General features: G+C 32.9%; 7 protein-coding genes across 8 annotated transcripts in view; 1 reads left to right on the forward strand and 6 right to left on the reverse strand.

Moving 5' to 3' along the window:
* Positions 1-2,194, forward strand: part of LOC134256788 (c-Myc-binding protein-like) — a 3,055-nt gene extending 861 nt beyond the window's left edge. Inside the window, exons 2-5 of the mRNA XM_062739457.1 lie at positions 481-553; positions 700-748; positions 1,131-1,260; positions 1,677-2,194. Coding sequence (XP_062595441.1) covers positions 481-553; positions 700-748; positions 1,131-1,260; positions 1,677-1,712 — 288 coding nt within the window. The 3' untranslated portion in view covers positions 1,713-2,194. The remainder of the gene's footprint in view (positions 1-480; positions 554-699; positions 749-1,130; positions 1,261-1,676) is intronic.
* A 1,778-nt stretch (positions 2,195-3,972) lies between these two features.
* LOC134256783 (26S proteasome non-ATPase regulatory subunit 13-like) lies at positions 3,973-13,963 on the reverse strand. The gene is made up of 12 exons (XM_062739451.1): positions 13,827-13,963; positions 13,554-13,632; positions 13,048-13,082; positions 12,615-12,670; positions 10,931-11,061; positions 10,336-10,507; positions 9,899-9,978; positions 9,307-9,432; positions 8,996-9,058; positions 8,602-8,682; positions 8,169-8,285; positions 3,973-4,189 (listed from the first exon to the last, which is right to left on the reverse strand). Exons 1-12 carry the CDS (start codon positions 13,925-13,927, stop codon positions 4,094-4,096), a joined length of 1,137 nt encoding a protein of 378 aa, XP_062595435.1. The 5' UTR covers positions 13,928-13,963; the 3' UTR covers positions 3,973-4,093.
* A 1,973-nt stretch (positions 13,964-15,936) lies between these two features.
* Positions 15,937-18,130, reverse strand: LOC134256784 (uncharacterized). The gene is made up of 3 exons (XM_062739452.1): positions 17,753-18,130; positions 16,852-17,434; positions 15,937-15,959 (listed from the first exon to the last, which is right to left on the reverse strand). The coding sequence occupies exons 1-3, from the start codon at positions 18,128-18,130 to the stop codon at positions 15,937-15,939; spliced, it is 984 nt and encodes a 327-aa protein (XP_062595436.1).
* Positions 18,131-18,379: 249 nt separating this feature from the next.
* On the reverse strand, positions 18,380-19,402 carry LOC134256785 (myb-like protein X). The gene has a single exon (XM_062739454.1). It carries the CDS (start codon positions 19,400-19,402, stop codon positions 18,380-18,382), a length of 1,023 nt encoding a protein of 340 aa, XP_062595438.1.
* A 12,643-nt stretch (positions 19,403-32,045) lies between these two features.
* Positions 32,046-35,278, reverse strand: LOC134256779 (uncharacterized). The gene is made up of 4 exons (XM_062739448.1): positions 35,168-35,278; positions 33,955-34,011; positions 33,125-33,216; positions 32,046-33,011 (listed from the first exon to the last, which is right to left on the reverse strand). Exons 2-4 carry the CDS (start codon positions 33,961-33,963, stop codon positions 32,693-32,695), a joined length of 420 nt encoding a protein of 139 aa, XP_062595432.1. The 5' UTR covers positions 33,964-34,011; positions 35,168-35,278; the 3' UTR covers positions 32,046-32,692.
* Positions 35,279-39,684: 4,406 nt separating this feature from the next.
* On the reverse strand, positions 39,685-42,088 carry LOC134256786 (uncharacterized). The gene has a single exon (XM_062739455.1). The coding sequence runs from the start codon at positions 42,086-42,088 to the stop codon at positions 40,766-40,768; it is 1,323 nt and encodes a 440-aa protein (XP_062595439.1). The 3' UTR covers positions 39,685-40,765.
* Positions 42,089-61,656: 19,568 nt separating this feature from the next.
* LOC134256782 (actin-like) lies at positions 61,657-71,356 on the reverse strand. Of its 2 annotated transcripts, XR_009989787.1 has the most exons (3): positions 71,292-71,356; positions 66,267-66,448; positions 61,657-62,684 (listed from the first exon to the last, which is right to left on the reverse strand). XR_009989787.1 is itself a non-coding variant. In XM_062739450.1 (2 exons), the coding sequence occupies exons 1-2, from the start codon at positions 66,420-66,422 to the stop codon at positions 62,505-62,507; spliced, it is 336 nt and encodes a 111-aa protein (XP_062595434.1). In that variant the 5' UTR covers positions 66,423-66,478; the 3' UTR covers positions 61,657-62,504. The 2 variants fall into 2 exon arrangements, 1 of the variants encoding a protein (XP_062595434.1); XM_062739450.1 differs by lacking the exon at positions 71,292-71,356 and having other exon boundaries at positions 66,267-66,478.
* Between the last annotated feature and the right edge of the window lie 733 nt (positions 71,357-72,089).

Raw genomic sequence — 72,089 nt, forward strand, 5'->3', positions numbered from 1 at the left:
GAATTAGGGAGTGAAATTTGAAAGGTAGTTTATTGACCAATGTTAGAAAATGGTGCCCTTTGTTAATCACTTCTTTATTCCCCACAACATTTTATTTTTAAAACTTAATACAAATTAGGAGAACTTCAGGTTAAGGTTATAGTGTGGGATAAGTGTGAAAGTCTCTGATTTTATCATTTACTTTAACCATAACTGGAAGTTTTTGTATCCAGTCTAACGTCTTAATATTTATAAAAAATATATATATATTAATAATAAGATTAAAATCATACTATAATTCTTTGTTTTTGTCTATTCTGGGTTTCAGACAATGCTTTTCTTATCAGTGGCTAAAAGTTTTTTTTATTTCATTTGAACATGTTAAACAGCTTTTATGCAGAAAAAATTAGTCATAAACATGATAAAGAATATGTTTTGAACAAGAAACTGCATTGTTGCAGACATATTTTTTACATTAATAAGTGCCGTCCAATTTTTCAGGGAGCAGACTCAAAGAGGGAAGAGTTTAGGAGATACCTAGAGAAAGCTGGTGTTCTAGATGCACTCACAAAAGGTAACAATTGAATATTGCTAAATACAAAGTGTTGTTTTTTTAAAATTGGGGTGAAGGGGTGGATAAAGTGCTCTTGTGTCTTGTCACATTTTGATGAAGAAAATTATTGTTATGTATGCTAAACATTTTTTTTTTTTCTATTTCAGTGTTGGTGGGATTGTATGAAGAACCAGAAAAACCAAACAATGCATTAGAGTATCCTTTTTTCAGTCAGCCAGGAAGGTTACACGATCAGAATATTACACAAACTTTTTTATTTGGAACAAAAACGTAATGTAGAATCACATATTTTGGTGGGGTCAGTTATACATGGTATGAGGGAGTAGTACTTAATAGTATGATCTGTAAACCAAATTACAGTTCATCTTAGACATAAATTCATAGGTCTCTTCATAACTCAAAAACTACGAAAAATTATTGACCCTCGAAGATTTAATGATTTCACTGTACACCCATAAAAATAGAAAATTTGATATTTGATTTATCAAGTTAAGAAAGTCTCCGTGTGAACTGCACAAATTGGATAAAATTTGTAATTAAGAATGTCCTCTTGTTAAGATTCTTTAACTTACCCAAGCTTCTTGAAGCAGCACTTAGGGGCCTCAGGACCTGAGACCGCTGATGTAGAAGCCCTTAAATTAGAGGTGACAGAACTCCGACAGAAAGTGGAACAGCTGACAGAAGAAAACCAGGAAATGAAGGCAAAGGTAACATCTACATCTCTGACTTGTATATATCTTAGTGTTAATTTTTTGATTGGCACCTTCATGCTTTTTTTTCAAAATACTCTTCTAGTGGAGACAGTTTCTCATACATGCATTATGTTTGTTCTTATGGTTATAACATTAGAGTCTCAAAGAAATACAACAATTTCATGTACCAGTACATGATGAAATGAATTCCTGGAAACTTTCTTTTAAGTTTAATATCAAGACAAGATGAATGCCAAAAACATTTCTTTTCAACTGCCATTTCTTATTATGTAAATTCTCCTTCAGTCAACCTTTTTTGTGTGAATTAATCAAATGCTCTCTTTATAATCTGTATAAATTTGGATGTCTGTGAGGAAAGAAGTTACTGCCTTATTTATTTATCTACATTCCTTTCTCTTTTTTTATTTCAGTTACAACAATTTGAAGAGGAACCACAAACTTCTTAGATGCTTGCATTTAACTTCATATATACACCATGTACATTCTATTCATCAAGTCTGGCTTGTTCAGTAAATGATTAACAACTATTTTTGGGACCATTTTTTGCCTTGATCTGAACTTTATGATAAAAATTAACTTGTACTGACTGTACATCATGATTAATCATGATTGTCTGAACAAATATTCAGTATAGGCAAATAAAGATATGTTTGCTTTATATAATTGAAGTCTTAATAGCTGTGGTAAAAAAAACAAAAAATAAACAAAAAATAAAATTTGAGAAATAATGATGTAACAATAATTCTTGTACATATTCCTTATTATGTGAGTTACATGATAGTGGTATGCTCACTGAGTGAGAGGTTTTTTACAGTGTTCGGTTTCCTTTTAATCATTTATAGAGCAAATCTTTGACTGTTACATGTTAGTTTCGAACGTTTACAAAACTGTTTACAAGTCATTTTAAATTAAAAATGCTCACTTAAAACTTGAGTTGGATTTTTTGCAAATAGATGCATATAATTTCTTCAAATTATAAATTTTATGTGTACCCAGTATATGAAAGTGCATGATGTATGGCTTTGTGGCTTTTGGATAACCCTTTCACCATATCAATAGAGCACAGCCACTGCAGTGTACTTGACTGGTGTACATGACAAGTCATTGTTTCAAGCATAAATAACCAGTTACATATATTTAAGCAAAAATTTTAAGATAAGTGTTGCACACTTTTTATCAGAATGAGAATGATTCATTGTTTGGTGACAACTGTTCAATCGGGGCAATTTTGCTTCTGGAATCTTCCCTCCCTTAAAATGATTCAAGAAATATTGTACTGTTGAACATGTAAACTGGTATAGAATGATGTGGAATAAGACCAAAGAAGATTTAACAAAAGAACATTCCAATACTTGGGGTGGGGAAGTAGCATTTTAAAATGGGAAAATTAAGGAATTTGTGTAATTCTGTTTTTAAGTATTAGGCCCTCCTGTTTTGCTAAACATTGCATGAGAAGGATTTTCTTACAAAAAAAAACCAAACACCAAAAGCTAGATCAGTAGTTGTCTTAAATGAATATTACAATGATCAAAGCATACAATTTACATTAATTTAGAGGACTCGGTTGCTGAGTAATTTACTACAGTACATGTACTATATAAAAACAAAATAATCTGCCCCTTTCCAAGGCCAGTCCAAGGATCTTTCCGAGATTAATGTAGACACAGGAGTTTGCATACCTATCAATTTTACCAAATTTTTCAGCATTTTAAAAATACATTGTAATACCTAAAATTATATGTATTATTACATATTTTTTAAATATACTGAAAAATTCAGTAAAATTTATAGGTATGCAAACCCCTGTGCCCTTCAGTGACTTTGACGATATTTGCAACAGGAAAGACCTATTTGATAAGCCATTTGGCTAAAGTGACTTTCAGTTTAGCCAAGACAGTAAAAGATAAATATATTAAAGGAATTACTATTTAACAAATTTCAGGCAAAGAAATACACACGTCCATTGATGTGACTCTTAAGCAAAAACCATGTCTGTCTAATTTAAAGTGGACAAACATTGATGTTACTATATGTGTAGTTTGAAAAGGAACATTTGTTCCATCATCCTTTAAAAATTAAAGGGATTTTTAAATTCATGAAGAGAAGAATATTTTCCAAAATCCACATTAAACCATCTTCGCTAGCCAAGGGTTTCTGATACGCTCCTCTCTTCATAAACCCTTGGCCTATGGTGTTCATATAATAGGGATTTTTTCCCGAGTTTTGTTTGGATTTCAGTACACCCAGGTCGACCAATCAGCAATTGTTTTTTGTAAATGACGATATTTGCGTTCGGAATACATCTTCACTCTTTAATCTCTGAAATGAAAAACGCAAGTAAACAATGATCCGTAAGATAACATTATATTCTATGAATAGCCATAGTGTCATCCAATATCTTCTAAATATGTGATTAAGAATCTATATTTTAGCTTCAGATTTGTTCTAGAAATAATGAATAAACATAACTCAATTATTGCTTCTTAATTATTCTTGAAAAAACTTTGATTTAATTTTTTTTAACATGTGTCTTTATTTCTGGTGATGACGCAATCTGTGCGTACCTGATAGATTCAAGATCACGTGACAGAAAACAATCCCGTCTTTTGACTTCACCGTATGCCAAGGGTTTATGAGGAGAGTAGCGTATCAGAAACCCTTGGCTAGCGAAGATGACATTAAACCTGAATCTCACAAACAAGAAAATTTGGAGTAAGAACTTTTTATTCCTACAACTTTGAATATTGATACAAAAACAATATCAGAACTTATTAATTATTGTTAATTAGTCAATGAATCATGATGAGGAAAAAATGGCGGGCAGTGATTATGTCAGGATGTCCTTGGCCTTGACTTCTAATAGTTGTTCCATTCCTTTAACGTCCTCTGTCCATTGTTCCAGGCGCTTCTGCATTGTAGCAATCTACAAGCATTATAAGAATACTTTAGGTTTATCATATTCATAATATGCAGAGTGGCTGAAAGGTCAGGATCAAAATACCAGAACTTTTTATGTACATATGTTTATGGTTTAATTACTGCCATCAAAATTTTTGTGGTTTTTAAATGATAGTAATCATGTTCTGAGGGATTTTTTTTATTCATGAAACTGCGGGAAAACTCCTCCAGCATTCTTCCTCTTTTGCATTATATAGAATATTAATAATTTCTCAGTCTGGCTTCAAGAAGTAGCTGCATAACTGAAGCTCTATGCTTGAGAAAATTTGGGCAGATAAAGCAGAGAGCTATTAAAAACCTTTGATATATGATGCCACTTTTTTGTCGCTCATTTTTGGTATAATTTTTTTGCATGTTCAGCTTTCCTCCACTTTAGGAATAATATCAAATGATTACACATGTATTTCACAACTATTCTGGATACCTTTTTTAACCATTCACAGTCCCCAACAGCCCTTTATGTTATTGGAATGTTGGTTTACAAAATTTCCATTCAGATGTCGATGTTGGACATGGTGCGTAAAAATATCTTTCAATGACCATACGCTTGCTCAAAAAATAAATAGTAAACTGTAGGATATCATATCCTTTAAAGCAGGAAAAGCATAGAATACAATAAAAAATACCCCAAATGAGAGATCAAAAAACAGCAGCATAAATTTAAGGTTTTTACAACACTTGGATCTGTAGTTCACAGCTTTATCTGTCCAAATTTTCTCAAGCAGAGAGCTGCAGCTATACAAAACCAGAAGTCTCTGTCGAGACTGTAGCTCTACTGGTTTGTACTTATCAAAAACCATTGCACTATTTTATGTATCTTTGTGTAGTCTACATGTGTGCCAACTTATTTTGAAATCAAACTAAAACTGTAGAAGGAGTAGCATTTTAAAGGAATTTCACAGAAAATTCTATTTTTAGTAACTATGGTAACACCGTTCATCGAAATCAAAAACTGACGCACTATTCTATGTATCTAAGTGTAGTCTACTTGTGTGCCAATTTATATTGAAATCTGACCAAAATTGTAGAAGGAGTAGCGTTTTAAAGGAATTTCACAGAAAATTCTATTTTTAGTAACCATGGCAACACCGTTCATCGAAATCAAAAACCGATAAACTATTCTATGTATGTTAGTGTAGTCTACTTGTGTGCCAAGTTATATTGAAATCAGACCAAAATTGAGGAAGGAGTAGTGTTTTAAAGGAATTTCACAGAAAATTCTATTTTTAGTAACCATGGCAACACCCTTCATCGAAATTAAAAACGGATGCAATATTCTATGTATCTAAGTGTAGTCTACTTGTGTGCCAAGTTATACTGAAATCAGACCAACACTGTAGAAGGAGTAGTGTTTTAAAAGAATTTCACAGAGAATTCTATTTTTAGTAACCATGGCAACACCGTTCACTGAAATCAAACATAGGTAATCAGAGATTACAGAGCTCACCTCAACGTGTGTTGTCTTTAAGTAAGGCAAATTAAGTCACACAATTAACCAACAAAAAGTGTACATCCAAAAATGCAAAATTTATGCAATTTTGATACTTTGTAATAGACCTATATAAAAACTTAAAACTAGTTCTTCATCATGAAAATGTAATTAAAATCCAGCATCTGAAGCAAGATTGAGAGTTTTCATCCCTTGATGCATCATTTGTGCAACTGGTTTATATAAGCCTTATAGTTTCTTTGTGATAGATTTCCACCCATAACTTATCTGGAAAATGTATGTCAAATTCAGCATCTGAAGCAAGTCCATTAGTGTGCATCCTAAGATGTATCATCCATGCAAGTTTGGTCAACATAGGGCTTAAAGTTACTTGCAAATGAAACCTGTATAAAAAATTAACCTTTCCTCTAATCCAGAAAATGTAGGTCAGATTCAGCATCCCAAGCCAGCCTAGTAGAATGCATCCTAAGATGTACCATCCATGCAAGTTTGGTCATTATAGGGCTCAAAGTTACTTGGAAATGAATCCTGCACCATAAACTTTAACATGTTTACTCGTCCAGAAAATGTAGGTCAGATTCAGCATCCGAAGCAAGTCTAGTAGAATACATCCTAAGATGTACCATCCATGCAAGTTTGGTCATTATAGGGCTCAAAGTATCTTCGATATGAAACCTTCACCAAAAACTTTAACCTGTTCACTCAACCGGAAAATGTAGGTCAGATTCAGCATCCGAAGCAAGGCTGAAAGTATGCATCCTAAGATGTATCATCAATGTAAGTTTGGTCATTATATGTCTCATAGTAACTTGGAAATGAAACCTGCACCAAAAATTTAAACCTGTCCACTCAACCAGAAAATGTAGGTCAGATTCAGCATCCGAAGCAAGTCTAAAAAATACATCCTAAGATGTACCATCCATGCAAGTTTGGTCATTATAGGGCTCAAAGTATCTTCGATATGAAACCTTCACCAAAAACTTTAACCTGTTCACTCAACCGGAAAATGTAGGTCAGATTCAGCATCCCAAGCAAGGCTGGTAGTATGCATCCTAAGATGTATAGATTCAGCATCCCAAGCAAGGCTGGTAGTATGCATCCTAAGATGTATCATCAATGTAAGTTTGGTCAACATAGGGCTTATAGTTACTCGGAAATGAAACCTGCACCAAAAACTTTAACCTGTTCACTCAACCGGAAAATGTACCGGTAGGTCAGATTCAGCATCCGAAGCAAGTCTAGTAGAATACATCCTAAGATGTACCATCCATGCAAGTTTGGTCATTATAGGGCTCAAAGTATCTTCGATATGAAACCTTCACCAAAAACTTTAACCTGTTCACTCAACCGGAAAATGTAGGTCAGATTCAGCACGAAGCAAGGCTGGTAGTATGCATCCTAAGACGTATCATCCATGTAAGTTTGGTCAACATAGGGCTTATAGTTATGGAAATGAGACCTACACCAAAAACTGCACCAAAAATGTTAACCTGGACCAAAAACATTAACCTGGTCATTCCTTTGCTGAAATTGCAGCATCTGAAACTTTGACTGGTACAATGAAACACACTAGCAACATCTTCCATGCATGTCTAATCAATATAGGACATAGATGTACTTAAAAAGAAAACTGCTCCAAAAAACTTAACCTTAACCTGGGACGTAGACGCCGACGCCGACACCGACGCCGAGGGTATCACATAAGCTCCCCCCAACTTCGTTGAGGTGAGCTAAAAACCTATGCACTATTCTATGTATCTTAGTGTAGTCTACTTGTGTGCCAAGTTATATTGATATCAGACCAAAATTGTAGAAGGAGTAGCGTTTTATAGGAATTTCACAGAAAATTCTATTTTTAGTAACCATGGCAACATCGTTCATCGAAAACAAAAACCGATGCACTATTCTATGTATCTTAGTGTAGTCTACTTGTGTGCCAAGTAATATTGAAATCAGACCAAAATTGTAGAAGGAGTAGTGTTTTAAAGGAATTTCACAGAAAAATTCTATTTTTAGTAACCATGGCAACACCGTTCATTGAAATCAAAAACCGATGCACTATTCTATGTATCTTAGTGTAGTCTACTTGTGTGCCAATTTATATTGAAATCAGACCAAAATTGTAGAAGGAGTAGCGTTTTAAAGGAATTTCACAGAAAATTCTATTTTTAGTAACCATGGCAACACCGTTCATCGAAATCAAAAACCGATGCACTATTCTATGTTTCTTAGTATAGTCTACTTGTGTGCCAAGTAATATTGAAATCAGACTAAAATTGTAGGAGGAGAAGCGTTTTTAAAAATTGTTTACAGACAGACGGACAGCTAGACAGACAGACGGACGCATTACTATCGCATAAGCTCTTCTGGTCTCTGACCAGTAGAGCTAAAAAAAGCCTTTATTTCAATGTTTCCGGACTTCTTAAACTATATCATTGTATATCTGTGTATAGAAACATCAAAAGTGCTTAAAAATGAACCTAATCCCACTTACTTGTTGAAGGTCAAGGACACGAGGCTGAACCCAGGTCATGTGTACTTTCTGATCTATTTCATCAATGGATCCCTTGACAAGACCTAAACTTAGGGCCTTCATAACCAACATCTCAACCTGTATCAAAACAATGATTAAACATTTATATTGGAACTTGTGAAATTTTAGCAACTTTAAATGTATAGAATGATGATATGATTATACACATATAGCAAATACATAAATTTTTTCCCTTTCCCTATCTTCAGACTTCTAAAGAAAAATTCTTTTTAAATTTAGACCCCTATTATTGTATACATCTTAATTTCCAAATATCCCACATTGCTTATCCTTTCTTATTTCCAGAACATAATATTTGTCTTCTGTGACAACTTTGCATATTTTACAAGCAGAACAGGTGTCTTGAACATTTCATTAAATTTTTTTTTCTGACCTCATTATTGGGCAGTCTTGTTTGGTCTGCTATTTCATGAAATGTCAGTTGTCTGTTTGTTGCTGGTCTCTGGAAAGTCATCTACAAAAACACAGGTAGCATAAAATTAGCCATACAAGACTATAATAAAACTTTTTTGTGCTGTTTCTGTACTTAGAAACCATGCAGAGAAATATTTTGTATCAATGATTAGAAAACATACATAATGTATTTTGAACTATCAGGCTGTTTCATCACCGTTCTACTGTGACCCGCCCTGAGTAATAAAAGTGAACTTTTGTGTCATGAATAATATTGATTAATTTCCATATTATTTTTTGGACACAGTTTTCAAAATTTTCAGTGAAAGCTAACCAAGTTATTTGTACAAGACTGATTTCTACTGATAACTTACCTCCATTAAACAGAGAAGAGAAATCTTTTGTCTCATTGGAATTTCATTAGCAGCTAAATCTGCCTGAAAATTAAAAGAGAGCAGTTAATAACATCCATATACATGTGTTGCATACAGACAATTACACTGTATTTTTGGTTTCGTCTTTTCAATTTAAAAAAAAAGATTTTTAAAGAATTTTTTCAGCATTTTAATACTTGAATGGAAATATTTTGCAAAGGGCAAATAATCGACAGACACAAGACAGAGCTCTTTTCTTCTAACAATGAATTTACTTCTGCATGTTTTACATTTATTTTATCAATCGATACCTGTGCTCCCCAGAATTTCTTAAGTTCATCAAACTTGGGTATGTTTCCACTATTGAAGCAATACAAAAGATCTGTTAGCCAAGCTTTATCTGTAGACTTCAACGATTCCAGGATAGGGTGAGCTAGCTGGTGAATGAAAAAAAAATTATAGTCATAAAAGCAGAGTTACTTCCTTCAAATTCTATCATTTTTGCAGAGTTACTTCCCTAAAATTCTTTAATGCATTTAATGGACTTTTGAGCTTGAATACTGTTTGTTTTCTCCATATATTTCATTCATATTAATAATCATAATTGCAGAGTTACCTCCCTTAAATTCCCTAAACTTCATATTAATAATCATTATTGCAGAAAATCTTCCTGGTTTGTAACTGAAATTTCAAACTGCAGGCAACATTTCACTAAGTTAGAATATTGCTGTCAATTTATCTGTTGACACAAGTTTAGTATATAGTTACTGTTAACAGTCTTTATATCCAATATTACAATTTTTAACACATTTCAATGCACCGGAAATATAACACTAATGGATATTAAAATTGATATGATTGCAGACCAGAGAAAACTTAACCTCATAATAATATTAAATTTACCAGTTCACCAAAGTTATAAACTCCATCACCCAAGATGGCTGCTAAACCTAGATTGAATGCTCTCTCTACTTGCTCTGATGCTGTGGAAGAGAAATGTGAAGAAATTTTAAGTCATGCTTGTTGTTAATATTGCTTTGAACATAACAGATCTTAAACATGTATAAAATCTTTGGATTCAAAAGAGAAAAATCATTTCATCATAAGCCATAAGCAGTGTGATAATATATAAAATCAGATAATTTTACTGTACACATCTGCACAATCAGCATATAACTTATTTGTTTTCTTAACACAACTTATGTTTAGGAAGGAAAATGAAAATAAACAATAATACTAGTACAAGTAGCTGTGCATATCATAAATTCATGTAACTGCAGAATATGATTCATAGCTATTACAAAATAAACACAAGTATCCAAGTACACAATGTGACAAACCTGGTATATCCTCCAGATCCGTACAGCCTAGGTACCTGAGGGCTTCTTGATAATACATGGCATGGTTTCCCATCAGTTTGTGGTAGTTACTGGACAGTTCATAGAATCGTCCGTGTACAGGCGTGACACCATCCAAGCTGTCTAACAGACCACTGCATTCCTCTACTATTGTCTGAAATGTAATTGAGAGTTCAAATATATATACAAATGTTATACCTTTTTTAAAAAAAAACTTTTTAGACATTGTTATTAATAAATTAAACCAGAAATATTTTACAAAGCGATAAGAATTATAAACCTTTTCCATTTTTATAAAAATAACATATTTGAAAAAATAAAACCAACCATGCAGATATAAATACATGTGTTTATTAAAGTTAGCTGTTCAAAATTCAAGAGTTTGGCAAACTACATTAGCTCGCGAACACATGTAATAATCACTGGGGTCCTTTCATTTTACTTTGTATTTATAAGGAATGTTTCCTCAGTCATGAAAATAAATCGTCATGGATAGAATTCAAACTGATGAATCGCTAATAAAAGATGACCAGTATAAAAGTTGGATTACAATCGTGATTTCTCAGTTTACAAGTACCTTTGTTGCCGGTAAGTCGCGTGTCCTCAGTCTTATTGTTCCCATTGTTGTTAGACACAGTATCTTAGCTTCCTCGCTGGCTTTTACTTTCTCTTTCATTTTCTCAATAAATGACACAGCTGCTTCAACATCTAAATATTGAAGAAAAAAAATGTTTTCAAATGGGTAAAACATGTATATCATACTGTGTCTCATCATTTTATTTTTCTAAAAAAATTGAAATCTAAAGACATATATACAGTAACAGTATCAAAAAAAAATTCTGTGATTATTATACATCTTATTTCAAATGTTCTCTGCGATTATAGAAATTATCAATACACAACTGATACAGCTGAATGTCAAATTATAGTTTGTTTTGGTCAGCAGGGCTCTCGATTCTCTTTAATTGGGGCCGATATTCGGCCCCGTTCCCAACGTGTGAAAGGCATCTTTTTTCCCAAATTTGAGTGTAAAAATTCCCAATGTATGATTGCTTGACATTTAATACTGTAAAAAAAATAAGATAAAAAGCATATCTTTAACAGTCGCAAAAGCACTGCCCAGGAAGATGTGAAGGGAACACTTTCGTGTTGTAAACTGGTAGTTCGTATATATGCTGGAACCAGATTAGTATGAAAGCGAAAGTCGCCTGTAGTAACTGATAAATCTCTTGTTTATTCACAACATGTCGCATAATATGAAGTACTTTCATGTCAGGGCTCGCAATAAACAGAAAATACTCAATAAATGTGAATTAAAAACAGAAATTGCTAGTTAAACGTGACCTGTGGTCGCCACCTTTTGCGAGTTCAAAAAAAAAGGTTTTTAAAAAATTAAGATTACCCATGAGAAGCACTACAGGTATTTTTACTCACTCTTTTGCTATTAAATTCCCAAACAATGAACAAAAATTAGGTAACACACTTCTACAGTTCGTAAATATTATCCATTTTGCAGCACAATCTGACTTCTTTACTTCCAAAAACGATCTTTTTTTTTCAAACCCGAATTTCCTCCATTCTTTTGTTTATGTTACTAAATACATGTAGATATCCCGACTATTTACGATCACTTAATCAACGAGAGGAAAAGTGTTATGTGATTTCCCAAAAATGTTCATATTTCATATGCTTACAAGAGGTTTTTTTTTTTCATCATTTAAATAATTCTTACGTTAATTACTTTGAGAAAAAAAATGCTAGTGAAAGTTCAATATTACAATATTTGCTAAGAAAAATAAATCCGCTAGCTGAAATTTGCTATTGCTCTAAAAAGTTAAATTTGATCCCTGTAGTACTGTAGAAAAAAATTTCTAACGAAGACAATGATGATGATTCATTTCAGTTTCTATAATTGCTCTTAGACTATGTTTATTTGATTTTTCTTGTTTTAAGTGGTTAACTTTATGACTGGTAAAATTTTCCCAATTTTTCTAAAAACATCGCTTTTTCCCAATTCCATTGGCCCCGGCCCAAGTACCAAAAATGGGTGTGAGAGCCCTGGTCAGTGTGCACCATCAAGGAAATTTTTTACTGGTTTAAAAGGGACACAATTTCATGGGTATCTTGCATATCAATGTACATTTTGTATTTACAGAAGATTCAATGAATAAATATCATGACAAAATACCGGTAATTGTTGGTGGGGATGTTATTTTGAATTAAAGCTTTTTAAGGGTGCACCACAAAATTGACAAGCATACCTGTCATCTGTTTGACTATATATACAGTTATTTCAGCCAAAGCCAGCAGGTTGATTCTGTAAATAAAAAAGAATTGACTGTGTCATTAAACTATACATTCTAATCTCATTGTTATCTGGCCTGGAGGCCATAAAACTTAGACAGCTCACTTTTCATCTCAGTTTCACTTTTCATCTCAGTTTCACTTTTACCAACTTAAGAGTGGAAAAGTGTGACTGAGATCAAAAGTGAGCTTGGCTTAGTTTTATGGCCCCCAGCCCTGATGTCAAAAATTAGCTTGATTAAAAATACTTCAGGATAATCAGTGTTCTTTAAATTCTCTATACACATGATAAAAGCATTAAATCTTCATGTACAATGAAAACATATTTTCTTAGTATATTTTGAAGACTGACCTTTATGTACATTTATAGTTAAAATGTCATTTACTCACCTGTGTTCAAAATCTGCAATGAAGTTTTCATACATCTACAAAAAAAGGGAGATAAAAAGATCAAAAACGGCATTCATTTTATAAAATTAACAAGTTTAAAGCTAATATAAATATCTTATCTCTATTCTCTATTTATAATGGTACGGTACAGGTGCTAGTGATCATGATCTAACAACACCCCTGGAGCTCAATGGTAGAACTTTGTTTATGTTGTTATATGGATAAAACTGTCAACTTCTATGCTTGGTTCAACACTGTTAAACCAATATTGTGTGAATGTGTCTTTTGAGACGACTGAACAAGAAATAGAAGGATTTCTTCGTTATTATAATACTGCTAATAAATAGATCCTCCATGCGACAACATGGACAAACCTGCATTTGATTATTTCAGACAATTCTGTAGTGTTTTTTCACATCCATTGAAATAAGGTTTGATTGATAATATAAAAAGACCTTATTTTTTACAAATTCAGTTTTCATATACACATAACTTAAATCATTTACCTTGATGAGACCATCACCCTTTGAAAATATGGGATTCTTCACAAAATTGAGAAGCTTCAATGTGAGTTGATGCCATAATCTATATTGATAAAAATGTATGATGTACAAACACAAAAATTGTGATTTTTAAAACACATTCTATACTGTGTTTTCCTTTTGTTTCCATATCTTATTTAAAAACAGTAAACAACTACAATACCGGTAAGCACCCCCCCTCTTTTATTTTTCTAAATGTAATCATGTTTCCTGGACATATACGTGGATCATACAAACTTTTTGTTGTAAAGTTCTTCGATTTGACCCCATTCTGATGCTACTTCTCCCGATGTTTTCCTCTGTTGTTCTGATAAATAAGCACCAACGTCTCTCGGCATGATGAGTTTGGATTTTTGTTAGCTTGTGAATTTCATGCACACCGAGCCCGATTGAATTATATAAAGAAAACGTACATGTAAAGAACCCTTGTACCACAGGAGTTCGTGCACATATCAATTTTTGATAAATTTTCAGTAAATAAAAAAATAAATACGTAATACCTAATGTATAATAATTATAATGCGTATTACATATTTTTTTTTATTTACCTGAACATGCTGAAAACTTCGGTAAAATTGATATATATGCGAAGTCCAACACTGACCCAGTGCTTGTTGGAATGTACATGCATATATACACTATCCACTCTCGAATCTTTATAACGTAAGGCTTCTAGCTGACCTTTAGGATGTAAGAATGATTATTTGGAACATTCAATATATGTCACATAATTTATCTAAATCACATAATGTTGTATGTTGTATATATTTTCAATATTCTCTGGAAAAAATTGTTTCACATTCTTTATTTTTTCTTTTACTGTCCCATTAAAAGCATTCATAGTATTCATAAAAAAATAAATACCAAGTATAATGTCCAAAACAGAGGCAGTGATATAAGTTTCTCATTTTATTTAAAAACCAGTCTAATTATATAATTAAATTAGATGTCCCGCATCCGCTATAAATCTCGATCAAACGTGGGGAATACGGAACATCTAATTTTAATTAGATTAAATTTCTAAACGCAACGAAATGCATTCATCTAAACCTTTACCTCATCCTATATATATACATTCGCATACCAAAAATCAATTCAATGTCTATATAAATGCAAGCGTTTAGAAATAAAAAAAGTGAGGGAAAAGTGAGACTGAGTGACAGATAGACAGACGGAGGAACAGACAGGAGATGTACATAGGAGGAGGAAACCTATGCCCCCACCCCAGTTTCAGCGGTTGGGGGCTGATAAGACTTTTTGAAGAATAAATGATATATTTAGTATAACATGGAAAATTCTTTGGGATGTGAAATCTAGTATTTAAACACTATTTATATAATTCTCTTTAATGCTTTTTTTTTTAAAAAAAATCAATTTAAGAACTTGGATTCAACCTATGTTATCAAACATAGATTTTTCTTTTTGACATATTTTATTTTTGAAAATAAAATCTGCTTGAAAATAAAACTTTTTTTTAACGCATCGGCGTTGAAATGATACTACCTAATACTTAAAAAACTAAAAAAGAGCTGATTGCTCTCAAGCAAACTTTGACTTTTTTTAATTTTATTTTTATTTTGGCAGAATCTCACACATACAAATATACAATACAACATTATTAGACTTTTATTAAGAATTCTTCATTTTAAAAACAGTGCATCAACTCAACAGAAACGTTGCGTATACTGTTGATTAAGACGTAATTTTCCCCAAAGATTTCAGAAAACATGGAAGAGTAAGCATACCCTTTGGATCTGCCATACATGCTATTTAATGATCACCAGTATACAACAAACAAGCATGAAAACAAGCATGGTCGAACAAAAACATTGGACTCAACGATATACTGCATCTCTAACAAGACTTTTTGTTTCAACGCAGAATTTTCAAAATGTTGATATTTTAAACCACATTATTCATGTTGTTGATTGACGCATAATTGTTACCTAATTTTAAAATATAACATTTTAATGACTGAAATCACCCGGGGAAATAAAACATTTCGTGGAGCTTTTGAAGAAAAAAATTGGTGCACGTTTGTTGTGACACGTCGGTTCATCCATGCAAATGTGTTGTGAATGCGACTGGAGTCTTAATTACGGATGGGTAATCAAGTTGACACATACGTGATCAAATTCTCGAATTCTTGTAACTTTAGCAAGCGTCCTTGCTTCTTTCACTGACACTTTCGTGTTTGGCACAATCGAAAGCTCACAAAAAATGAATCACTGAAAACCATATTGTCATGTATAGGACTCTTGCATGGTCAGTCTTGATGTACGCTGGCATAATGAATACAGTTGCATCATGAAATATGACATCTTATTTTTTTCATCTGAAAGAAACTTCATATCACACTGAAGAAATCACCTGTTCAAGGATGTATGAAGACTTAATAGATTACATTTAGGATGTAAAATTTATTTGCACTCTTGGAATCAACATCTACCATTTTTAATAATAATATACAAGTATATAATTGTTATGCTTTGATAACTATTCATATTAATTGAGTAATTTGAAAATTTCATTTCCTGTGTTAATTGTAAAAGTAAATAATTCTTTATTGTTGAGTGACAATTTCACCCGACAAAGCAATGTGCCATGTATATCAGCCAATACAAATTCATATTCATAATTACCGGTAATTAGGATAAAGGTTTTCATTACTTTGCCTTTAGTTATTGTAAAAAAAAAAAAATATGGACATTTCGCATATCATTTACATGCATCATAAGCATGTACCAGTTGAAATGCATGAATGTTAGTCTGATCCTTTCTTTATGTTTCAAGAATAAAAATGCTGAATTGAGATACCGGTATTTAAAATGCATGAGTAAAGTAATAGGGCAATAGTACATACTTATTTTATCATTGAAAATATACAGTAAAACAGACATAAACTTAAAAGTAATGCATAGGTCCCTTGTTATCAAATTCATCTTTAGAATATAAGTCGCATAAAAATAAGTCCGTTGAAGAAATCTTTGATCCTCCTCTCCACGCAGAGAGATTTCTATCAGGAGAATGATATGGAACTCTTTTGTTTCCCCAACCAAGGCTCTAATTTCTTTTTCTAAGCGCTCGGGAAATCCCGGAAGCATTGTAGATCCACAAGCAAGAACGATGTTTTTAAATAATTCTCCCTGGATATCCTTATCGCAGCTTTCGATTACTCTAACAACAATTTCGTGTATTCGACAATCTTCGAATAGTACTTCCGGGCATTGGAATTTCGCGGGACCGATCCCTATTTGAGTACCATCAGCTAGTTTACACAGTTCGTATTTAATATTTTCTTTCTCGTCATGCGGTTCACTGGCAACGTAGCAAAACTTTTCTTTGATCTCTCTGGCACGTATTATTCCAGCTGGTGTTTCGGAAATGTCCAACATCTCCATGAGTTTTTTCGTGAGCTCTAGGCCATTGCAACCCCAGTTTCTGACAGCGTGTTGAATAATGCATCTTTCGAAGATTGGAACGACTTGGCTTGTGCCTTCCCCAAAATTGATAACCACTCCTGTCGATCGACCGGAAGAAAACAGAGATAAAATAGCTTGGTTTACGAGAAGAACTGCACGTGGTTTAAATAGTTGAAAGAGCAGTCGCATCAGTTGTTGTCCATCTTCTGTTTCAGTAGTCATTATAATAACGTATTGGGAGATATCATCAACATCGATTACTTTCCATATTGCATGGCATAAGATTTTTGACATATCATTCCACCCATTAATTTGGCCATCAACAACAGGATATCGGACTTTAAGTATTGGTGCTTTGCACTCTGCCTCCTTGGCTATCAGTAAAATGTTATTTAGTGATGAATGGTGAGGGGAAATAACAATCTGAAAGATATTCAATTTAACAAACTCAATGAACAGTTAATCGATATATAGAAAAAGATAAAATTTAAACTATCGTATATATTATTATGCAGTATAATTAAGTGGATTTGGGAAAAGAAGAGGAAATAAAAAATTTCAAACCTAAGTTAATCTCATTGTAAGATTCACTTAAAAGGAAATGTAGAATTGATGACCAAAACTAACCCATTTACGATTTCTCTGTAATTTAAATGATATGATTCTAGATATATCGGAATTTTAAACAATTATTTTTTTTTAAGTAAAATAAATCTGTAACAAAACTATGATAATACATACGTTCTTTTTAGGTTCACCGACAATATTGGGAAAGTAAGCTTTAGGATTTTCATCACCAGCAAACCCTGCCTTGACAGTAAGCGATCCAGCATCAATCACAACCGTTTTATCTAACATTCGCTTGAACTTTAAGTACTCAGCTTCACTTGTCAACGAAGATTTCTTTAAAATATTTGTTGAACCTATCGTGCTTTTGTTTGCTTCCGAATCAATCTTTTCCGTGTCTTGTTCAGAATCAATCTTTTCTGTTTCTTGTTCAGGATCAATCTTCTCTGTGTCTCGTTCAGAATCAATCTTTTCCTTGTCTTGTTCAGAATCAATTTTTTCTGTGTCTTGTTCAGGATCTATCTTTTCTGGGTTTGGTTCAGAATCAATCATCCCTTCAGAATCAATTTTCTCTGTGTCTTTATCAGAACCACTATTTTCTGTTTCTTGTTCAGAATCAACTTTTTCTGTTTCTTGTTCATAATCAATCTTTTCTGTGTCTTTTTCAGAATCAATCTTCTCTGTGTCCAGTTCAGGATCAATCTTCTCTGTGTTTTTATCAGATCTAGAATCACTATTTTCTGTTTCATATACAGAATCAATTTTTTCTGTGTCTTGTTCAGAATCAATCTTTTCTGTTTCTTATTCAGGATCAATCTTCTCTGTGTCTTGTTCAGAATCAATCTTCTCTGTGTCCAGTTCAGGATCAATCTTCTCTGTGTCCTGTTCAGGATCAATCTTCTCTGTGTCCTGTTCAGAATCAATCTTCTCTGTGTCTTGTTCAGAAGCAATATTCTCGGTGTCTTGCTCATAATCAATATTCTCTGCATCTTGTTCAGAATCAATCTTCTCTGCGTCTTGTTCAGAATCAATCTTCTCTGTGTCTTGTTCAGAATCAATCTTCTCTGTGTCTTGTTCAGAATCAATCTTCTCTGTGTCTTTTTCAGAATCAATCTTCTCTTTGTCTTGTTCAGAAGCAATATTCTCTGTGTCTAGTTCAGAATCAATCTTTTCTGTGTCTTGTTCAGAAGCAATATTCTCGGTGTCTTGTTCAGAATCAATCTTCTCTGCGTCTTGTTCAGAATCAATCTTCTCTGTGTCCTGTTCAGGATCAATCTTCTCTGTGTCCTGTTCAGAATCAATCTTCTCTGTGTCCTGTTCAGAATCAATCTTCTCTGTGTCCTGTTCAGGATCAATCTTCTCTGTGTCCTGTTCAGGATCAATCTTCTCTGTGTCCTGTTCAGGATCAATCTTCTCTGTGTCCTGTTCAGGATCAATCTTCTCTGTGTCCTGTTCAGGATCAATCTTCTCTGTGTCCTGTTCAGGATCAATCTTCTCTGTGTCTTGTTCAGGATCAACTTCTACTGTAACAGTGTCTTGTTCTGAATACATTTTTTCTCTGTCTTGTTCAGGATCAATCTTCTCTGTGTCTTGTTCAGGATCAATCTTCTCTGTGTCTTGTTCAGAATCACTATTTTCTGTTTTTTGTTCAGAATAAATCTTCTCTTTTTCAGGATCAATCTTCTCTACTTCTTGTTCAATATCACTCTTCTCTGTGTCTTGTTCAGAATCAACTTTTTCTGTATCTAGTTCAGGATCAATCTTTCCAATTTTAAGTTTAAAATCAATCGTTTCTATGTATTGTTCAGAATCAGCTATTTCCATGTCTTCAATACCGATTTCTTCCCGCAGTGTTTCAAGTTCTAATATCACATTTTCAGAATTTATTCCATCAATTGTAAAATAATTCCTCTCCTGTCTTTCTCGAGAGAAGACGTCCCCGCGTCAAAATCAGAACTTGTTTCTTTTCGGAAAAATGTCATTTCTGCCTTTTCTGTAAAAAATCCAAGCATTTCCTTTTCTTTGGTATCCCCACTTGTATAATCCTTGGTAATTTCACTACTCATCTCCTCTGTTTGCACTTCAGCATGTGTCCTCGCTACGCTATATTCAGTTTCGTTAAAATTTTTCTCAGTTTGCACTTCTGCGTCATTTTTCTCTATCTCAATATTAAAATACTTCCATTCTGTCTGAACCCCAGTCTCCATCAAACACCCGATTTCCTTAGATTTTAAATCGTTTTCGATAAGTAAAGTTTCCATCTTTTCTTTTTTTAATTCGGAATTCCTTTTCTCTGTGTCAATATTCATCTCTTCTATATTGGTCCTTAAATTTAACTTCGAAATTTGTAATAATTAAATGTCTAGCCTGATTACAGAGACAGAACTGATGACTCTAAAGCATATTTATATATGCGTGAATTCAAACAGAAAAGGTATATATAATGTATATATTACAGGGACTATACAAGCTTTTAAGGCGTCTGCTTGTATGGTAGCCTATGGCTTCCATAATCAAGTAAAATAGAAGGTGCACAATGGCAATATGTAATAAAGATTCTGTGAAAGTTTCATTAAATTTCACTCAGTGGAATAAAATTAGATAAAAATTGCAGATAAGAGATAAGTACCCAAAAGCGAAACAGACGGACGGATGGACGGAAGGACATACCGATTACAGTATACCCTCCCACTTTTCAAGCGGGGGGTATAAAAATGGATAGAACTGTTCTTTCGCCATGCGCTTGGCACTTGAAGTGAAAATTGCGGGTCCGTCGTATGACACCTTTAAAACCGAGGTCCCGTGTCATGCCAGGCGTTGGCACAATAAAAATCCTCACTGCCCAAAGGCTCTGAGTGTCGATCAAAGGTCAAAATCGGGCACAAATAACTGGATTTCCTACCGTCAGAGGCACGTAAGATGTTTCAACAAAAATGCTTCGACTTTTAATGCCTGCATGTATATTTCTGCATATTAATCCAATATTTACAAAATTATAACGGCATTTTATTCTACAATTCACGGTATACAATTTTGATATGAACATTAAAAATAACATCTATTCCATTTGATTACATCTACAGCAGTCAGTTCGTCAGTTTTTTTTCTCCCAAAATGGATCTATGGATAATTTTGAATAACTCTGCAAATAGAAAATTTACAAAATTACCGATGTACTCAGATGAGAACCATCTATCTAGGAAACTGACTTTTCGAAAGATGTCAGAGTTTTAACCATACAGGATTTCAGAGTCAAAATGAGACTGTTGACTGAGAATCATTGCTGCCATTTTGAAAAAAAAAATACAAAAAATATTTAAAACTTTAATTTGGAAACTGCTCCTTATGTCTTCCTTTTAAAATGCATCTATTAAAATAAATGATACAGCGATATTTAATTTCCATGTAGATAAAATTATAACGTTTTGTGTTTTTCATTTTTGCCAATTTTTCTTAACTTTCATACAGTCCATTTCATTTTATGATCGAACCCGTAAAGTTATTAAAACACCACTGTTCAATACTGGGGCAATGTATACTTAAAGATATGTATGCCGTGTTAAACATTATTTTTGCACATCCTAAACCAAACAAAAATTTCTGAAGTATGAAAAGCTATAAAAAATGAAGCATTCTCGCAAATTCGACGAAATAGTATTCGGTATTAACAAAGTACTGGTCGGGAAAAGAACACGATATTCTCATGCATATTTATAAAGGACTGACGTTTATGTTGGATCTGCGCATATGCGCGGGAAAAGCATCACGAGAATCATCAGGTCGAGAAAACTATTTTTTGTGACGTCTGTTCAGCGAGGAACCAACAAGACTGACAAATCGACCAATCAGCTCAATGAGTTGTATTTAATGCATTTATGGGTAACTACTCAGTACATAAATACTACATGTGTTTTTCGAACAGGCTAGTTTTTTAAATTGCTCACAGAAAGACGTGGTGCATTTCCCAAGCATTTACACGCTTAATCCATTATGTACATTATCATCTTTAAATCCCATGCTAACATTTGCATACAAATGAACAATGAAAAAATAAGAGTTTTCCCCACGCTATTGTACAGGTCCGTTTGTTTACAATTTCCCCGTGCTCTACTGACAGTGAAAAGACAATTTCTATATGACTATATATTCCTCGGTACAAAAAGGAACTAACTCTGAGGTTTGCTCACGTATTGACAATGTTTACAATGTGTAGAACTTCGAAACATACTGTATGCTAACAAGAAAAACTGCATTTGTTTGTTAACGTAAGCATGGGAATTCTCAATTAGTAACTTTTCTTCCTATTTTTCTTAAACAGGTTTTTAAAAAATGTAAATTGGCTTTCCAGTCGTCATTTGAAATCGCATCGAACAATTCTCTAACCCACGTGTTTGTAGTGAAAACGTAGTAGACCATCATGCTTTTCGGCTCATTCACGAGATTGGACCATTGTTTGCTGTGAGCATGTGAGACCACGTGTTCATGAATATTTCAATAAGAGGCGGTTTAATATCCGATTCGGAGAGAAAATAATTTTTACAAAATAATATTTCATAACTTTTAAAAGTGATGGAGTGGAATTGTCCTGAATTGAAGAAATTACATAACTTATGTAACTTGATGAGACACCACATTGTTTTTTTTTCTTTAGCAATAAAACACTAATACGGCATATATATCTTTAACATAAGTTTAAATGCACTGAAAAGATGAAAGTGATTGATTAAATTTTTATCAGTTTGGTGGCTATATATTTTATGATGAGATAGGAAAATTGTTAAGTAAAAACTGTTGAAATTTGCAAAAAAGAAATGAAGTGAAAAACGCCATTGATGAAGCCGTACCACAATACATATTTTAGCAAACAGAAACACAATTTCTATTTGCTTTATATCATAAGATGCGGGAATTGATGTTTTTTGAAGGATTAATGGGTGTTCCTAATGGGTTTAAGTAAACCTTAATATTTTTAAAAATACGTCAAAATAAAGAAACATTTTCATTAAATATGGTTAAAAAATTACAGTGTATGATTTAATAGCAATACTTTTTCACCATATTTTCTAACATTATTAGAAAGAGATAAATATAAATTACGAAGAAACACAGTCAAAATCTAGGGCAAATGAATTCCAAGTAAAGTATTGTGCAAATATGTAAACATACATAAGCCCCAATGTCTGTTCGTAGTAAAGGTGCAATAAATGTTATCTTGTTCAGCTATAAATCAATACTTCCAACGTTCCAAGAAATTGATTCAAATGGTCATTGGAATTTTATTTAAAAGCCGTCCAAAATTTATAAAACTTGAATCAAAAAATAAACTTAATTTAGAACATAAAATTTCATTTTCTTCTCCTCGCTTGCATGTTTTCTTGTCTTTAATTTTCATTCAAATATTATTTGCTGTGTTAAAGCTCTGGTAACTAATACATGTATTTTCCAAATTTTTAGTACATGTAATTTATATGTGTGACTTTAGCTTATTTCTGTCCCATCCCCCTTTCACGACTAAAGATTACAAATTGTGTAGCATAGATTGAATTTCATTGTATCATAGTTTTTTTTTTTATATTTGAAAGATATTTTTCTGAAGAAGCTAAGTTTAAAAATAATATCTCTAAAGTTCAATGGTTTCAGGTCAATGTATTTCGTAGAAAAATAAGATATTGTTGGCACACATACTAGATTTCTAGAAAAAGAACATCGGTCATATACATGAAGAAGTATGACATAAGTACATCTCAGGGATTAAAGCTATCTATATATGGCGTATCTGAGATTTAAAAAAAAATAAACAAGATTAAGTGTAGATTAAGATGATATTTTCTGTCTACCTTCAAATACAATTTTTTTCACCGATTTTGAACTTAAAATATTGCCACGTTTCTATAGGTTAAATTGACTTTAAACTATGTCTGATATTTTTATCCATCCGAGTCGGAAATAAATCGGTTGTTTGAATCTTGAATATCTGTGAAACACGAATCATTTAAATTGTGTAATTTACAGGAAAGTTCTATCTTTATATAATGTAATAAAACAAATCGAAAGATCTTTTTTTTTTTTTTTTAATTCTAATTAGTCTAAACTTATCAAATTACGCCATATATGACTTTAAGTGTTATCTGTAAATTAAATCATTCAACAATTTTTTGTCCTTTTTTCACCATTAGCTGACTGTATTGCATAAAAATTGAAAATGTTCTTTATTCCTACAAAATCCAACCGATGAACTCGTCCAAGGTTTGCATTTTTTTAAAAAGAGACTAATTACATGTATAAATTGCAAAAATAAACATGTTGTAAAACAACTGTTTTATTTTACATGTACTTTGAAAATATTCTAATGAGTTTGAAATATACATGATATATGTGCCTAAGAATAGAAGGAAAAATCGTGTTTTAAATGTGGGGAATTTTTTGAAATCCGATAATATTTTAAAGTCATGGTGTGCTTTGTTATGTACAACGCACTTTGAAAAATTACGCACTTTGAAAAATATTTTCAAAGTGCGTTGAGTGTGTCCCAAATTTAACGCACTTTGAAAAAAAAATCAAAGTGCCTTGATTTTGTCCCAATTTTAACGCACGTTGAAAAAAATTTTCAAAGTGCGTAATTTTTTCAAAGTGCGTTGCAACAGTGCTTTTTTCTGTAAGTTATTCTCAAGAGAGGGTAGTTAGATAATGCTGTGATGCGAAGAATGGAATAAATTAAAGTAATCTGTAGACGTTCACGGTGAATCTCAAGTGACCGAAATATTGTAGCACGAAAACAGTGTCATGTTTTGTGGAAAATAGAAAGTCTTCACAGCCAAACATACAACTCACAACTTTGTATGGTTAAACTAGGAAAACGGCCTGACAAAATATCAACAGAAGAATTTTGTAGGTATGCCTCATTAAGGACTACCACGTTTAAGTCATGAGAGCAGTCTGATAATATTCATCGAGATAGAGAAATGTTGAAGACTGCATGTCAACCCTTTTTATATCTGTACATATCAGATATTTAAAATGAAAAATTTAAAACCTCGACAAGAGATCAGTGTCCTTGATAATCGTTAAGCTTTTTGAATTAACAAAGATGGTCTTGTAGCAACAATGAATTAATGTTGGTATTATTATTTCTTAGAATTGATTTGAAATGCACACCTTGTATATATTTTTATGTAACAAATCAAATATCGGAATATATATACATAAAATCGGAGATTTATATTACCCAAGTTCAAGTATGAGTACGAATGTTATAATAAATTTAAAATTGCCCGATAAATAATATCTTTATATCGAGATATTTAGATTGACAATAATTAAAGCTATTGACAACAATAACTGATACATAATCGATCGATACGTGTGTAAAATTGATTTCAAAGCAGTGATGTTTTAAATGTCTAGTGAGTCAAGGTTACATAAGTATATTACTTGTACACCGTGAAACTATGATTCAGAGGAATCATGAACCCTGTCGTGATTATTGATAATTTTATAGTACTGTAAAATTCAAACATTTTGGTGGGGTTTGTGGAAGAAATCTTGGTTCGTGGGGATTTGATTTGGTGGATAATGAATTGTTCAGTAGTTATGTATGAAACATTTTACATTTCGTGGTGGACATTAATTCGTGGTTCTCTGAATAACTCGAAAACAACGAAAACTTGTGATTTCACAGTATTCACTAATTTCATAAACACTAAGAAAGTTCATGAAACAGGAACTCAAAGCAAGTAGCATTTTCCCTCTGTGTTGCTTTGTACATGGTGTGTATATTACATGCAGTTTTCAATCCGCCTGAAATATTAAAATCATTTGATAATATTTGAATATGACAAATTTTTTCATCATACAGTGTATCAAAATTTCTCCTCTTCTTGGAATTTTAAGCATGCGCAAATAAAAACAAAAAGAACAATCATGGATCATTGATATCTATTTATTTTAATGATAAATTAGAAATGAAATTGGGATAAAGACATTGACAAGTTTCATCTATTGTTGTCTCTATGAATTAGACTCTCAAGAATTGTATGGCATACACACCCAAGAATCCTCAATATCATATGAATAAAACAACATCCACTTGTTCTGCACGGAAGAATGACTCAATTCTCTTGAGGAGGCGTTTTTACGTTTTTTTTACCTTGCTGACTTTAGCAGCCTCTTTTGAGCTAAGGGATCTGGATATTTTTGCTCGGCGCCTAAAATATCTCCACATTATACCGATTGAAAGCTTTAAAGAAGACCTGACTCGGTACTCCAAGTATGTTAATTGAAAAAAGTAAACTAAAACAAATGGTATATAGGTAGTATGGTGATGAGGAATTTTCAAAATAACCCTGGATGCCCATTGATCGGAAAAGTTATTGCCAAAACTGGCATAATTTAGCAATCTCTTCATGTTCTAGAAATATAAATGCTTACTAGTATATCACAAAAAATAATGAATTGTTAAAAAAAGCATGCGAAATACATGTACTAAAAGGACGACTTTTGTTTTCATGACCCGTTCAGGACCAAACAATTACATTGTTGGTAATGTAATTTCTAGGAATTTAATGGTTCATACTTTTGTTTTCATGCATCGTTCAGGACCAAACAATTACATTGTTCGTAATGTAATTTCTAGGATTTTATTCTGGCTATATGAACAATAAGTATTAGCTTAGATAGCTTACTATACTTAAATAGATAATAAATAGATAAATAAGCAGTAACTGTAACTGATTTGAAATTTAAGTTATTTCCTGTTGGTTTTCCGTTACATTCCTGTCTTAACAAGGTTTATTGCATAATTGGTTATTGCCATTCTACATCTACATCTACATCTACATATTACAGCGTTCCATCAACCCTGATGATTATACGCTGGCCCTGCGCAAACGGACCTCTAAATAGTAATTATAAAACGTATGTGAAAAAAAACTAAGTGCCATAGAAGGTATAAATAAACCTAGTGCAATGAAAAACAATTTACAAAATTGTGCATGAAAAATGTGTATTTACATTGTGTACTACTTGTTTTTATAAATATAAGAGTTATGGGACATAGCTTGGGACCAGAGTTCTGAACTGGTCCAGCGAGGCCGCTGCCACCACAGCATGTGGGAGAAAATTCCACATGGTTACTGTATGGGGAAAGAAGCTAAATTTATAATAATCTGTTCGTGTACTGAAGGTCTGAAAGTGAAGAGGACTAGTATTACGTGTAATGGTCGTTGTCTGGGGTACTAAATAAAGGTTTTGATCTATATATAGCCACTAATTTGTGTGAAATTTTAAATAACATTATAAGTCTACATATATTTCTTCTATTGTCTAATGTTGGCCAATTTAGATGGTGTAACATATCTGAGACACTACTAGTATTGTGGTATCTATGTGTGACATATCTTGCAGCTCGTCTTTGAACATTTTCTAGTTTATCTTTAAGTTTTTTTGTATGAGGTGCCCAAACTGAAGAACAGTATTCGAGGTTAGACCTGACCATTGCTTTATATGCCAAAGATTTTGTTTCTTCATTTTTTACCTGCAAATTTCTTTTTAGAAAACCCAGTATCTTATTTGCCTTAGAAGTTATATTATTAATATGCAGTTCCCAGGACATGTTGTAGGATAATGTTACCCCTAAATATTTTGCTGTCTTTATAGATTCTAATGTGTGTCCTTTCAAATTATAGGTATATTTTACTGGTGTGCGAGATCTGGTAATACTGAGTGAATTACATTTTTGAGGATGAAATTGCATTCCCCAGATATGTTCCCAATTAGCTAACGAGTCAAGATCTTTTTGAAGAATTACACAGTCATTTTGATTATGAATGGGTCGATACAGGATACAATCATCGGCAAAGAGCCTTATATTTGATGTAACAGAAGATGGTAGGTCATTTATAAAGATTAAAATTAGAAGGGGCCCAAGGACTGACCCTTGAGGAACCCCGCTGACCACAGCCATTGGACTAGATACCTCACCATCAAGGACAACCTGTTGTACTCTGTTGCTGAGAAAAGCAGAGACCCACCTCCAGGTGTTACCACGTATTCCATAGTTATCCAACTTTCTCAGCAACTTTTGGTGAGGCACCTTATCGAATGCCTTTGAGAAGTCCAGTATAATCAAATCAGTTTGAGTGTTTGAGTGTAAATTTTCCAATAATTCATGGCTAAGAATAAGTAGCTGAGTTTCGCAACTTCTCTTAGCTCTAAATCCATGTTGGCAATCTACTAAAATATCATATTGATCTAAATGGTTCAAGACGTTGCTGACAACTATATGTTCTAGAATTTTACAACAAATGCATGTTAATGAAACAGGTCTATAATTACTAGCCAAATATTTTTCCCCCTTTTTGAATATAGGAATGACATTTGCTTGACGCCAGTCTGCAGGTACCTCCCCTTGTGCCAATGAGATGTTAAAAATATGTGCAAGGTGTGGAGCGAATTCAGATGAATATTGTTTAAGGATGCGAGCTGGTATTTCATCTGGCCCTGTGGCTTTGCTAGGATCTAATTTATCTAATAATTTTTGTGTGCCATTTACAGTTATGTGTATATCTTGCATGGATGGATAATTGTCATTTAATTGTGGTATATGTTCTTGGTCATTTTCAGGTGTGAAGACAGAATGATATTGTTTATTAAGAATTTCCGCTTTCTGTTTGGTATCGTCAATGAGTATCCCTTCAGATCTTAAAGGGGCTACTCCTGAACTGTCTTTTTTGGTATTGCTAATATAATTCCAAAACTTTTTCTGTTTTTGTGAAGTCTCTATATTTTCATCATAACAAATAATATTCTCCAAATAAGTCCAATATGCTTTCCTTGTTTCCCTTTGTAATTCATGTTTTATGTCTTTGTATTTCTTGGTGCTTATACTGTTTGTATGTTGTTTCATATTTTTTAAGAGTTTGTTTCTTTTTCTAATTAGTGATTTAATTTTCCTATTTATCCAAGGCAACCTTTTTTTTGAATTGTTTATCATTTTAGATGGGATGTTTTCATTCATGATATCTAATACTTTGGTTCTAAATTCACCCCACATATTGTCTATATTCTGATCTTATAATGGATTTTGACTGTCTATGTTCATGTTTTGTATATTCTCTTTGATTTTCTCTGTGTTGGCTTTATTGTAGAGATAGATTTTCCTAGGTGGTTTTTTAACTTTTCTTGGTTTTAAACTAGCTTCTATGTAAACTATTTCATGGTCGGATATACCAGGTATAACTTCTACTTTGTTCACAAGGGAACTGTTGGAAGTGAAGAAAAGATCAATTGTTGATTGTGATGTAGCTGTTATATGTGTTGGTTTAGTAACAACTTGTTCAAGATAATTATCCTGGCAGATATCTAACATTTGCTTACACTGTTTTGTATTCTGTGAATTTGGTATGGTAGAATAAGTGATCCAATCAATACCTCCCAGGTTGAAGTCCCCCCCCTAACCACAGATATGAGTTTTCACTTTGTCTTATTCTTTGAATGGACTTTTCAAGGTGAGTGAGATACTCGTCTTCTGTTTGTTTTGGTGGTTTTTAAAAACTACCTATATACAGGTCTGGTGACCCTATCACTTGCAACTTGACCCAGAGTTGTTCACTAGTGACATCTGACTTCAGATCAGTAGGTTCCGAACTAATGTATTTATCTGACACAAGTACAAATACCCCACCATGCGAGTCACTTTTGCGATCATTTCTGTAGCATGTGAAACCACTCGGGAAAACCTCTGATCATTGAATATCTTTGTGCAGCCATGACTCATTACCTATGATAATATCTGGTTTAGTTGATTCAACAAGATTTTCTAAGTCTGCCTTTTTATTTCTGACAGATTGACAATTGATAACTATCACTCTTAAAGGTACATCTGATCTTTTAAACTTAGTGTAGTTTGATCGTGTGTTCGAATTTTGTACAGGGGAGGATGTTGCTGTTGGACTTCCTATACTTTTGTCATTAAATGATGAGTCATTTAGATGTTCATAAATATTTGTACTCAAAAATGAAGATGTGTCAAATATGCACGTTGAAAAATTTGGAAGGCCACAAAGATCGCATTCCCATGATGCATTATGCAAACCCTGATAGATTAATGTGTTCATGCCTAGACATTCTTTGTGGTACCATACGCTGCAAGAATCACAACAGACACCTGCAGTTTTCCATGTGACAGCTCTTTTACAAGAGCCACATGGGTACTTAGGTGTCCTTGGACCAGGATTAGGTTATGGTGCATATGAGTTTGCTAACAAGATGGCACATGAGTAAGACTTGCTTTTCTGGTTTCCAGATTTTACAGCTAGTGTCTCTAATAATAAACAGTGTTTCCATGGACACACTGATGCCAAAAGTATTTTTATTTTTAGATGCAAACCTGAGTGTTGTTTAGGGGTGATTGTTCTTTCTTCTGTAACAAATTTAACAGAGTACAGCCTCTCCCTTGGGAGAAGAGTCTCAGTCCCGATGTATGAGGCTAGGAGATTAAGCAGCAAGTAAAAGGTTATGATAGCCTGAAATTTCATTGTCGGTAGGCAAAGATTAGCTCAAAATCCAGATTGTAATGTGGTGCACGAAACAAGAAACATAGGTGAATCTATGACAGACAATAAGGTTAGCTTACTTGGGTGTTAATCTTCACACGCCGGGCGACTCAGCGTTAAGGTACACCTACAGAGAAATAAAGCCAGGTCTAGGTCTTTTTTTGCTGCGAGATGTCCGTCTGTTATGTCGGGAATAGGATAGCAAAGCCCCCAAAGGTGATAGGTATGTAATGGGAAAAAAAAAATGTTTACAATGCTGGATTGTTTACTTCCGGTACTCGGAAGTCTCGGGCTTAGCCCTTGCCTATATGTTACCTAGTGAAAAAAAGTTTGTCAGAGTTATTTATCTGGTAATTACCCGAAAAATATCTTTAAAAGGTACAAAAACCTACGATACACACTATATGTCAGCCATAAAACAACCTTGAAAGGTACTTATACAAAAACATTAATGTACTTCTCTGCACGAAAAAACCCGCCGGTCCGTTCACGCAGGCGCAAATGTGCATCATAACATATCTCTACAATATCCTCGGTACTCAGATATGCAAAATTTTCGAATTTTATTCTGTCCATATTGCTCCTAAAGCATTTACTACTTCTCTCCTGTTCGTGTTATCCTTTCCTTGTCTAGAAAATCCATGTCTCTCACTTAAATAATTACCCCCTTTTTTCCATGAAATACCAGAAAACAATGGTCACAGGCGACGAAACCAAAGGGGGGGGGGGGGCTATAGGGTGTTTTTTTTTGTCAAAAATAGACATAATATAGGCATTGAACATTGGGGCTTTGGTTTAGCCCCCATCCCCTTTCAGTCATAATTATTAGGATTGTTATATAGGGATGGAGATCTCTTGTTGTTGGCAACAAGTATTTAGTTATTTTTAAAACATTATGTTTTTATATCTTCGTTTAAAGTTTAGGAAGCACATAGATCGAAACTTTCTTAATTTAACCGTAAGAATAAAAAGATGCAATTTATTAGTTGCGAGCGGAGATTGGGTCTTCCTTCTAATTTTTCATATAATATTTTTCTGAGATTTTAGTTCAAATGTAATGATATAAATAATTTGGTGAGATGAACAATTTTGCTTCAATAATATATTTCAAAATTTGATCATTGAAGTGATTAAAGACTTAAGGCTCCTTAATTTGAGGAACTAGTCCCTCCTTTTTATTTTACCTTAAAACTCTTAAGATTTCGACCACTTTTTATTCAACAACTATTCAAAGATTTTTTTCTGTTCCAGAGATATTTGCAAAAGAAATATTTAGGTGCAAATTCTTAATGGGAACGTTAAGCAAAATTGAAAGGTGACATGTTATTCAGAACATTATTTTGAACATTTTTATGCGCCTGGATCGAAAGATCCGAGAAGGCGTATATTGTTTTTGTCCTGTCTGTCTGTCTGTTTGTCTGTTTTGCTGTTTGTCTGTTTTTCTGCAAACTTTAACCTTCGTCATAACTTTTGAACCATGAATGATAGAGACTATGTAATTGGTATGCATACTACACTATATTAAGCTCTTCCAAATGACACCAAGGTCAATGATCTTGTGACCTTGACTATGACCTATATGCTAAAAATATTTTTTTTCTGCAAACTTTAACTTTCACCATAACGTTTTAACCATAAAAGATAGAAACTTCATGTTTGGTATGCATACACCACTTATTGAGCTCTTTTAAATGACACAATGATCAATGACCTTGTGACCTTGACTGTGACCTATACACTAAATAGAGCTTTTGTGTTGGCAAACTTTAACCTTTGCCATAACTTTTGAACGAAGAAAGATAGAGACTTACTATTTGGCATGCATGCTCCACTAATTAAGCCTTTTCACAGGACTCCAAGGTCACTGACCTTGTGACCTTGACTGTGTCCTATATGCTAAAAATAGCTTTTTAAAAAAAATCTTAACCGTAACTTTTGAACCATGAGAGATAGAGACTTCATATTTGGTATGCGGACTTAGTAAAAAAGTTCTTTCAAATGACACCAACATCAATAACCTTGTGACCTTGACTTGACCTAAATTCTAAAAATATTTTTTTAACTTTTTTTGCCGCCGGGCGCATTGTGTTTTACAAACACATCTTCTTTGTTCAATATTACTTATCGATATATTTTCCTTTTTCAAATATAAAGCGTCGAAGATTTAGTTTTCTGGCCCTTTTGGTCCCTATTTATTTAACATGACGTAAAAATCAGATGATATAGCTGTAAATTATTAAAATAAAGATTTTTGCGCCAGTAAAATTTTATACAAAAATATTGCTTGTAAAGAGTTATTGATTTAATTTTTTTGGCCCCTTTCAGTCCCTTAAATGATAGGTCAGCGCTGTTTTTTTTAATATCATGTTCAAGGTCTTGTCATTCTGCACAAATATTGTTCATGTTTTAACAAAATAAGTATTCTTCAAAAGATATGATACAACTTTTATTCGGATTTTTTCTTCTTCAGAATCTGGGGTTACAGTTTCATAAAGTTTCGTTAAAACTGAATGATTTAAGTTTTTATCTCGAACTTTCTTAATAACTACCAGTATGTCAATTGTTAATTGTATTCTTCGCTGATACTGTATTCAGGAGAAAACTCTATGAATTCAGTATTGGTTATGTCTAGGGGGCAGGTATAAGTCGTCAATATTCCGCCTTGGACTCTAACCAAGACAGTTCTAGTATCTTTGATGTCCAAGGATAGTGTAAACTCGTCGGAAAATACTGCTGGATTCGCACCAATGAAAAATTCCTTTTGCCATGAACCATCTACGAAAGAGTTCAAAACTATCTGATATGATGGAAACCTTGGATTAAAATGCAGAATGATATCCTTCCCTTCGCCCATCTCTTGTCTGAAATTTACGGCCATTCCGCTGAAAAATGAATTGGTAAAAAAGATTATAACGAACTTGAGAGAGAGAGAGAGAGAGAGAGAGAGAGAGAGAGAGAGAGAGAGAGAGAGAGAGAGAGAGAGAGAGAGACTTACCCCGGTTTTTCATTTCCTTTCTTGTTATATTTCACTCTGAAAGTTATCTTCTGACCAACCTCTATTTCATTTCCAATATGTTTTAGACGGATCTATTCAATCATAAATGTAATTCAGATAAATCCTATCAAGTTTTAAGTACGGAGCAAAAAAATTCAAATAATTGATTTCTCAAATTACTTTAAGACAACATCTATTTAATTAGTGATTTCTGATAATCAACTTTATTCCCTCGTCAGGTAATTTGATACGTATATGAACTGATATAATGATAACAACGCTTAATCCAATGAACTAATCAAATCAATTTTGCTCCTATCATTTCAAAAAAGAATTCAACATTGACGAAATGATCGTAAATCGCAATTTATAGCTCCGTAAACAATTATTTACCTTTATTACAAAATTAAAAAATATATCTTCTTTCAGAAAAAAAATATTTAATTAGATTAAAGTTTTTTTTATAAAAGGAATCTTTGAAAAGAAGAAAGTTTTTTGCAGAAAAACTGATGTACTCTTCAATCAATTGAATAGTAACAGCACTAGATTTTTTTAAAGCCCCGAACTTGCTCATAAAGTTTTACAAAATTTCATTCCAAACGCGAATCGAATTACCCCAAAACAAGGACAATATTATAACAAAAAAATCTCCAAATAATTTATTGTACGTACAAAAGAAGATTTATAAATGTACTGGATCCGGAGCTCAACGTGTAACACTGTAGCTCATCAGATATAAAATAGATCTTCAACTTATGAGATTATATGCTTGCAATCGTTAATATCATGTTTTGCAAACAAAAAAAAAAAAAAAACCCGAAGATACTAACATATCCCATCTTTGTATTTTCAGTTTCTTCTTTTATCTTCTCTGAAAGTTATAATGCCTAAAATTCAAAATATATACTATATTTAAAACGTTAAACATATGGAGATAACGAACAGTATCACGAGTATTCAAGATCAAAAGTTCATAAAACAATACAAAATAGGAGCATAGAAAGCATGAACTTCCAAAACATCAGAGATGGGCTCAGATGCCATGGAGGTGAGCATCCCCTGCCAATCGGTCACACCCGCCGTGTCTCAATGATAATTTGTATTTGCTGACAAGGTCATTGTATCGACCATAGAAGGAAATGATGACTATAAACGAGACGGCTGATATTCTTGTTTCATCAATTTGCTTGTCAATAATTTACCTCGTATTAGAAATTGTTCATACGTAGAGCATGCTATTGCGTATCGAATCAACTGAGTTATATAAACTCCGTATTCAGGTGATGAAGGTATATTGCTGCATAAGTAAGCAAAGTTGACGATAGAAAAGTCTGAGTCATCACGTAAAATCAGAATTGAAATTGAGTGATACAAACTTTATTAGCTCGAATTACAAGCTCATTTCTTTATCAATCATTTTCGAATTACATGTACGAACGTGTATTGTTTTATTTAATTTATTATTTTCCTTCTTATAATGGAATCGGGATAGGGTCACACAGTTCACTATCTCACCATCAAGCATATACTAAAAGATCGAAGGCGCGATAAAGTGATGTCGCCATAACGATGAATGGAAGGAACGATGACAAAACGGCTATGGTGCAATAGCGCGATGACGATGATAGGATGATACGTACCACCGTGCCTCTCATTGCACCATGGTATCATCGCTTTTATTGCATCATCGCTATATGGCTTCATAATTCCATTGCACCATAGTTATCGCATTGTTGCGCCACTGCATCATCGCCCTCGCGTTATCACACTATCGCTTCATCATTATCGCTGCATTGTTTCATTGACATCGTATTATTGCGTCATTGCACTTTATTATTCAAAACCCCAAATAGAGCGATAATGCGATAATAAAGTAAATGACTATCCGAAAATCGTATTTAATAGTTGTATTTGTTTTTTTTTAATTAAATTAAAAAAATGATAAGAATCTTTATTAATAGTCTGATGACTGATTGCTATTTCAATTAGTAAAAAAGAGATTTGCCAGTATAAAGAACTGAAATGAAAATGAAATTTACTTACCAAAAGCAGAATGAAATATTTTAATTTAATTTCACGTGAATATATTTAAATACCCATGTTTTAAGGCGTGTCAAAGAAGTGGCCAATCAAAAGGCACGAAATCACCATCTGAACAATTGATATGATCATGTATTTTATTCTACATTGTTTCTAAAATAAAATATAATCCTTGACACACAAAACAACCAACCAGTTGCAACGTAAACTAGTGCTAATTGTAACGGGAACCGTTACAGATGTTCCCCAAACGCTCCCCAACTCCCTTTTCGTGCCATATTCCATGTAAGCCTTATTAAATAAGACAACATCTTTGCATTTTTGACTTTAACAACGTTTTCCCAAAAGGATACCAATTATATTCAAATTTTAACATTGTACCCGTGCACATGTGAATGCACGTGCGTGCTTATCATTTAATCATGCCTACACTTTCTATATCTTTAAATATACTTTATATTAAAGCATTTAGTCCAAAAGTATTAAGAATCACTAATTCAAGTGTATTTTTAATTTCACTCGTTCCAAATGCACGCATGTGCGTGCACTGCATGATGACCATACCTTCTTGTAGGAGGCCCTTATATCTATCTATGTTCTAAATCCCATCCTGTTTGGTTGAAAACCAAGGAAATTATAGCCATTTCAAGTTTCAGCCAATCAGATTGCAGCACACGTGCATCCACGTGATTTCAAGAATTTTTTTCTAAATCATAGTGTAGAATAGTTTCAGCCAATCAGATTGCAGCACAAGTGCATGCACGTGATTTCATGAATTTTTTTGTATATCATATTGCAGGATATCCTAATGCATGACTATGTTTTAAATTTCAAAGCATTTCGTCAAAAAACAAAGGAGATATAGCCATTTAAAGTTTCAGCCAATCAGATTGCAGCGCACGTGCATGCGCGTGATTTCATGAAATTCTTTCATATTATATTGTAGGATATCCTAATTCATGACAATGTTTAAAATTTCAAAGCATTTCGTCGAAAAACAAAAGAGATATTGAGATTTTTGTTTCAGCCAATCAGAGCAAGGCGCACGTGCATGCGCGTGAGTTCGTGCTAATTTGACAGTGTCATATTATTAACACTATTAATATATCCTTATGTAATGAGTTTCAAAGTATTTCATCGAAAAATGTAAAAGTTATAGCTATATTAAGTATATCAGCCAATTCACTCATTTCACGCGCACGCACGTGCATGCGTATGCGCGCAAAATGACCTTCGTTCCGCACACCTACACTACACAACTATTAACCCTAAAAAGGTTTTAGCTCAGTTGGGTGAACAGTTTCTGAGAACACTCGCGGACAAAAAAAGTACCGGAGAAGAAATAAGAAAAAAAATAATAACTAGTGCTAATTGTAACGGGAACCGTTACAGATGTTCCCCAAACACCCCCCAACTCCCTTCTCGTGCCATATTCCCTGTAAGTTTCATCAAAGAAAGCACAATCTATGCATTTAAGACGTAAACAAAGTTTTCCAAAAAGTATACCAAGTATTTCTTTTTTTTTTTTTTTTTTTTTTTTTTTTTTAAATTTTAATAATTTTATTAATCATTAATATGCAAACCCGTTTACAATTCCTAACTAACCCGGGCCAGGATAGTTAGTATAACAAAAAAATAAAGTACCATATATTTAGTTAAAGCATTTCTACAAATGTCACCATCTTATTTTTATACATGTGAGTTTTTGTTGAATTCAGTAAAATGTTCATATTGTTTATAATATTTGTTTTTACATAGGAATATAACAAATCTTCTGTTTCAGTTTTGTTCTGAACTCTACAAAACATTTTAAATTTATATATCTTGTATGCTAAAAAAGAAACAAAAGTATTTAAAAATTGTATTTTGGAATTCCGTTCAAAATAAAAACCTAGGACGACATGTTTCCACTGCACATCAAAATTTAACACAGAACTCAGATTTTTCCATAGTATATGAACATGATCACAATCAAAAAGTAAATGTTTAATATCTTCAATTTCATCACACATATTACATAAAGCAGAAGTTCTATATTTGCATTTAAAAAGAAAACTGTTACAACACAATATATTATTCAACAATTTATAGTTAAATTCACATATTCTTTTGTCATAGATGTCTTTAACCTTATTTCTATATATATCCTTCCAACTCTCCTGAGCAACAGAAAATAATTTTTTATACATTAATTGATGGCTTGGGGCTTTAAATTTCTTACAGAGTAAATTATCGTAAAAAAATTTACATTTTTTATCTTCAATACAATATACACCATTTACAAAATCAAAATAACGCTCCCCTATATTCTGTATGTATGCACAGCAAGTCATATTGAATCTTAAAGATTTTTTATAGATCGCTGTTTTTAATATTTTGTATTCACACATCCAATTTGATTTTTGTTTTAAATCATCGGACAATTCTTGTAGAGTTTTAAATTTTCCATTTTTATTAAAAAGGTCTTTAACATGTGTTATCCCACTTTTGATCCAATTTTTAAAACATAGTGTTTTGTTTTCATATTTAAACATATTATTATTCCATATTGGTTGCTGAGCAAAACTTACATTAGACAATTTAGTTTCATCTATATATCTTTTACAATCATTAAAACTGCAAAATACTTCTTTATAAAAAACCGACATGTTTGAAATGATTTTAAAGTCTGGGGATTTTGTCTCCGATAATGATAATAGATAGTTGATATCAATATTAAGACTATTTAAATATCCTCTTATTATTTCGCCTATTATACACTTTTTATCTATCAAGTATCTAGCCCATGCCGCCTTTAAGGCCTTGAATTTCAATTCAATATCTATCACACCTATACCTCCATCTTCTTGTTTTCCGATCACAGTATCTCTTTTAATTCTATCGCGCTTATTCCATATGAAGTTAAATATGCTTCTCTTAATTTGTCGAATATGTTCGGGATCGGGCATTGGTAATATTGAACCCATGTATATAAGTTTTGACGTAGCTAAAGAGTTAACGACACATGATTTCCCAAAAATAGTCAATTTTCTTTTTTTCCACGATTCAAAGAGTTTTTCCATGTTTTGAAAAGTCTTTAGCCAGTTCAATTCATAACATTGAATTTTATTATGGCCAATGTGTATACCTAAACATCGAACAGCATCATTTGTTACATGTATGCCGTCTATGTTAGTGTATTTATCTTTTAGACTGCCCAATAATATACATTGTGTTTTGCTTATATTGACCTTTGAACCAGCGTGTTTACAAAAATCATTAACAGTCTTAACTGCAACATTCAAAGAAGATATATCTTTTAAAGCCAATGTGATATCGTCTGCATGCTGAATATTTTTAATATCCCTTTTCATGTTTAAAACATTAATACCCTGTATTTCATTGTTATTTTTAATTTTTAAGGCCAGTATTTCTGCCACAAATAGATACAATAGAGCTGAAATAGGACATCCTTGTCTGATACCTCTATTCATGCTACATGTTTTAGAAATCCAACCATTATTTTTAATTCTGAATATTGGTTTATTATATAAAATTTGGATCCATTGAAGAAAATTATCACCGAAGTTAAATTTTTTTAGAACTTGAAAAAGAAAATTCCACTCGACTGAATCAAAAGCTTTTTCAAAATCTAAAAATAGTAATATTCCGTCTTTTTCATTATCCATGCAATATTCATAAATGTCTAAAATCAATCTTGCATTAATACCTATGTAACGACCTTTGATATATGCTGATTGTTCATTACTAATTAATTTATCTATGACGCTTTGTAATTTTTTGGCTAGAACAAAAGCTATAATCTTGTAATCGGTATTTGTTAAACTCAATGGTCTATAGTTTTTAAGATTATTCTTGTCGCCCTTTTTAAATAAAAGAGTGATAAGTGCCAATCGCTGAGAATATGGTAATTCGTCTTTTTCAAATATAGTTAATATTACATCGTAAAAGAGAGGACCAATCTTATTCCAAAAACATTTATAAAATTCCCCTGGTAATCCATCTAATCCGGGAGATTTGTTACTTTTTAAATTGTATACCACATCAGAGCATTCATCAAATGTTGGAAATGTGTCACAAAACTTTCTATCGCGATCACTGAGTTTTGGACATTCAATGTCTTGTAGATATGAAGAAATTTTGTTACCATCAACAGATTTGCTTGTATATAAGTTTTCGTAAAAAAGACACATTTCTTGTAAAATTTCACTATTACTTGCAATGGTTTTATTATTCTTTTTTAATTCAGTTATTGTATTATTCGTTTCATGTTTCTTTTCCAAACCTAGAAAGAAACTAGTATTTCGCTCTCCTTCGCTTATCCATTGCGCTTTTGATTTATTTGAGCTCCTTTAGCAATTTCATCATACATTGCATCTAATTCTTTCTCTAGTTTTCGCTTTTCATTCATATCAATTTCTAGACTAGGCAAACATTCAATTTTATCGATTTTTTCCTCAAGTAATTATACTTTATATTTTATATTATGTTTGGATTGTTTCGCGTATTTAATAGAATAATCACGTACATTTATTTTAAACGTTTCCCATTTTAAAATTGGATCTAGCGTTTCATCAATGTTGTTAAATATTTCCTCTATACCGTGTTTGTAATCATCATTGTCAAGGTGAGATACATTCAATTTCCAGTAACCTGCACCTCTATCTAATTTACTAAGATTTAAAGTACATTTAAGATATCTGTGGTCACTTAACCGAGTGCCATTATTGTGAGTACCAGGAATTCGTCTGACAATGATATTTTTTACACTTTCTATAAAGTCTTTATTTACAAAAATATAATCAATCCTACTTTTTGGACAATTTTCTGCATCACACCAGGTATAACCGTTGATATTAGGATTTTTATTAAGCCATACGTCGACTAAGTCGAATTTATTTAATAGTTTATTTAATTTTTTATTGGATTTATCATTTTCTTTATCAAAATTGCAATTAAAATCACCTCCTATTATGATTGTACTATTTTGCGCAGAAAACGAAGAAATATATGTATTAAGAGTTGTTAAGAAGGCTAATCTATCTGACTCTTTATTAGGTGCGTAAACGTTAATAATTGTAAATGAGTCATCGTCTATTTTTGCATTAACAAGTATTTTCCTACCATCATTAGACTTATGAACATTTAAAATATCTACATTACATTCTCGTCTAAAAAGAATAGAAACTCCTCTACTAAAAGGAGAATCTGAAAAAGCATGAACTATTTTCCCATTCCATTTTCTATTATAGTTTTCTACATGTTTTTCAACAAAATGAGTTTCTTGTAAAAGTATTATATCTATTTTACACTCTTCTAACCATGTAAAGATTTTTGCTCTTTTTTCCGGCGAATTAAGACCTCTTACATTCACCGAAAGTAAACTTAAATTGTTCATTTGTATGGTTGATATAAATGTGTAATAATGTTATAAAAAGGGAGGGGGGATAAATTAGGTCTTATCACTTAACAAGTAAAAATAGAACATACCAATTCATTACAGCATTTTTAAAGTATGCCAAAATTGTCTGTAAATAGATATAACTGAGCACATACCGAAGTTCATGAAATGCTGCATCAGTCTGACCGGAGATAATACAGTTACTTACAAGTATCATCATCACAACTCTCCGTGCTAGGTTCATCACTGTCGGACATTTCTCTCAGCTGATTAAGCATTTGCGGTATTGTTTTTTGTTTCGAATGATCTTTTTGTTTTTGTTTTCTTTCGTTTTTTGCTGAATCACTCAGCTTTCGCTTTCGAACTTTTCTTGCGATTTTTTTCATCAGGACACCAAGAATATTTTTTCCTGGCCACTGTTCGGGTTTGGTGTTGCATGTACCATCTCGGTCAAGCCCTGAGCCCCATTCGTTGTTGTATGTTGCTTCAACGAATACTGTCGATTGCTTTGAAGTACACAACTTATCGCGGAAAACAGGGACCTGGACACATTTATTTTCCAAGATCTCCTCCATCACTGCCTCTTTGGTAGAATCCCACTGCTCGTTAGATTTTATTTTTTTGCCTAAGCGTAGAGCGGTAAGGGCATCATCGGCATCTTTGATGATATTGGCCGAATCTGGGTCACCGCATCTTACTGCCTTAATGTACTGAAAGGCATGTTCAGCCGACTTGTGTTTCATTCCAAAGATATCCAAATCGCAAGGGTAAAAATTGGATAGAACATCCTCTGCACCGCAGAAAGGGGTCAAATTCTTTTGTGGCTGGTAATGAGGGCACGCTTCATTCCCGGGGGAATGACCAGGTTGTTTGCATACCTTACAACAGGTTTCGAAGGAACAGTTAGAGCGGGTGTGGTCGGTTTTCCAGCAGTTTGTACATAAAAGGTGAATGTCCTTTTTGGGTTGACCATAGTGAAAAATCTTACACTGTATACCACCGCAGTAGTTAATTCTCGGAAGATATTTTCCGTCTGGAAGAGGTTCAATATACATAAACCTTGTTCCATTTAGGATACTTGTCATCCGGTTTGTCTCTGGATGGCGGATCTTTTCGTACAGAATTTTACTTGTTAATTTGACGTTCAGTTTGTTAAGTAATTCCTGTATCGCGGAATCTGCCACAGAGAGGGGGAGACCACATATCCTAAGTTTAAGGGTTCTTTGAGATACGGATGTAGCACCAGAGGTGTACGGGTTAGTATCATAGAATTGGTATGCTACACTATTGATGTCAATACCCTGTGTTAGGAGCTTATGTCGGCATTCTGTACTTTTGAGATAAATTCTCCACAGATTGCGGTCGAGTTGCACGCAAAGTAGATCATCACCGATTACCTTTTTTATTGGATCAATAAGATCAAAGTCAGTGATCTGTTTTTTTAAGGAAACCCGAAGATCATTGTTCTTTAAGTATAACGGCTTTGATGTTCTGTCAACCGAATCGAAATCACTCTCTGCCATCGCCAGGTGAAGTGTACAGGTAAACAGGTGAGTTGATATCACAGAAGAAATACCAAGTATTTCAAATTTAAACAATGCAGGCGTGCGCATGTGATTGCATGAGCGTAATGACGATATCATCTTGTCTACACTTTTTACTCATTGCACGTGCACACACGTGCATGATGACCATACCTTTTTGTGGGTGTCCATTATGTCTGTCTATGTTCTTAATCCCATCCTGTTTGGTTGAAAAACAAGGGAGTTATAGCCATTTAAAGTTTAAGCCAATCAGATTGCAGCGCACGTGCATGCGCGTGTTTTCATGACAATTATTATATATCATATTGTAGGACATCTTAAAGTATGCCTATGTTTTAAATTTCAAAGCATTTTGTAAAAAAACAGAAAAGATATTTAGATTTTTGTGTCAGCCAATCAGAGCAAAGCACATGTGCACGCACGTGCATGCATGTGAAAGGTGACCATACCATCTTGTAGGAGTTCTTTATGTCTATCTATGTTCTAAATCTCATGCTGTTTGGTTGAAAACCAAGGGAGTTATAGTCATTTAAAGTTTCAGCCAATCAGATTGCAGCGCACGTGCATGCGCGTGATTTGATGAAAAATTTTATATATCATGTTGTAGTACATCCTAATGCATGTCTATGTTATAAATTTCAAAGCATTTCATCATAAAACAAAAAAGTTATTAAGATTTCTGTTTCAGCCAATCAGAGCAAAGCGCACGTGCATGCGCGTGAGTTCATGCAAATTTGACCATGTCATCTTATCTACACATCTGATATATCTTTATATAATGAGTTTCAAAACATTTTATCAAAAAATATAAAAGTTACAACCATATTAAATATATCAGTCATTTTACTCACTTCACGCGCCCGCACGTGCATGCGTATGCGCGCAAAATGACCTTCGTTCGGCACATCTACACAACACACCTATTAACCCTAAAAAGGTTTTAACTTTGTTTGGTGAACAGTTTCTGAGAACACTTCCGGACAAAAAAGTACCGGAGAAGAAATAAGAAGAAAAAAGAATAATAATAATAAGAAACAGAGTAAAAACAATATGTTCCCAAACTCCGTTTGGGGAACATAATAATAAGAAACAGAGTAAAAACAATATGTTCCCAAACTCCGTTTGGGGAACATAATAAGATCATTTTAAACGTGGGGAAGCTTAACTTCAAATGAGAAACAACTTGTTGCGCTGCAAAAGAAAACACTATTAATTTCAGAAATTAATGATCTGGTTAGTTATTCGAGTGTGCAAGAAAATAAATGCAAATAATTGAGATAATAATTGCAATTTGATGACGAAATTTTTTTCCGAATCCTTACTAATTTTCACATTCTTTCATTATAAATGAAAAGGAACGAGAAATTAAAAGATGGACGCGCCACCGGCATGTGGCTATGGGTTTTCATTATTTCTTAATGGAATATTGAATCAACTATATGTATCCACTGAAAAGTATCAAATATATACATAGGTTGGACATCTAATTCTACCGTGAAAATCTATATATACAAGGTTAGGATTACAAATAAATTTCAAATTAATACAAAGAAAGGCATCTAACGAAAGAATTTATCGGCGAGTAAATATGTAAATTGTTAGAACATTGAAATACAGTACATTTTATTTTTGTCAAATATGATTGTTAGTTTGTAACATAGTAAAGCTGCACCCAGAAAAATCAGACTAGAGTTTATGATCAATCTACTATATAATCAAACAAGATATGTAAAAAGAAATGCAAAGAATTGTAAAGCAATTAACAGAAGAAATCCCAACACCTTTGTATTTAATGAGTAAAAGAAAACATGCTGGAATTCTGTTAAACTTTATATCACAGATACCTGTGCACTGGACTCCTCTTTCCTGCAATCTCCGGTATTTTTGGGGCTCTTTTTATGCAGGATTTAAATAACCTTATTTGATTGAGATAAGTCGTTTTAAGTTATTTCAAACAGCTAAAACCTTTGCATTGACACGTCTTTTACAAATAAGAAATCAATATTTCCTGTGCATGTGGGAGATCTGCTAACTAGATACAGAGTCACGGGTAAAAATAACCAACCACACGAACAATAAAAATTGTCAGAATTTAGGGACGACCTGCTTTTTTCAAGACAAAGGAAAAAGTTAAGAAGTCATAAAAAGAATGGAAACAGAAAAACAACAAAAATAAGATGTGTTTGTGAAACACAATGCGCCTGGTGGCAACAAAGTTCGAAAAAAAGCTATTGTTAGCATATAGGTCACAGTCGAGATCACAAGGTTATTGACCTTGGTATAATTTGAATGAACTTGATAAGTGGAGTATGCATACCCAATAAAAAGTCTCTATATCTCTCGTGGTTTAAAAGTTATGATGAAGGTTCAAAAAGCTATTTTTAGCATATAGATCACAGTCAAGGTCACAAGGTTATTGACCTTGGTGTCGTTTGAAGACTTTATGCGTGAAGTATGCATAGCAAATATGAAGTCTCTATCTTTCTTATTTCAAAAGTTATGGCGAATGTTACGTTGTAAAGTTGGAAGACAAAAACTATTTTAAGCATATATGTCACAGTCAAGGTCACAAGGTCATTGACCTTGGTGTCATTTGAAAGAAGTTTATTAGTGAAGTACGCATACGAAACATAAAGTATCTATCTTTAATGGTTTAAAAGTTATGACAGACAAATAGAAAGGACAAAAACAATATACTATAATGTAAACGTATTACATTTGGCTGTGAATTCTTTTTAGCGGCTTTGGCGGAATGCAGAAACCGCTAAATCAAGTACAAAGCTAAATGTCTTGTTTCAGTCACTTAAAAGTCATTTAAACTGACTGTAAAATGGCTTAGATTTATTTTATGCCATACTTTATTTGGATAAAAGTATTTCAGGGGAAACATTGATGTGATTTTTCATTATGACACAAATTTCAGTACAAAAAGGTCATATTAATTGTACTGCATCGCCAAAAGAAGCATATTCGCCCCCGTTTTTTTTTAAATCTGATTTTTAATTAAGATATGTGCATAGATGCTAAAAAAATATAATTGACAAATATGTTTAAGACATCAAATATCAGGAACCAACCTCGTTAAAAGCTGTTAATTGCAACTGTTCGGCATAAAATGGTCAGGTGATCGTGAAACGACTGCTTTTCAGCAATTTGACCACTAATTGAATACTAGTACTCTAGAATTTTAATTCGAGAAAAGAGCTAAGTTGACCATATTTGAATACTCCGACTTTACATCTTGCAAAATTGACTATAGTTGACTTCTCAGTGATAAAAAACCTCATTGACTCTATTTATATTGGGTTTGAAATGACATAATTTTTAATGGGGTTAGCAGTTCGATGAACTTTACAGCACATTAGATATGAATCAAGTAATGTGTGTCAATGTGTGTTTTGTCAAAAAAGTGGGAAATTTTGAATTGGTACAATTGTTCTCATGGTTGATTCAGCTCATGCCAGTCATGTATATTTAAACTACGTGTACATGTATGGTGTACTTGTTAACTTATTAAAATATCCTATAACTTGTGCATCAAGTGTTTTGATGTCCTTCTTGTTGTGCTGCTAATAAAACCTTGCTATTGCTTTTTATGGACAACGAAACTCTGCTTTATCTGACAGAAAACAAAGGAGGAACAGCAACCGGTGAGAGTGAGCCATTTATTTCTATGCATTTATATACATGCATGCACTTCATTTGAGTAGGCTTATCCTTTTGACTCTTGATTAAAAAAACAGAAAGAAGACTAAACCAAAGGGAAAATTGTCAAATAAATCAGCAGAAAAGCAGCCTTTTTGCTGAAATTGTCCGTCAAAATTTCCATCAAAATACCCACGACAGGCCATCAAAGACTAAGCAACAAAATAGTATTATAGTACAGCGACACGACAAGCCAAGTATATAAGAAAACTAAACAACAGACCACATTATCATAATTTGGATACAGAATAAGCAACAAAACGCAATCAAGAAGAAGGGACGAATTAAATTATTCAAACAACAGATACGGAAATAAATATCGAATGCCAGGGAAAGACATGAAAAATGGAATCGCCTACATTGCAAAAAAAAAAAAAAATTAACCAGCATATTTTAGGTATCAGCAACCAAACAGTACACAGAGATTAAGCAACATCAAGAAATGACAAAACCATTATGTATTGATAAACGTGATGACGTTAACTTTTCGATCGTCAGCGTCCCATACTTATGCAGCAATATACCTTCATCGCCTGCATACGAGGTTTACACATTGTATCTCTCAGTTGATTCGATGTACTGCAGCATTCTCTACGTATAATTAATATCTAAGGTGTGGTAAGCTATTGAAAGGCAAGTTGATGAAACTATAATATCTTTTTGTAAGTTCTATGGCGAATTGCGTACACATACAATATGGAAAAAATCGAGAAAAACCCAAAATAATTGCTCCACAAAAAATTATTTTTGGGATTTCTCCATTTTTTCCTTTTGTTCACATGATGAATAAGTGTAATGAATTTTAATTGTAATTATTATTTGTATAAAAAATGTCCAACAAGCACCGGGGTAGAATATTTGGGATGGGGTGGAGGTGGGGGTTACCTTCCACAAGTACCAAACAGTGTGTCTTGAACATTGATTTCCGTGCAGAATAACCAAGACCCATCATCATTAGTTTTCATAATGTTTGGCCACACAGTCAAAAACATTTTGTTTATCATGGTCCAATGCGTTTCGTTTTCCTTTCATTATATATTTTCTTTAAAAGACCTTGATGTCAATGAAGAATAAAACGCAAACCTTGACACTGAAAAAAATCCCGTTTTGTACATTCAAATTGCTTTTTTTTTTTTTAGAATACCACTCTTAAGACACTTTATTATACCCCCGCTTGAAAAGTGGGAGGGTATACTGTAATCGGTATATCCGCCCGTCTAGCTGTAAATCCATCCTTCCGTCCGCTTTGGGGTACCTATCTCTTATCCGCAACTGCTGTTATACCACTGAGTGAAATTTAATGAAACTTTCACAGAATCTTTCTTATATAATGCCATTGTGTACCTCTTATTTTACTTTTTGGGTTTTCCACAGCAAAACATGGACTTTGCCATTATAACTATATGGGAGGCGGGATGTATCATTTAGTGAGCTCATTGCTCACAGTAAAAATACACATGAACAATTAACGAATAATTATGAAAAAAGGCATTTTATTTCATGATAGACATAAAAATCAACACACAATCCTCAACACACCTTTGACTCAGACACAGTTTATCAAGATATTAATATACTATTTAGTTTGCAACTGAAGATTTCTTAGGATTTTTGGGTACATTTAAAATACATTGTAGTTGTATGCCATTCACATTACTACAATAAGTTATATAATTTCATTACATGAGTATTGGATTTGTCCACCTCAGATCCAGATCGTTATTTAAAGGTGCCTATATATTAAAGAAATATTTTAATTTAATTGGCTTTATAACCAAAAATATATAAATTTAAGACATATATAAAGATTTTTTGGCATGGTTTGAATTTAATTCCATGAATATGAAAATGAATTTTTTTCTTTTTAAATTTTTTAGGCTATTATGTACAGGAAAACGTAAAAATAATTTAATTATGACATCATAATGGATCTAGCAAAGGCTCAACACTTTTACTAGTTATGATGTCATACGACGTAAGTTCTACGTTAATATTGATTTTCTGACAAGAAGTTAATTTAAGAAATAAAATCTTAAATTTTGTATCTCCCAGCACTTTACAGTTAATCAAAATTATTTGATAAATATCAAAATTAATTTAGGTTCGCTTAGAGTTTTTTAATTACGAAATTTTTATGGTACAAGTTAACCACCATTCGAATGAATTGTCTATCCCTTTTTTAACCGGAACCTTCCAGCATCATGTCAAAAAAAGCCATCAAACTTCTACGTAGTATCACGTAGTATCACTTGTAATAGGTAAAGGGAAACCAGTCGTCAATAAACGGCGTAAGGAAGGAACTGGGTCAGCAGCTAGAAAGGGAGGAAGAAGCGTTGCCACCAGAGGGCGTGGACACGTCCCATGGAGGACCCTCTCCCTATTTCAACCAATGAACCTCCAGCAGTACCGACCCAGTGGGCCAAGAAACGAATAAAGCGCCAAGTACTGGTACCGCACAAGAATTCGGCGAGTCTCAGATCATGTTACACGATAAAATAACACAATATGTCGGCTCTGATTTGTTAATTCTTTAGAAGCCAATGCCCCTAATAAACTAAGAAATAATAGTTGTGAAGGTCAGTTTATCGAATTGTCATTGCTCCTTAAAACCACAGTCACATTTCCAAAAACGACCAACGGCCGACGGGTTTTGAAGCAAAAATGGGATTCTTCGGGTGACAGTCATCAGTTCATCGGCCGTTGTTTTGCCCGATTTTGACCTCCATTTTTGTCGGCCGACCAATTTTATGTCCATCCGTCCAAGTTATAATTTTTCATGCGTTTGTGGCCGATTTCTTCAACTGCAGTTATCCGTCGACCAATCTTCGATCAGCGTCCGACCATCGGCGGTCAGTTTATAAAGTCGGTCGTCCGTCGTTGGACAATAAGGGTGTTGAAAATTTCGGCCGACGGTTAAAATCAAACTGTAGCTCGGAGCTCGATGATCGGGCGACGATTGGCCGACTTGTAAATATCTAACCTATTAAGGATACATACCACAAACAAAATTTTGATGCATGGATTGATATAAATTTTTTGAATGGAAATAACAAATAATTAATCCGTAAGATATAAAGAAATCATAAGTATTCTTTGCTGCTTAGATATGAACCATTTGTCGTTTTTATGCAATTCCATACAAATTTTGCGCACATTTTCAACAGTGAGTCACAATTTTATAAGATTCTGCCACTTTGCCTTGCAAACATTACTCACTCACCTATCTGAATATAGATCTATGAAAAATATTGCAGATTTCAAAAGAAAAAAAAGAAGATTTTTTGTGTATTTATCCAAGTCATCGGTGTCTCTAGGAAAAAATGTGACCGCTCCGTGTCGCCCGATAATGTGTCGGCCGATCCTGTTCTTTCAGCCGACAAGACCAGAAAAATTTAGTCGCCCGACCATCGGCTTAAATGTGACCTAGGCATAAATCAGATGCGGAATTAGAGTATTTGCAGGGGAAACTGAAGATCAGGAATGACATATTATTCGTTGCTTATCCTTAGAAAAACACTTTCTTATCTATAGAAAAATAGACCTCAGACTTTTTTTTTCTATTTTTATAAGTATTATTAGCTCACCTGAGCCGAAGGCTCAGGTGAGCTTTTCTGATCAAAATGTGTCCGTCGTCTGTCGTCGTCGTCGTCGTCGTCGTAAACTTTTCACATTTTCATCTTCTTCTCAAGAACTGCTGGGCCATTTTCAACCAAACTTGTCACAAAGCATCCTTAGGTAAAGGGGAATAAATTTTGTTCAAATGAAGGGCCATGCTCTCTTACAAGGGGAGATAAAGATAAATTAGTGAAAAATTAATTGCATTTTTAAAAAAATCTTCTTCTCAAGAACCACTGGGCCAGGTAAGATGAAACTCATGTGGAAGCATCCTCAGATAGTTTAAATTCAAGTTTGTTCAAATCATGCCCCCCAGGGGTAGGGTGGGGCCACAATGGCCGACCAAACTTTTACAGAGGAGTATGTAGGGGAAATCTTTAAAAATCTTCTTCTCAAGAACCACTGGGCCAGGAAAGATGAAACTCATGTAGAAGCAACCTCAGATAGTGTAGATTCAAGTTTGTTCAAATCATGACCCCCGGGGGTAAGGTGGAGCCACAATGGCCGACCAAAGTTTTACATAGGAGTATATAGGGAAAATCTTTAAAAATCTTCTTCTCAAGAACCACTGGGTCAGGAAAGATGAAACTCATGTGGAAGCATCCTCCGGTAGTGTAGATTCAACTTTGTTCAAATCATGACCCTAAGTGGTAGGGTGATTTGCTCAGGTGAGCGATGTGGCCCCTGGGCCTCTTGTTTTAGTTAAGGGATGACTTTAATTTTTGGCCAAATTATTCGATATAACCTGGTTTGCGCCAGCTTACGCTTTATAATCCGGGAAGCGTAAACTGACCACACCAGGTATAACTCGAATACTTTAGCAAATAATTAGAGTAATTCCTTATAATTTAATTTTAAAATAATCAAACAACCATGGATGTAAAATTGAGTTGCTTTTATGAGTTCGTATTTCCCGCTCAGTAATACAATCACGTAATAACGGAAGTAATGGGAAGCGGGGGAGGTAATTACTGATACATACACCTATAGCCATGATGTTTATTTACATGAGGTAAGATCGAGCTACTGTTTGAATTTAATGGTGCATTTATCAAATCTGGAATTTTCCATGAATCCCGAGGACTGGACATGATGGGATTGCATGGATACAGATGATTCAGCTGGTTGTCAAGGGAGTGTGTCCCCATACCAAACCAGATTATACAGAATAATTTGCGTTCCGTTTTGGAAATCAACCTATGAGAGGCTAGAATACAAACAAAATTAAATTATAAACAGTTAGTTCTTATTAAACATAGGATTTGTCAAAATATATTCGAGACATTAGGCAGACAGCAGGTAGATCCAGTAATTGGTATAATTACGACGAGCCCTTCACCTGATACTCCATGTATCACTTAAGTTAATTCTGAATACTGGCTTATGTATGTATCAGCTGGAAACGCAAACAAACGTTTCAGGCAAGTCAGCTAATTACTAAAATACAAAATACTCCCTCAATACAATTATACCATTATGCAAAAAAATTCGAGCTGTTGTTTTGCTAACAATGCTGGTAAACCGTGTCTTTCTTCCCAAGATGCAGGTATGATCACATATGTGTCTATAGCTTGTGCGGAGGAAAACACCCTCATGTCAAGTGCTAAAACAATCGTTTAATTTACTTACTAGGACAGATACCTGTTTAAACTAGTTCCTTGGCAAAACATTTGAAAGGTTTGAAATTCGAATGCTTATTTAAACCACATTTTTTAAAAGGGGCTCATTTAGGAACAACTTTAAAATCATTGATTAACAATTGTACCTATTTTGGACAGATGCAGTTTTTGATATGCCTTTAACACTTTAATTAGTTTAGTCTTTATAATTTCAACAAAGCTTTCCAGGTGTATCCAGATTTATTTCCTATCTAGCTTGTAACACGAGCTTTGATTGGTTACAAAGTCGGGTGTAAATATCCGTGCACCCGACTTGAGCCGGGTGTAAATAAAACGTGACGTCACAATGCATACATTCTCTATGATAAATATCTTATCGATAGATTGAGACACACTTTGATGTTTACAAAGCATTTTTATGGATACAAAGGAAATAAATTCGTTATCCAGGTTCAATCAAGGGTGTACGGGGATTTACCCCGGGTTGTATTCCATACACCCTTCGGCCTGCGGCCTCAGGGTGTATGGAATACAACCCGGGGTAAATCCCCGTACACCCTTGATTGAACCTGGATAACTAATAGTATCCATCATTACCAGATTATCAATACCATACTTGGCAGAAGAACATAGTACTGATTTGAACTTCCTAGCTTCAATAACTTGAACTGATGAAAGGGGAATTCAGTGGCACCAGTTTATAGAAACCATATGTCTTTATTTTTCTCCCCCGATAGGATAATTTTTTATGTTGGATCAAATGATCTGATTTCTAATGATAACCTTTTTTTACATATGGCACAATGCACATTATTCAGATACAATGCACTGTAGTCTAATCCTAATCTAGTCTGGTCATGTTTACAAATGTACTACCAATGAGTTATTGGCAGTATGCCCTTCTGGGGAATGTGTCTAAAATCATCAAACAGAAATTTACCTCTACCGTACTAATGGTACACACATACCTAATGTAGGCAACCAAATATTTTGGAATACTCTACTAAAGCAGGGGGGGTATGCTTACCATCAGGTTGGTCAAAAAGTTAATAACAAATAAACGACTGCACAAAATAAAGATGGGGGTAAAAATAGGAATACAAAATTAACATACGTTAAATACGAGGGTTGTCCCGTAAAATCGTGGACAAAGCCTTTTTCTCAAAAAGTAATGAGCGCAATAAGCTGAAATTTTCAGTAAATGTTTATTCATCATATTTAAGTGTATCATAATATTTTTGATGATATATATGCAAAAATCAAGATTTTATTCTGCTTGAATATGCCCAGGGTACGGTCCTACGGCGCACGGTAAAAATAACAAGGTTTTATTAGAGAATATACAAGTATTATTTCGTAATAAAAGTTTTCAATACATAAGATTAGGATGAAAATTGTCCTAATTAGATTCCTTAATCAATTCTATCGTCTTTTTGAAAATTTCAAGGCATTTGGTTAATTTTTGAAATTTTCCCGAGCATTCGAAATGGGAAAGTGATAAACACAATGCACGAAAAATGGCGACGTTTGATGACGTTACGGCGCACCGGAGAACAGTTAAGTTAGATTTGGATGTTGTAATGACACCTTAAGAGACTTAAAATAAATACAGAGGAAAGAAAATATGACAAATATCCCCAGATCTTTAAAATATAAATGAAATGGAAGTTTTCTTAGCGAAGTTCTCTTGATCGAGTCCCCAGGTAGTACAAAACATACAGACAGACTGCCATTGTAGTAGCAAAAGACGCTGTCACTGTCGACCGTCGATATGAGATTCTCTGTTAGTTGAATGATGGTGAGAATACTGTCCGTAACTTGCTAATAAATCTTCAGTAGATCGCACGAGTGTGCCACATTGGTTCCTTAACTGGATATAAACACTCATGTATGTAAATCAGTAAAATTTCTAAATTTAAGTGGGGCTTATCCAACTTTATTTTTAGCAAACATGAAACGTGACGTTGTTTTAGGCAACTTGACGTTATAATCCGTGCGCCGTAGGGCGATACAGTACATAACATAAAATATCAAAATTTATTTATTTATGCATATATCTATTTGATATTTGCTATATATATTCATATTATAAGTACTAAAGAGTAGTGAAAATTTCAGAACGCAGTGATGATTATTTTTCAAACTAGACAACTTGTCCACGATTTTACGGGACAACCCTCGTACATAAGTACTTCAAGAAGAGAAAGAAAATGATCATTTTCTTCTAAAAAAATAACATTCTGCCACAAAATATAGTTCCTTAAATATTGCTTTTGTAATGAAATTTAATCATTGCATTTTGACTGAATATTAAACTGGCATTGTAGAATCCAAAGTCATTGTAAGAATTAAAACATTGTGCAGACTTTTTAAATATAGGTTTATTTAAAATCTGATAAAAAGCTCAGTTAACCTCGTTAAAGAAGTAATTCGTTCCCAATGTTGCATCTAGAAATTTGATCAAGTGCAAATTAACGACATAACGATAAAAACATAAAAGTCTTTAAAACGTCCTTTTTGGATATTTTATAGAAAAAAAATTGATGGCAACTAACATCTGACCAAACGAAAAACACTTTGTCTTGGAATTTTCTTTCGTCAACCTCCATTATTTATGTATTTATATACTTCTATCACATTCATATTGGATTTTTTTTCACAATTAACTAGACAGAGGCTGAGCATATTCATTGTACACACAATTTCTAAACAAGATAGGCTACCGATAGAAATAAAGACTCAAGGTTATATACAATCTTGTATATGTAGACAACATTTTGCCAATCCTTGGTCTATACGGTGACCATGTTTGCTTAATATGCAATCTGAAGTTAGGTCAAATGATGACTGACATCTTTCATACAAATTGCACGAGCGTGATAACTGTTCGTTATCTTCTTTTTCTATTTCAAATCAGTGTATCTTGAGTGAACACAAAAATGAATCCAAACAAAGTATTATTCATCCGCATGACCACAAATTACCGCTTTCATTCTTTGAAAGTCTTAATAAACTAAATAATTTTAATATTCTAAAAATTTATCGAGCTTGATTCACAGTCCAACTTTAATTTTTCTTCTTTCCTTTTACAGTAGTAAAATTTTTAAGAAGCGGAAAGTTCATATACATTTATCATAATTCTAAATATAAAAATTGGATATTAGTATTATTGACATGTAGAAAAATAGAGTGTTAAACAGAATGGATCGATAAAAATGCCTCAAGTTTTTGTAACTAACCTAAGCTGTTAGCATACACAATCATTTTATTCCCGTAGGTAGAAATGTTAAGACGGTTTCAAGAATTATCTTTCTTGCATTTACTAAATAATGTTCAACACACATAAATGACTTATGGACAGATAACACAGACAAGACAAGGGATGCTTAGATAGGTATATATATAGCTAGATATCTAAGCATCCATAAGTATATATAAAGATATTTTTAAAATTTTCTGCGCTATCGTGAATTAAGGCTACTGTAACCTGTTTACAAAGTACAAATGATTAATAATTGGGTTCGCTTAGGTTTCCTTCCTAAGAATCACGTTTCTAATATAAAATCAACACAAACTTCAATAACAATGACGAACAACTGGCTTAAATTCACTATATATGTATATACTTTTTCCTCGGTCCTATCAGGATAATTATAATAAACAAACACGATAAAAACGAACTATAACCACAGAATCACCAACAATCAAGCAAATAATAAAATATAAAACCTATCCCTGTAGTTGCAGCGCAGACTGAGTGGTATAACAAACAATTCTGTTGTTTCTCGACACAGTCTGCAACTACCTAAAATACACCCTATAAAAATCACAAAGTCACAGATACATCTAAAGACACACAAACACAAGCTAAAGTCACCAAGACATCATAGCTATCAACAGGACACGACTTTTGGTAAGACACATGCTAAAGTCACCGAGACACCATAGCTAGTCACAAAGACACTAGGGAACTGGTTCCTTGGGCTGAGTGGTCTAACTAACAATTCTGTTGTTTCCCGACACAGTCCAGGTACCCTTCCCAAGTCACCTAACTCCGACAAACAGTTATACCAAAAGTAGACGAAACAAGATTGATCCTTGTATTTATACTATTTCTCCTATGCCTAATTGCTACTCATTGGTTAATAAATTCTAATGATTTGATTGGCTAAAATGTCAACTCTGATTGGCTACACATAATATGATTTGATTGGATGATTTAAAAAACTACACTATTTCAATCCACTTTACTAATTCTGATTCATTACACTACACAGGCAAAAGTGATTCACCAATTCACTTGAATTTCATTTAAGTTCATTTAATGACAATGTGACGGAAAACAAGATTTGTGAAATTAATGTGACAAAGAATGATTGCAATTAGTGTACAAAACGTGGCCCCCGATAAATTGCGCAAAAATAAGGTCTAGAAAGTAGCCTAATGAAATTAATAAAACAATTCTTCAAGGACTATATCGCAATTTTGCCAAATTACAGAAATTAAAAGTGAGTAAAATTAAAAAAAACAAAGCTTTGTAAGAGGGATCTTTAAAAATACGAAGAGAGAGAGAGAGAGAGAGAGAGAGAGAGAGAGAGAGAGAGAGAGAGAGAGAGATTTAAAATTTCAATAAGGCACTAATCTTTCAGCAGAGACATATGGTTTTATATGTCTTTGCTTTAGAAAATATAGAAGCTTTTCTTATATTTGAATTTTCCCCGTTTTCATATACAAGTAGGCTCAGTTTGATTAAGTGTTCAATTTCCACCTAGAAACGACCACAAATTGGGGGGGGGGGTCTGGATTTATAGAGATCATATACATCTCAAAGATCCTCCCCAGTAATATCTTTCCTTAAAAAAATTGGCATAATCTTTGAAAAATTCTTTGTGTTTATTTTTCTGTATACAGTTTGTATTTTGTATTAAATTCCAGAAGCCATTGTAACTGGCTAAATATGTTTTCAATCGATCGATGAAATGTCCCGCCTACTCAGAATATTGATGTGACACAATTAAAACCCAGCTCGGACAAGCGAAAAATTCCGGAATTAACACCCAGTATATTGCTTTTTAAATAACCATTTATAAAACTAAGGAACCGTTTTCAATGTGAATTTTTCCGAGTAATAAAACACAAAATGAGTTAGGTTTAAAATAATTAACAAAGTTAGAGGGGTCCGAAAAATGGGCCACGGCACTATGCTTAAGTGGAAACATTCTTAAAAGCGATTTTGACATAACTTTAATATGAATTTCACATGAGAGTATATCACAAAATATTGTGCAAAACATTGACATGAAAGTTTGAAAAATACATGAGTATCATACACACTTATTCACATGACATTCGCATTATTGATATAATTACATACTTCCTTAAAAATACTTCAAGTTAGTACCTACATCATTTGAAAGCAAGCGCACATTATGACGTCATTTTATGTAAAAGGCATACTCCATTTAAACTTTAATACCTACATTTTATGGGTTTAAAGCTGTAGTAACTTACGTTTGGTAAAAATTCAGTAACAGATGTATACATGTATATACGTAAAAACTTTCATTTTAAAACTTATCGGAATGTAAATATATTCGGATTGGCATGTGATCAAGTATTCCATAAAGCACTGTTGTAACCACTAGGCCTGTGGGAATAACGACCACTATTGAAATAATTATTTCAATAGTGTTGAGAGTGAATTTCAATAATAAACATAAGTAAAACTTGTTTTATGTTTTGAAATGCAATCAGAACCTCTACTGAAATCTTTATTTCAAAAGTGAACATCATTTCGCATGTCGTGGGTTCCACTTTTGTATTAGAGAACAAGTTTTAACCTTCAAGATGTAGTCATTTTTAAATAGAAACACCTGTACTTAGCCTTAACTCACTTGTGCGATTTTAAACTGATGCAACTATTTAATTTTGAAAATAAATGTATCAAGAAATTTAAATTTCCCCCCAATGTTCACTATTTTCTTTCTTACAATTCTCTTTATAACATATGCAATTTTTATCGCCAAATACGGATCTTTGAAATCAACTCTCAATCGTCATTTTCGGGGTATGAGGAGACCCACAAATTCATGTCTACCACGAAATGTGAAATGTTACATACATCACTATTCATTAATTCTTGATCCACGAAATTCAATTCCTACAAACCAAGAGATTTTCCTCAAACCACGAAAATTTGACCCCACGAAAATATGCAATTATACTGTGTATTCTATTACCTACGAGGGTGGATCTAAGAGTTCCTCTCAAAACTTTTATCGCAAACAAAGTTCATATTTATAAACTTGAGTCATTATGCAACAAATATAATACTGGAAAATTTTATCATGTTCAACTACCGTTAAGGTCCCTTGAGCTTTCTGATCATGAAAAATTGTTGAATCTTGGGGAGACTTTGAAGTAACTTGAAATTAGGTACGTCACGTCTAGGGACATCTTACCCTATAACGTTCAAATCAACTTTAAATTTCTACAGAAATTAATACTGCATTTCCACAATTTCTGTTGTCAAGAAAGTCTGAGTACTCTCTCGCACCAACCATTTTGGTATGCCCGCACTTATTGTAGAATTCATGTGTATGAACAACGTAAAGAGGAACTGACATGTAGAAAAAATTCCACCTTTCTGATGGATTCACCAACGTTTTGTTTTTGTATATTGAGAAAATGCCACTAAGTCTACGTGAAGGGATATTATGAAAGCTATTTCATTTTGGTGGATCTCCCCAATCTACTACATGTAAATACATGGGCAATGTGAAAATATCATTCAAGTATTCTTATTTGTATTTTGGCGGATCTGCCGAGCATTTCTAAATAAAATTTGAAACGTGTTTTTGGGGAGTTCACCGAACTCACTTTGAAAAAAAGTTTCTTTTAAAATTCGTATGTATCGTGTAGATTTTGGCCTTTTTTCGTGGATTCAATGTTTTTGTCCTAGTGTGAAATCACGTACTGAGATAGTGCCAGTAAGTTTAATTGACTTTTTACGATTTGGTCAGTCTACTGAACTCCTCTCTTGATAGCGTATTTAAGGACAATATTAGTTTTAATTCTTTAAATTTTGGCTTCCCTTATTGGGTTGGTTCAGTCTTTAACTAAGGAGTAACATTATTGTTAATAATATGTTTTATGCATTCATATATAAATTTACATTTCTGTGGTTAGAATGTAGTGTCTGTAATATATTTTGTATATCACAGGTTTCAGAGTAAACTACGTTAGGTAATTCATAGGTTTAGGTTTCGAGGTTTTGCGGTAATTAGACGTTAACTAATGTCACAGATATCACAGATATCACGCGATTGTTATCGGCCTATTGTTTTTGCCACCTTATTTTTCAGCTTAAATGTGTGATAAATTTGTGTCTTTGAGTATTGTCATGATCTTATTTTAATTTTTGGGAGATCCATAACATGGTGTAGATACTAATATCAATAATAGAGAGTCATAGGATCTCCCAAATGTCATGTGTTTCATTTATGTTATCAACAAATGACATATGTACAACAATACTAATTCTGCGTTCTTCTTTAATCTGAATAATAACAGCTGCGGGAAACTTAGTTTTAAATTTGCATTATTTTCATATGGATAGCATAAATGCTGTTTTTACGTTTATGAAAGGTACCCATCTTTTCAAAAAGTAATTAGCAATTTTGCCAAACCAGTTTGTTTGGAATCTAGGACGAGTTCTCTTTTCTATTTTTAGCAGAATTAAAAAAAATCTGTAAGATATTTAAGTTTCTTGTGTTTAATTCGCCAATCCCTTGAATGACTTGTAGAATTATGTAAGGTCAAATTTACTATTGTTTTACTGGTGAAACAATCAAGAGCAATCCCTTTTTGAAAAAGAAAAATATAAATTATGATTCAAATCGATGGATTAACCAAGCCTTTGGTTGTGTTGTGGAATACACATTAAACAGATACTATAAATCTGTTTTTTAACAAACATGTAAGAAATGATGAATTCTGACATTTCTGATTTATTCAATATGAGGAAAATGAATAAAAATAATAAGAATTTCTGAATTTGCAATGTTCATTTTTCATTTCGTATTTACAAGAAGAGAAATCGAATAGAAAATGCTTGCTCTTTCTTAATACAAGGCAGTTATCTCTACCTGTTTTTTCTGAAACCATTAACGACAGAGGTAAACGTGTACTAATTTGACAATCATATTCTGCGAAGATATTATTTCACTTTAATACAATCCATTGTCATTTTTGGCATTTTTCAACCGAATTTCGCAAAAAAAAAAAAAAAAAAGAATGATCAAATGTGATTCTGCATTAAATAATGAATGTAAGCTCTTCGGAATATAATTTTCAGCTAATTCATTTTTAATCAGTGGAATATTTTATTTTTTCTCAATTATCATATAATATTTCGTGGATGTGTGATCATACGATTAGTTTAACATTCTCAATAAAGACAGACTTTTCTCCTGACTCAATGCCTGGATGTTAAGGATTATGATACTTGAGTTTCATGAAATAGAAAACAATACTTAAAGGCTAAAAGGCCAGCAGCTTCATGAAATTTGCCTATATGTGAAATCTGTGAAATATACATGTACACACCAAAAACTCACTCAAACATAAAAATATTCCTTAAATGTAGAATCAAATTGAGTTTTAAATGATTCTGTAAAATTGTAAAAATTATACACATACAAATGCACAAAATGTCGCCTGCTTGTACAAAAAATAAGAATAAAATGAAAAAAAATAAAAATAAAAATCTGAAGTTGGGTAATTCAAAATGCTTTCAAACATATCTCTGCATTCTCTTAATAAATGCATTTCTTAAAACTACATCATTAAAGATAATCATATATGCATATATTATGGAAATGCGATTCAAAGTATCTGCTGTGCATTTCCTGATTGAAAATTGATCAAAAAATATTTCAGAAAACTGTAGGTATCTCGGTATTTCGAGAAAATTAGAGATACAAAGCTCGTTTATGGCGTATCTGAGCTAGAAAATCAAAATATTAAAATACACATGTAAGTGTAGATATACATGACCTTTAAAGTATCCCCACGTTTGTATAGCTAAAATGGCTTTAAACTGTGTCTGATATTGGAATTTCGAGTCGATATATAAATCAGTTTTTGTTTTAGACATCTATGAAATGCAATTGATTTAAATTGTGTAATTTACAGGAAAGTCTTATCTTAATATTGAGTAACAAAAATGGAGAAAGATTTATTTTGAATTTCACTTAATCTGAATTTATGAAAAATACGCCATATATGAATTTCAAGGTGCTTAGACACAAATTTAAAGTTTATAGTTGTTTCATCTGTTCTCAAAATTTCTATCTACCGTTAATATCACGACTTAAATATCACAATAGCGTTTCACACAAAAATTAATAAAAATCTTATTGCATCTAAAAGTTTTTGAAACATTGAATTTCTTGACGGGTTTAATTGACACATCTTTGCATTTTCACAAATTTTAAACTTATTCTTAATACTTAAAAAGTGGCAGTTGTGCTGTTTATTAACGAAAAATATTATACGAATAACGACACCACTTTCATTTACTAACTTCCGTCGTTTAAAAAAATGCTAAGATTATAGTTTGTCACCTCCGTGTTTTCTTTCCGAGTTTCGCCTTGTAAGACGTCCAAATGTTTAAAAATAATCCCGAAATAAGTTTGTATAATATTTTTCCTGCTCAGATACGTAGCTCGCTGTGGCCGTTGCAACCATTGTTTACAACGTTGTTTGAGGTATTGATTATGACGTCACAATGAAGCTGCACGCGCAATGACCCTCCGGTGAATACGGCCACAATTGTTTACAACCTTTTTTAAGGTTTTGATTGTGACGTCACAATGCGTTGCACGCGCAGTGACCCTCCGGTGAATACGACCTAAAATCCAGTGAATATGTAGTGTTATGAACTGTTTGCGTTTGTATAGATTATATAGGGACTATAAATAGACTATATAATAATCAACTATATAATCCGGAAAATTCATAGCAGAAATGTTTTAAAGTAATACCCGCTCACAGTATATTGTCAATCCTTGCTCACTGACGTGTGCAGATATTAACTAGCGAACACTCCCGTAAACATGAACAGTAATAATTGAAAGCTCGTGCTCTGTTTAAAGAAACTGTTTTCGTTTCAGTGGTGCATTGAATTTGCATAACTCTGTACACAACACTGAGCATGGACTGACGATACTAGTGAGGGGGATTTTGAAAAGAGGACCAAATACCGGTTTGAGAGGCACTTAAAACTTCTGCATGACAATGCTCCAGCCCATAAAGCAAAAGTTACTCGAAAACTTCTACAAAGTTGTCGAACTACCTCATCCTCAATATTCACCTGGTCTTCTTCCTTGTGACTTGCTCCTATTTCCATACCACAAAAAACGTACAAAAAGTGTTTTTTGACTTGATAAAACGACTTTATCTCTGTATTTAATATAAGGGAGATTACTTTGAAGGAATGAATGAAATAATTTGTTTGAAATTTTGTTTTTGTTGCTGTTATTTGGGTGGGACAAAGATATTGAACTTCATAATTTTAAGAGTTATCCTTCCTGGCTTAGCTGAAGATCGTATATATTCGTAAATGAAATTTATGTTCGTGCATATAGATATAATAACCATGCAGTACTGGAAAATTTAGTGTTTATATTGAGTAGATATACTTTGATAGGAGTGTGTCCGTCCCTGACTCAAACTCGGCTTTAGTGATCCATTTTTCCGGAAACAGATTTTCAGAAACAATCTTAGATCCGCCCTTCCATGCAGACAAGATATGATCATCAAGACTAATAATGTTTATGTTTGCTCCAGTATTATGTTTTATTTCTCTTTTCAGTCTTTCAGAAAACCCACGAAGCAGAGTAGACCCTCCTGTAAGTACAATATTTGCAAATAAAGTCTTCTGTATAATGCTATCGCATTTCTTTACTGTGTCAATGATAACTTTGTGTATGCAATATTTTTGAAAAAGTAATTCTGGGCACTGAAACGCTTCTGGACCAATTTTAATTTGTTGCCCATCAGATAGATCGTGCGATATAGGAGTGAAGCTATTTATTTCTTCTTGAGGATCAAGGGCTACGTAACAATACGTTTCTTTTATCTCTGTCGCAAGAGTGTATGATGGCTTAAAACCAGCTCGTTCCAACGTTTCCTTCAGTATTTTTGTCAGTGCTTTTCCATTGTAATCCCAGTTTTGGACAAAGTCTTCAAATACATAATTTTCATATATTGGAACGACATAAGATGTGCCCTCTCCAAAACAGACTACCAACCCCGTCGATCGACCTGAAGCCAAAAGGGAAAGAACAGCCTGATTAGCAAGTAAAACGGCAGCAGGAGAATATTTAGTAAAAAACTTTTCCAATAACTGTTTTCTGTTAACTTCGTCAGGATCTGCCGTCATAAGTATTCTTTTATCCGGGAGCTCTATTTTTTTTAAATGCATGATTCCAGACAAGTTCCATATCATCCCAGTTTGTGATACACCCATTTTCAATCGGAAAATGCAAATCGTATGTTTGAAGAGCTTTTTCTGCGTCATATCCAATAGCGGTTGTTCTTTGTTCTTTATTCATTGTTGTTTCTACTAAAGTCTGAAAAAGGCATGGGGATATATCATTTAAGAAAAACATACTATAACGTCACAATAATTTGTATGGATTATTCATATCATCAAAAGACACGTAGAAAGTTTTCATAAAAGTAGGATGGTGATAAGCCAAACTGTCCAATATGTCATATGCTCATAGGCGCGTTATAAAATAACTACATGTAGTCTAATACCTGACAAAATGGTCAGTTGGAGGCTTATATGTTTTTTATTTACAGTAGTTTCATTAATATTTGTTGAGCACCAATTTTCGAGGATTTCGAAAATTTCGTTGTTGAGCAGGTCCACGAATTTAAATGTTCATTGAATTAAGAAATGTGATATAAATTTGTATTGACAATGCCTTTGTCCACAAAACTATGTATCCTCGAAAACGTCTGTTTTACAAAATCTACGAAAATTGATACCAGCGAAAATTTATTAAACCACAGTGCTTTATATAAAAACCATTTAACGAATTTAATCTTAATTGATAAAAGTAACCAGATTACAATTAAATACCCTAAAACCTTGAAAATAAGCCGCGAGTTATTTTACGTTTTGGTAAGAAAGTGGGGGTTTATTTTCAAAACCGTCTTATTTTCAACTCGCGGCTTATTATCAGTACAAAAAAAAAAAACTGCTAAACGACGGGCGCATTATCACAGCTTATAATCAATGCAATAAAATTTAACTGATATATTGAGAACTACTTGTTCCATTGTTAAATAAAATAAAATATCCAGGTAAACTTCGGTAAGAGTTAAGTGCTCCAATGTCTTTAATTCTCTTTTTAAAACAGTGAGCTTTTAGTGACAGACGGTTGCTATAGGTGCAGTATGCATTCCTACTCCAAGGAAAAGTAAAAAAAAATAGAATGTAAACTAAGGATTTAGATTTAAACAAGAAACACATTTAGTTTAACTTTTTTTCCTCAATGGCAATGTTATGACCGGCTTATTTTCAAAACAAGCTTATTTTTGAATAAGCATATATTTAAATCCGTTTTATTTCATTTGCTGTGGGCTTCAACTCGACTTTCAGATATATCGATGACGTATTGTCAATTACAATAGTAAATTCCGTTCCCTCGTCGATACGATATATCCATGAGAGCTTGAGATAAAAGATACCACAAAGTGACACATCTGTTTCATACTTGGATATTTTACTTGAAAAGGACGTTAATGGTAACCTAACAACCATGCTATATGATAAACGTGACGACTTTAACTTTTCTATCCTCAACGTCCCTTACTTAAATGCAAAATTATCACATTTCCCCAAATTATTTTTTTGCATTTCTGCCCTAGCGATTTCATTTTCATTCAAGTAGATGAAAGTTGTTACAAAAAGTCACAAAATCGTGCAATTTCAAAAACGTTCACCATCTAGGTTGGTCTAGGAATAAATTTCTAAGTTTATTTTTCAAAGCCCAATAGCTCTAAAATTGCCATATTACGGTATATATTTACATCAGTGCAGGTGAATTATAGGCGCATATATGTTTTTCGGTAAAAATAGCAATGTTTAAATTGCTGGTATGTTTCTTTGGATGTTCTGTCATCAGTTTTTAGTATAATATCCATTGCATTGCATCAAAACCCGATAATAGTGACGGCGCTAGGGCAAGTTTTTCCTTATTATCGTCGCGAAATAACATTTTCAGACCAGTAGGGGTTACAGATAATGTTAATTTTGCATTAAAATCAAAGTATTTTGTAAAGGTGTGCTTTCGATCAAGTGACTTCATGAAATTATATAGCTGCGCAAAGTCATGCGCACTCGAATTTGACTCTGCGTCGTTAATAATAGAAAAACGATCGAAAATAATTTTTCACCAGATAGATTAAAAAAATGAATTTTATGGGTAAAAAGCAAAGGGGAAAAATCTTCAAGGAGGGTCAAGGTAAAAAAAAAAAGACACATTCTGTTCTTGCATATTGAGACTAAAATATGATTACAGTGGAGTCTCATTTATCTGGACTCTTTGGTCCTAGTCAATTTGTCCTGATATGTGATGCGATATCTGAATTACGAGTTAAAGAAGAACAACTAGCATTAAAGAATTCTGTTCTGAGGAAAAGTCGTCCGGATACTGAAGCATTCGGATATCTGGCGTCTGGATATCTGAGGATCCTCTGTATTACATGTATGTTTACATAATATTGATTATTCATCTAATATATATCTGTTATACATTCAAATTCATTGAATTTGAGGCTGTTATGGATCGGATACCTAAGTTAATTGCGAAAGAGGTTTTCTTGAGGATGGGGTATTATATGCATATAAAAAGGGGTGAAGAGAATGATCATATCAGATCTTTAAATAATACATGTCTGTTAATAGGGCATCAACAGGGACCCCTGAAATTTCAAGAGTGGGCTCAGGTGCCTTGGCGGAGTAAGCATCCCCTGCTGACCGCTCACACCTGCCATTAACCCTACCTATATTGATCAAGTGCATGTAGACGGAACATTTAGTCAATTTATTTTAAAAACAAAGGTCTAAAAAAATAACAATAGGTAAGAAACAAGTCAGTCACGATACAATTTATTGATAGGTTATTACTAGGCGATTTAACCCTAGAATGTACGGAATGCTGACTTAATGTAGATGATAACGGAATATTACAATATGAATAAAGAAAGATATGACGATCGAAAGGCTGAAGTGAACTCTTTTGTCATACAAACTATTAAGTTGTTAATTGAAATTTGTCGTCAGTAGTCTGTAAAACATCGAAAAATGAATTAGGTGTTGCAAACTTTGTGGTGTTTTTTATTTCAAGTTCACTGGGATATATCGAGTCGACAAATAAATGGAAGTAACTATTGTAAATTGATAAAACATCTTCGATATATCTGAAGTCGAGTTGGAGGCTACGACAAGAGTTTTCTTCTTCACTCCAACAGCTTTTAAGTAAATTCTTCTTCGTTTGAATACAGAAACATGTCAGCTCAAAATGGGACACAATTAATGCAATTCGTTTTTTTGGAAAACTTGATTTACAAAGAAAACACATATGTTGCAAATAAGGATCTCAAGCATCTTTTTAATATCAACGTCATAGTACTTGATGTTATCATAACAAAAATGTATACTATAGATAATAGTTAAGTAGTTAAATGTAGTTAATCAACGTTTGCACTATGGTAAACCAAAGTCCTACAAGTAAATTTTTGATATTAATTTTAAAGAACTATGTTTTAGAACACCACCCCCCCCCCCCCCAAAAGAAAATACATCTTACATGTGTTATTTCAAAATTGTCTTCAAAAAAGTTCTAAAGAAAAGTTTCATAGTTATATAGTTGACTATGGGGAATTTTGATAGGAAATTAACTTTGTTGATGATCAATCACATTATGTGAAAATTTTCTAGTTCCGTTGTATTGTAGAAGCAGGTTTCAAACCAATAAATTATTTCCAAATATTGGAAGGGCTAGGTGTAATAACGGAAATAAAAGTTCTTTTCCATCTGAATAAAGTACAATTATCTACTGAACCATACCCTTACACCTTACACCTGAAACTTGAAGGAAATAAAGAATTTTTATACTGGTAGATGTAAAAAAAGATACCTTTTTACGTTTACCGACCACACATGGGAAGTTAACTTTTGGTTCTCTCTCCCCTGAATACCCAGCTCTAAACATGAGAGAACCATCATCAACAATCACAACTTCTTTGTCCGTGTCTGCAGAAGCCATGTCACAGGTGTTGACTCTACCACTCATTCCCTTGTGGTAAATGTTATAATTTACTAGTGGAAGGCGTGAAAATTAAATTAGTACAGGTTTTAGAACATGTAGCGATTAGTATATTGATAAAACTTTAATGTTAAACGATCATTTGCAACTGAACTTGAAATGTATGGCGTGTTTGATCTGTCATCAAGATTTTGATTTATTTTCATTCTAAATCAAGTGTATAAATGACATACATCTAAAACAAAAGAAGGAAATTTTCATTTGTTGCAGTATTTCACAGGCTAGGTGTTCTGCCCTATGAAAACCTATGTTGCGACTACTATTGAAATAACGACCACTATTGAAATAATTATATAAATAGTGGTTGAGATTGCAATCCAATAACAAAGATAATTAGTAACCACTATTGAAATAAGACTACTATTGAAATAATTATTTCAATTGTGGTTGAGAGCGCATTTCAATAACAAACATAGGTATTAATCACCATTGAAATACGACCACTATTGAAGTCATCATTTCAATAGTAGGTGAGTGTGCATTTCAATATAATGACCATAGGTTTTAACCACTATTGAAATACGAGCACTACTGAAATAATTATTTTCTAGTTGGTGAGAATGCATTTCAATATGGTAACCATAGATTTCAACCAATATTGAAATACTACCAGTATTGAAAGGAAAGTTTCACCACGTAAGCAAATAATTATTTCAATATATATTTCATCCATTGTTCATCTATTCCACCAGGAAAGTGGTGGCGTATAGCAAAATCTGTTGCAAGGTTAAAGAAACAAAGCTCTCCCCCATCCTCTATCAAATCACAAGATGGTAGAATATTGTATCATCCAATTGATAAAGCTGAAGAATTTAATAATTTTTTCTCTAATATATCACATATTGAAAATGAGCCAGATTTGCCCGAACATGGAGCTGGACCTCCAGACTACTTCTGTGATTTTGAAATAAATGATCAAGATGTTCTTGATCAGTTAAGCATACTTGATCCCTCTAAACCATGTGGACCAGATGGAATTTCTCCCAGAATATTAAAGGAAACCCGTTATTCCATATATAAACCTCTATGTAGATTATTTAACCTTTCACTTACAAATAAAGTTCTTCCATACATATGGAAACAAGCACATATTTCACCTATTTTTAAAAATAAAGGCTGTCCCCAACAACCTAATAATTACAGACCAATATCATTGACTTGTTCTATATGTAAACTAATGGAAAAAATACTTTTTAAATATATGTTTAATCATATTAAGGAACATGACTTATTGTGTAAATACCAATCTGGGTTCCAACCTGGGGATTCTACTGTTAACCAATTAGTTGAAATATATGATAAAATTATGTCAAACCTTGACAGAGGCAGAGATATACGCTTTATATTTTGTGACATTTCCAAAGCTTTTGACAAGGTATGACATAAGGGAATGATTTTCAAACTTAAAAACTTTGGATTTAGAAGTAATATACTGGGTTGGATTGAAGACTATCTTACTGAAAGACAACAAAGAGTGAATTTAGAAGGCTTTTCATCATCATATAAAACAATAGATGCTGGGGTACCTCAGGGGTCTGTACTGGGTCCTTTCTTGTTTTTGTTATATATAAATGATATAGTTAAAGATATATCTTGTAATATTCGACTGTTTGCTGATGATACTTCTTTGTTTGCTATTATAGACAATGATATCAATGCTCCAACAATGTCCCTTACTCAAGATCTTGAAAAGATAAGAAATTGGTCCAAAGCTTGGGCTGTAGATTTTAATAGTGAAAAAACGGTTAATGTTGATTTTACTAGAAAACACATAAGTTATCCTAATATTCAGTTTGGATATGGAGGTGATTATATTAAACAATCAAATACTCATGTTCATTTAGGATTACAATTTCAAGCAGATGGTTCTTGGAACAATCACATATTGAATATATATGAAAAGGCATGTAAAAGATTAAATATAATTAGGTTATTGAAACATAGTATTGATAGAAATTCACTAATAAAAATTTATTTTGCCTTTATAAGACCAATTTTAGAATATGCTGATGTTGTATGGGATAATTGTACCCAAAGTAGTTCAGAATTGCTTGAAAAAGTTCAGATAGAAGCTGCCAGAATTATTACTGGGCTTAGAGTTAATTCATCCAGAACTTGTTTGTATGGTGAACTAGGATGGGAACCATTATATCTTAGAAGAGAAAAACACAAACTTCAATTGATGTATAAAATGATTAATGGTTCTGCACCTGATTATTTGTATGATTTGATTCAACCTTGTTTTCCTGTTCAACATGCTTACAACCTAAGGTCTGGATGTAATAACTTATGTATACCAGTTTGTAAAACAATGTCATACTATAATAGTTTTATTCCCTCAACTATAAAACTTTGGAACAGTCTTAGTGAAGATGTAAAAAACTCTCCTTCATTAGCTATCTTTAAAGCAAAGCTTAAGAATTGGGGAGCAACTAATAAACCTTGTAGGTACTTTAACTTTGGTAATAGAAAAGAAAATATCTTGCATTGTCAGTTGCGAAACAATGCTAGTAATCTTAATGCACATTTAAAAAAATCATTTTTTATCAGATATTCAATCATGTCAAAAGTGTGGATTTTATACTGAAGATACTGAACATTATTTTATTAACTGCCCATCGTATAATGTTGAAAGAAACATATTAGTAAAAAAATTAAATGATATTGATGTTGTTTTTTAACTTGACGCTCTACTAAGAGGAAAATGTCAATACTCTTATCAAACAAACTGTAAAATATTTTCATATGTACAAGAATTTATTAAATCTTCTAGAAGACTAAATTAGGGATACTATTTATTAAATATTCTATTAAATGCATAATTTTTTTTGAAATATTTGTATTATTTTTAAGCTGGAACAGTATGTAAATAATATGTATACAGTTAGGGGGTTGTAATTTTTTTTTTGAGATATAATATTGATAAATAATACTTGATTGTGAATCTCTATTTTTCATTATGATATTATTGATTATCATGTTCATGTATTATTACCTACTATTCTAACTTGACCGATTATACAAGGAGAGGGTGTGCATAGGCATTGCCTGTTGCCCAATCCTGATTGAATTTCTCAATAAAATATGTTTAAACTAATCCATTGTTCCAAACACTATTGAAGTCAATAATTTAATTCATATTGAAATCTTTATTTCAAAAAATAACATTATTTCAATAGTGGTTGCAACCTATATTTGTTATTGAAATGATTCTCACCCACTATTGAAATATTTTTTTTCAATAGTAGTCGTATTTCAATAGTGGTTACTATCTAATATGTTTGTTATTGAAATGCACTCTCACACACTATTGAAATAATTGTTTTAATAGTGGTCGTTTTTCAGTAGTGGTTATTACCTATGTTTGTTATTGAAATGCAATCTCAACAACTATTGATATAATTATTTCTGTAGTAGTCATTATTTCAATAGTGGTTGAACAAACCTATATCATGGACCCACAGTGAAGGGGTAAGAATCTTCATCGCACCGACTGTATTTTTCCTCAAAGTTTAGCATTTAATATAAGGTATGTTAATATTCATACCAACAGCAACATCAACACGTGATAGATTTTGTGCTTTTTTAGTAAAGAATCCCCCACTGTTCTGTGCTTCATTAAGAAGAGTCCTGGCCAATCTGGATGCATGATAGCTAGAGTACATACTCGTAGATGGCAACAATAGTACGTTCTGTGGTCATTTCAACAAAAATGTGAGGAATTACCGTACGTTTCAGTCCCTCTATCTTGCCAATTGTCTCGCTATAAATAGAAGTGGTAAAAAATGTTTGCTGTTGATTGGCTTTTAAAATTTAAATTTGTTTAAAAACCGAAAAATCCCCGTATACTTTTTTTTACACGAAATAATCTTACCATTTATCCATTTATCGTTGAATTAGAAATTCCAAGATATAGACTAGGGTGTAGAAATGAGGCTTTTACAAGTACTATAACATGTATATGTAATAAAAACCCATGTACCATTTTAGATACATGTATCATAGTTTCCAACTGATGCTTCCTCAAAAATTTGATCGCTTTTTTTCAAGAATATGGTAAAAAATAATTTCTCGAACTGATGAGAATCTCTAGGTTAAATTATTTTATGCACTGAAAGTTATACCGGTAAAGATGAAATGTAAACAGAAACTAACAATTCACAACAAAATATAGCATATTTACCTTATTTCAATAATTAAAAGTCGTGAAGTACAAGAAGCTGCTATGACAGACACCCGCTTGGTAAATTTTCTGTACACCAAAATGCATCTTTAATGTACAATACTTACATGTGATTGTAATTGCCAATTCGCGGAAATTGATAAAGGGTTACATGTATCCTTTAAAATAGAACACGAAGGATGGTTGATACAATGTATATATTTGATGATATTTAGATAAAGAGATAACAAATCATTTTAAAGAGCTGGTTAAGATATTTTTAACCATACATGCAGAATATCGAATATAATGTATACAAAAAATGACGTGACGTACGAAGTGTTATCTTTTTATGCACTCAACTTAAGCAAAATATTGATTGACTTTTGATGAAGTCGACCCATTACTATACGGACCTTGGTCAGGTATAGATAGTAAAGATAGTATACCTTTGACGTATTATGTTTTATTTGTTTCATTTTAATGTTTTATTATTGTCATATTCACCTTGGCCGCCATTTTGTAGGTCAAAGTAGTTAATCTTCCTCTTTGGGTAACAATTTTAAACATACATGCCAGAAATATATGGTGAAATTATTTACAATATTGAATTTGTGAATTAAAGACGGCTTTAACGAACGTCTTTATATTCATTAAAGAAATGTGTTCATCACCTCAGTGCCAATACATGTATATCAAATTGCACTTCGTTGAATAAGGATGGATTTTGGGGATATTGACCTACAATATGGAAAGCATGGGGAAATATCTCTTGCTTAAATAACCTCGATAGAAAACACTCTTTTCCAAGGCCGAAGACCGAGGTTAACTAATACCTTACCAGGTCCGTATAGTAACTAGCTAACCAAATTCAAAAGACAATAGATTTATAATTTCAATATAAATTGGATGGAATTTTGAATGTTTCTCTAAGTTTCAAAGACAATGTTCATCTCCTCAGCTTCATCTTCAAAATTTATTTTTCTAATTTTATTTACCGAATCAATCCTCTTTGTATCCTACTGAGAATTTTTTTTCTCATCTTGAGAGTCTGAAATTTTCTTATTCTTTAAATTGTAATATGTTTATGAAATGGTCAACTTTAAACATATTTAATTTGAATATTTTAGTTGTCATAGTTTTTTAATCTAATCTGGTTGACCTTCCTTTTTTATGTACATAGTGTTACATTAATGCTATGATGATGCAGTGGGTCAGATTGTGCAATACTGTAAATATATTATTTACTAGTAATCAGGCTCAGCATTGACACATTACTCGTGGAAAATGCTTGCAGTACTGATAAAAATTGTATAATTCCTATTCGCAAAATCAACTGACCATGATTTGCTGCAAATTGAATCTGCTATACAGTATTTGTATAATACTCTATAATTTAGTCTCTTTTTGATCAGAATTATTCTTGTATTGTTAAATTTTGATTTAACAAAAAACAAGTTCGGTCGTTTGGC

This window comes from Saccostrea cucullata, unplaced genomic scaffold, assembly GCF_032062105.1.
Source record: "Saccostrea cucullata isolate Sc308-1 unplaced genomic scaffold, CSIRO_AGI_Scuc_v1 ctg2054, whole genome shotgun sequence".
Classification (NCBI taxonomy): domain Eukaryota; kingdom Metazoa; phylum Mollusca; class Bivalvia; order Ostreida; family Ostreidae; genus Saccostrea; species Saccostrea cuccullata.

What these genes read in the sequence shown, in the direction of transcription:
- LOC134256779 (XM_062739448.1), bottom strand. An exon ending in AAAGGAAATGAAAAACCGGG is followed by an intron (nt 33,012 to 33,124) that starts GTAAGTCTCTCT and finishes TTCATTTTTCAG; the next exon opens with CGGAATGGCCGTAAATTTCA.
- LOC134256785 (XM_062739454.1), bottom strand. Translation starts at nt 19,402, where the DNA reads ATGGAAATAGCTGATTCTGAACAATACATAGAAACGATTGATTTTAAA.
- LOC134256784 (XM_062739452.1), bottom strand. Translation starts at nt 18,130, where the DNA reads ATGATTGATTCTGAACCAAACCCAGAAAAGATAGATCCTGAACAAGAC. An exon ending in TCGGTGAACCTAAAAAGAAC is followed by an intron (nt 17,435 to 17,752) that starts GTATGTATTATC and finishes AATATCTTTCAG; the next exon opens with ATTGTTATTTCCCCTCACCA. An exon ending in ACTGTGTAAACTAGCTGATG is followed by an intron (nt 15,960 to 16,851) that starts GTACTCAAATAG and finishes ATCCTTGAACAG; the next exon opens with GTGATTTCTTCAGTGTGATA.
- LOC134256782 (XM_062739450.1), bottom strand. Translation starts at nt 66,422, where the DNA reads ATGAGTGGTAGAGTCAACACCTGTGACATGGCTTCTGCAGACACGGAC. An exon ending in TGGTCGGTAAACGTAAAAAG is followed by an intron (nt 62,685 to 66,266) that starts GTATCTTTTTTT and finishes TGCCTTTTTCAG; the next exon opens with ACTTTAGTAGAAACAACAAT.
- LOC134256786 (XM_062739455.1), bottom strand. Translation starts at nt 42,088, where the DNA reads ATGGCAGAGAGTGATTTCGATTCGGTTGACAGAACATCAAAGCCGTTA.
- LOC134256783 (XM_062739451.1), bottom strand. Translation starts at nt 13,927, where the DNA reads ATGCCGAGAGACGTTGGTGCTTATTTATCAGAACAACAGAGGAAAACA. An exon ending in AGGGTGATGGTCTCATCAAG is followed by an intron (nt 13,083 to 13,553) that starts GTAAATGATTTA and finishes CTTTTTTTGTAG; the next exon opens with ATGTATGAAAACTTCATTGC. An exon ending in TATAGTCAAACAGATGACAG is followed by an intron (nt 11,062 to 12,614) that starts GTATGCTTGTCA and finishes TTCAATATTTAG; the next exon opens with ATGTTGAAGCAGCTGTGTCA.